The sequence below is a fragment of the Pollachius pollachius genome, assembly GCF_949987615.1.
Source record: "Pollachius pollachius genome assembly, chromosome: 7".
Classification (NCBI taxonomy): domain Eukaryota; kingdom Metazoa; phylum Chordata; class Actinopteri; order Gadiformes; family Gadidae; genus Pollachius; species Pollachius pollachius.
This window is the reverse complement of record NC_136940.1, coordinates 7,134,844-7,194,152: the sequence shown is the minus strand read 5'-3', so window position 1 is coordinate 7,194,152 and position 59,309 is coordinate 7,134,844. Positions and strand designations below refer to the sequence as shown.

General features: G+C 43.9%; 6 protein-coding genes across 7 annotated transcripts in view; 4 read left to right on the top strand and 2 right to left on the bottom strand.

Annotated features, from left to right (window-relative positions):
- actl6a (actin-like 6A) overlaps nt 1-2,697 on the bottom strand; it is a 9,881-nt gene extending 7,184 nt beyond the window's left edge. The window contains exons 1-3 of the mRNA XM_079739488.1: nt 2,557-2,697; nt 1,517-1,593; nt 125-299 (exon numbers count right to left, since the gene is read on the bottom strand). Of these exons, the coding sequence (XP_079595614.1) occupies nt 125-299; nt 1,517-1,593; nt 2,557-2,581 (277 nt within the window). The 5' untranslated portion in view covers nt 2,582-2,697. The remainder of the gene's footprint in view (nt 1-124; nt 300-1,516; nt 1,594-2,556) is intronic.
- A 5,884-nt stretch (nt 2,698-8,581) lies between these two features.
- Nucleotides 8,582-22,047, top strand: LOC307078022 (guanine nucleotide-binding protein subunit beta-4). Its single transcript, XM_079739574.1, has 10 exons — nt 8,582-8,770; nt 12,816-13,034; nt 13,820-13,858; nt 14,565-14,671; nt 17,187-17,250; nt 17,878-18,040; nt 19,412-19,478; nt 19,731-19,932; nt 20,415-20,631; nt 21,184-22,047. Exons 2-10 carry the CDS (start codon nt 12,978-12,980, stop codon nt 21,288-21,290), a joined length of 1,023 nt encoding a protein of 340 aa, XP_079595700.1. The 5' UTR covers nt 8,582-8,770; nt 12,816-12,977; the 3' UTR covers nt 21,291-22,047.
- A 435-nt stretch (nt 22,048-22,482) lies between these two features.
- Nucleotides 22,483-40,099, bottom strand: mfn1b (mitofusin 1b). The gene is made up of 18 exons (XM_079739573.1): nt 39,962-40,099; nt 39,276-39,433; nt 39,040-39,175; nt 38,346-38,508; nt 37,537-37,661; nt 36,676-36,784; nt 35,317-35,424; nt 34,703-34,856; nt 33,488-33,555; nt 32,076-32,197; nt 31,619-31,745; nt 31,317-31,421; nt 30,775-30,877; nt 29,068-29,294; nt 28,701-28,889; nt 28,102-28,298; nt 27,168-27,302; nt 22,483-26,552 (listed from the first exon to the last, which is right to left on the bottom strand). Exons 2-18 carry the CDS (start codon nt 39,421-39,423, stop codon nt 26,480-26,482), a joined length of 2,289 nt encoding a protein of 762 aa, XP_079595699.1. The 5' UTR covers nt 39,424-39,433; nt 39,962-40,099; the 3' UTR covers nt 22,483-26,479.
- A 1,768-nt stretch (nt 40,100-41,867) lies between these two features.
- plaat1 (phospholipase A and acyltransferase 1) lies at nt 41,868-43,399 on the top strand (the record flags this gene model as incomplete). Its single annotated transcript, XM_079740483.1, has 4 exons — nt 41,868-41,894; nt 42,177-42,315; nt 42,577-42,845; nt 43,298-43,399. The coding sequence occupies 4 exons, from the start codon at nt 41,868-41,870 to the stop codon at nt 43,397-43,399; spliced, it is 537 nt and encodes a 178-aa protein (XP_079596609.1).
- Nucleotides 43,400-43,793: 394 nt separating this feature from the next.
- ftsj3 (FtsJ RNA 2'-O-methyltransferase 3) lies at nt 43,794-51,529 on the top strand. Its single transcript, XM_079740306.1, has 21 exons — nt 43,794-43,934; nt 44,077-44,182; nt 44,286-44,332; nt 44,458-44,537; nt 45,057-45,156; nt 45,313-45,507; nt 45,623-45,738; nt 45,926-46,030; nt 46,279-46,379; nt 46,731-46,817; nt 46,913-47,098; nt 47,362-47,494; nt 47,795-47,994; nt 48,379-48,526; nt 48,689-48,773; nt 48,876-49,008; nt 49,089-49,183; nt 49,421-49,523; nt 49,973-50,156; nt 50,664-50,758; nt 50,861-51,529. Exons 1-21 carry the CDS (start codon nt 43,868-43,870, stop codon nt 51,147-51,149), a joined length of 2,655 nt encoding a protein of 884 aa, XP_079596432.1. The 5' UTR covers nt 43,794-43,867; the 3' UTR covers nt 51,150-51,529.
- Nucleotides 51,530-51,968: 439 nt separating this feature from the next.
- Nucleotides 51,969-57,651, top strand: clcc1 (chloride channel CLIC-like 1). 2 transcript variants are annotated; one of them, XM_079740384.1, is made up of 11 exons: nt 51,969-52,122; nt 52,292-52,474; nt 53,054-53,146; nt 53,316-53,426; nt 53,770-53,991; nt 54,204-54,344; nt 54,439-54,538; nt 54,780-54,877; nt 55,073-55,219; nt 55,740-56,390; nt 57,338-57,651. In XM_079740384.1, exons 2-11 carry the CDS (start codon nt 52,328-52,330, stop codon nt 57,413-57,415), a joined length of 1,788 nt encoding a protein of 595 aa, XP_079596510.1. In that variant the 5' UTR covers nt 51,969-52,122; nt 52,292-52,327; the 3' UTR covers nt 57,416-57,651. The 2 variants fall into 2 exon arrangements, with proteins under 2 accessions (XP_079596510.1, XP_079596509.1); XM_079740383.1 differs by having other exon boundaries at nt 55,740-57,651.
- Nucleotides 57,652-59,309: the final 1,658 nt, after the last annotated feature.

Below are 59,309 nucleotides of genomic sequence, written 5' to 3'. Positions count from 1 at the left end.
GGCTCGGAATCACGCTTTTAAAACCAAGCTGGTGTCTTTTTAGTAGTTTCTAAGCCGCGAGTTCTCTCCTAATGTTCTGGTTGTTTACGTTTCTGTAACAGCCACACAAAAAGCCAACACTCACTCATGCCGTTCTTGAGAGGAGACATGACCTCCATGTTTTCCCTGGGCACCCGGAGCTGGTTGGTGTCGATGAAGTAGGTTGTGCCGCTTGGCTTGGTCTTCTCCCCGTCCGTCTCCATGGGAGTGCTGCCATCCTCCCGGTCCAGAGTCACCCCGATCACCGTGGGGAAATCCGCCTGCACCCGCCATGAGGATAGAGGATCATGTGAGCATGGCTCCTGCCTACATAACAGGGCTGGGCGATTAATCCAATTTCAATCTCGATTTTAGCATCAAACGATCACAAAACTAATATAATTGAGTTTTCGATTTTTATTTTATTTTATTTATTTATTTATTTTTATTAAGTGTTTTATAGAAAGTGCAGAAGAACAGCTGGATAGATATCTGTACATTATTTTAGATTTGAAAATTTTCTTTTTGACCTTTTTGTGGGTTTTTTTTAAGGCGAGATTTCATAGTTCTCAGTTAAAAAGTGTTTTTGGGAGAGACATGCTGAATAAATACATCATGTTTTCAAACTCAAAAATAATCGTTTGAATAATTGTGATGTCAATATTGACCTAAATAATTGTGATATGTTTTTTTCCGCAATCAAGCAGCCCTTCTACATAAGATGATAAATGTATGTACATATGTATGTATGTATTATGTATTATGTATGTATGTATGTATGTATGTATGTCTGCATGTATGTATCCTGGCTCACAGCTTTGCAAGCAGGTTCATAATGATAGATCATAGGAGGTAAATATAAACAGCAAAAAATAAGCTTGGAGCCCTGTTGTTTGGGCAATGGTGTATTAGTAAGAAGTGTAGAGAGGTTTGGCAAATACTGAATTGTTACAGCGAACTCAAATATCGAGTATTTGATCTGCTTACTAAGCTTTTCGACTTTGCTTTGTTTATCATCTCTTGTGATCCACAAATAAAAGTGTGCCTTGGGTGTGCCACGCCTCTCACTCTGTCAACCGCTTTGGGGTGAAACATGCGTCATCGTTATGCAGTTGGATTGGCGCAAATACTGCCTCAACCGTTGTAAGTACGGTTTAATTAACACCTCATTACCACTTAAAAATCAACAAAACACATATATACAAAGTAAACTCCAGTTAACATATCATAACCGTCGAATGGTGTGCATCACTAACATCTTAGGAAAAACAGTCTGAGGGGGGGAATAAGAAGGTATGTTATTTAAATGTAAAGACCTAAAAAAAAATCTTATTCATGGGCACAGAGAAATTAAATGCAACTAGAACTTGATTTATCTGGATGATCTCTAGAGTGATAGACCTAATTTCTTGACACCAATGGCCATCCCCAAGGATAATAAAATAACGATACACAGTGGAAGATGAGATGTATAGTAAAGCAGGTCAGATCCACTTACCTTTGGACAATCTTCTCCTGCATAGCCAGCTCTCACCGAATATGAGCCAATGTCGAACACCAAAGCCCCCACCTCATCTGCAGGCAGATGGCACAATTCTTGTGAGTTCTACTCATCAATACGGCAGAATAAATGACGCAGGTAGTCGTGTGATTAGTGTGACGAACGACTGGATAAACTATTATTGTTATTAATAACACAAAATATGAACGTGAATAATCAGGTGAGGATTCAGATTGAAAACAATCACCACCAACCGTCACCCACCCATTCTATTTAATCGACGTTCAACTTGGATAGTGTATACACACACGCATGGCAGTTTAGTCTGGTTACATGAAGAAGTCAGTCAGTGATGAGAAACCAGGGTTTGTGACTAGTGTTCCTGAGTCGCTTTGCAGTATAAACATATTGATGACTAAGTTGTATTGGTTGATAAAACCTGTTGCTCCAACATTTAATTACTTAACGGTATAGAATCATGAGGTGTACCTATTAGTTGAAAATGGGTTTGACATACAGAAGATTGCCTTCGTGTATGAGATCTACCAAAACAGTATGGGTTGTTTTGAGGAGCAAAAAGCCCGGGGCCAAAATACAATAAGGACATAATAAGTATAAGATATGTGTATATACCTTTTAGATCGATGCACAAACATGTTAAATGCCTTTCAAACGTGCAGAATAGTCATACGCTCCCTTTCTCTCTATAACGTTACGCGTTAGCAACAACGGCATTGTTGCGCCTCAGCGTTCATTCATTTGCTAGCTAGCGGTACCAGCTAACGTTAGCTGACTGCATTGTGATCTTAACTACAATTACACCATATTGTGCATATCTAAAATAGTACAATTATCACAACTGCTTTGATATGGCCTGGAATATACAAAATAACTTGAAAATATATCAAACTGCATTGCCTCGACTGTGAACACGGCTAGCTTTACTAGTTAGCTATAGCATGCTAGCAAGCCTCTTGCAGAAGGGAACAACGTGGCTCCGTTTTTCCTTTTAGTTTTACTGTAATGAAATCACTCACCGCCCCCATACACTCCGCCACTCATCCTCTTATCTTTTTACAATAAAATTGATACGCGGCTTCGGTTGATAATAACGTGGAATCACAACCGCTAAACGGTTAATCACAACAAAAGGTACATTAGCATGGATCAACCTATCCGGCGGCAGAGTGCGTCAGGCCAGCTATCCAATCAGAACGTCGACGGCATCACTATGGTCGTTTTTTTTTTCATGACGTAAACTCAAGCGTTTGTAAGAATATCAGCAGAGAACATGCAGCAGGACTGCATATCTCTCACTCGGTAGGTATCTTTGCCGTTGGCATTAAAATAATAGACAATGGTATATGAACCAGTTAAGAGTATAGATATTGCATATTTAGTTTACGAAAGTATTTAGCCAGTAAATGTTCGCATATTAATTCAGATGAAGCAACCAGCTCTTCTCTTATGATTTTCACTTTATCTCCGTACATACCCGCTTTGAGAGTCTAAATAAATAATAAAAGGCATAATTCAACAATGAAAATGAGTTTTGGTAAGACTACAGTAAAGCCTGGTAATGGAAACTTCTGGCCTAATGCACCACAAGTGGTTTATAGCTCATAAATATGTGCAATGGTCTATAACTCTACAGACTTTACCACACGCACACCACTTGATGGCATAAACTTTCATTAGATAATAATAGGATAATGAGAAGGGCTGCGAGTGTCTGTAGACATTTGGAACAAATTAGGCTTAAACATGTACAATACGGAGCCTTATCATGATTAATCTGCCTGATTCAACTTGCATAGCAATACCGGTATTCTTACTGGAAGTCACAGTATTGCCTAGTTGCTAATCAAAGGGTATGTCTGGGTGCCCTTTTATTCCTTGTTTCACCTTCCAGGACTTGTCTGGTGTCTGGCCCACCCTCAGTTGCTCTCTTTGGGTGGTTTAAATCACCACACGATGCCCCACTTTTCTGCCACTCCCATACAAAAAGTAGAAGAAAAAAAGGAAAGAAAGGAGGAGGAGAAAGATCCTTGGCATCCATCATTGACAGCTTGCAGTGTGTAGGGGAGTAGGAGTGTGTAGTGTACCACGAGGAGCGGTAAGTGCGGCAGGTTTGAAAGGTGGCGTGTGGGATGTTGGCCATGGTTCTGGCAACATGTTCCCGGGAGCCCCTGGGCTTGGGATCTCCTGGGGCCCTCCTACAGCGTGGTGGTTTGTGGTTGGCAGTATGTGTCCGTGTGCCATGTTTCATCATCAGTGCTTCTTCTTCAGTCCACCTCTACCTCCAACATGCTGTTATATTATCGTTACAATAAAACAACCTTGCCCCTTATACCATCATGGTCGCTGGCAAAATGTATGCAACTCAGAGTTTCTTCCCCAAAGGACATTATATGATTGTTTGTATCAACTAGATCACATCATGCTTGTCCAATTCACCAAATAGTTTGAAAATATCTATTGATATTTTATTAAAGATTATTTTCAAGTACTGTGTTCACTGCTGTGTTGTGTTAATAAGATGAAGCTTAATGATTTTTAAACCCAACTGAACCAAGTAATTTGCTGCTTCCAATAAGGTATAATAAAAAGTCCTTATCAAGAAGCATCATACGCAAACCCACTGTCCCTTTAATATGATTACTTAAATTCTCATCTTTGGTCCCCCCCCCCACGGACCTATCTAGCCCCCACCCACCTACCTAGCCCCCACCCACCTATCTAGCCCCCACCCACCTACCTAGCCCCCACCCCCTAGCAATCCTCCCACTCAGCCAAGCCATCTTTCTGCATGTATCATGTCTCACTCTCTCACTCCCTCCATCTACGTTCCTCCTGGCAGCATCGCCACCACCACACACCAGAGGAAGAACTGAAACCTAACAGCGGCTCAGTGTGCGGCTCTTTCTCCCCTTTTCTCTCTGTGTCTCTCTCACTCTTTCTCTCTCTCTCACAGTCCACGCACTTTAGGACATATGCAGAAAACGCCTACTTCCTTCCTACTTCTTTAAACTGGGAAAGGTAAAGAAAAAGCTAAAAACTCTTGAGATTGTTGTGTCATGAATGTGAAGTTTCGGTTTGCGCATACTGATGTGTGATGTTTTCAATGCATTCTTCAGTGGGTTTTTGTCACCACCAGAAAGAAGGATAAGATGATCATGTGTATACAGAGAAAGGGGACCCTGTTATGTATAATTTAGTTATGCAAATGGTTGCACTAAGACTACAGTTATTGCTTAAACGGTCTAGATTTGTCCAACCGGAAGGTATGCAACATGAACTATATATGTTCAAGGGAGATAATGAAATTCTGCCAAACACATGCTGGTGTCATTTTAAACTAAATCCACAGTGTTTGGTCTGTTGACACTGACAGTATCAATGGTCTTAGATCCAAAAGCTTGTTTGAAAGACTGTTTGTATTTTGGTTCCAGCTAGGAGGTTGTGCTGTGTGTTTGAACCTGTGGTGCGCCAAAATGTCACGGCAAATTAATTGTAGGCTTATGTTAATGAATAAATGATAATCTGGTATCATAGTGATTCAGCTGTGAGGGCAGACATTTAAAGGGGTGGAATTAGCACACCCAAAAGTTATGGCTCTAACATAAGTAGCAACAGAAGATATACTCATCAATACTAAGCAATATAAAAAAATATTTCTTTCTTCTTATATTCCATATTTGAACAGCCACAAAACCACAAAAAAACAAAAAAAAGTTCACATATTATTGGTCTCATCATGTAGATCTTTGTGGTTTGCTGTATCCTTGATTCAGGCAATTTGTTGAGATTCCCCACGGCTGATTCTCTCTTCTCTTCAGAACAGAATGTTCTGCATGACCTTCCCAAAAAGCAAAATATCAGTCGACTCATGACGCAATGTTGATTGTAAAATGTACAGGTTTTCAGCATTCTTGTAATAGAAAGTCGAATAGCCCTCACCCAATTGTTACATATTTTATTAAATTAACATTAATTACATTATCCAAAGCAACTTACATTTGTACATTTATGATTCACTATCAACATAAATCCATTAAGATAAAAAAAAATTGACATGATTTACTTCATGCCACCTAATTGTAATTATTCTGCATTTGTCCCGGCCCAGTTAGATATATATTTCAGGGAGCTACAAAACCCGATCAACTAAGGTGCCATAATCCAATTGTTGTTCTCAATAAGATATTTTGAAAAAAAGCCATGTTTATGTTAGTAGAGACAGTATTTATTACAGTATTGAGCAGTCAGAGAATCCTTAAATCAGTGTAACACCTCTCCAGAGTGTGACTGGAACACAACATAGGAAGTGCTATCGCAGAGATGATGAGGGTACTAGAACAAGCTGCCACTCTGGAAGTCTCTCATAGGCCAACAATAGTATTGAGATTAGGACTGGAGTTATGTTGTTGCAGGATGCAAACTTGTGATTGGAGAGATCCTGGGTTTGAGTGCTTTTATAATTTCGTTGTGACCTATTTTCAGTGGAGTAACCTGTTTCTTGCACATAATCTCTCACTTATTTGTGTTGTGTATTATTAAATGTGTTAGGATTCCTTTGACAAACCGGAATTGTGTGACATTTCTCAACCATTAGTGTCAACAATGCTATTGTTATACATTTTCTTATATGAAATACATTGCAGCAGTGGTTATCAGCAGATAAGTAATAGCACAAACAAACACTTTCTCAAGGACCCATTCAGAGCAGGCTGTACCAGGGACTGAAAGAAAAACTCCTAAACCATTAACATCTATTTCTCTGACGATAGAAAGAGAGACAGAATAGGGAGTGAGGCCGGACAAGAAGCGCATATTTTATGTCACTTTAGCACTCTTCAGGAGGGTCCTTTTTTTTCAATGATCCATTATGCATAGCAGCCCTGGTCTCCCCGCCATTTCTCCTACCTTCTTGACGTCAGTTGCCATTTGTGAGGGTTGCCCCAGCAACGGCCAGCCTCCCCTGGAGATATGTCTGGTGGATAAGGCGGCCCTGATAAAGCCTTTTAAGGTCCTCGCGTCCCTGCATCTTTTAATTGCCTTTGATGCAAAAGTAGTATTACATGGAGGTTGTGTGGGGAGGGGTGGTGGAGAGGGAGGCGTTGTCCACAAGATGGCGTAAAATTGGGAACGTGGGGGGTCGACTTTGCACAGGGGAGCTGTTAAAATTATGATGGCACCTCGTTGTTTGCAGAATCACAACTTTAATGTAGTTGAATGAAGTATTATTAAATAGGATGACAGAGATGTCTCATAACAGTGCCCACATTGTAGTTGTTAGAAAATAGGCCTGGTCAAGATCTATTTAAATATTTTTCAGGAAAAGCAGCACATGACATCACTATAATTTAGATGAATAAAAGGTGTTTGCTTTAATTTAATGACGTGGAAAACGTACAGAAACAGAGAAAACTGAGTTACACGGAAACATAATTTACCACATATGCTGTGATGTTCATTATTTTTGAGCGTTGCCATACTGATGTGTTAGTATATAGAGTTTGTATGCATGCATGCTAAAACATATCTGTGTAACCGACAGATACTATCAACAGATACCTGCTCTAAAACCCTGACATGCTATTTATAGCACTAGCAGCGTGTGTGTTTTTTCAACCACAAGGCTATTGATGTTCTATTTTTACTGTGTTAATTTGCTCCCTCCCTCACTCTTTGGTTGCCAAGCGATGGGCTAAGGGACCTGATTGGCCAAGTATGTGCTCTTGGACACCTTAACCACAATGCTGCTTAGCTGGCTGCTGAATCCACTGTCTGTCGGTTCACTATATAGTTGTACAGAGGGAAGACTGTGTGTAACATCTACGTCTATACTATTCAATTTTTTTTGCTTTTGTGTATGCCTTTCTACCATAGGTTTGAGTTTATTTGGGCAGTCTGAAAGGATATCTGGAGAACTGGTAGCCCATGTCTACAGGTGTAGGCATGAGAGGTGTAGCATGAGTTACATACGGCCATAGTTGCATGGTATAATACTTCACTGCAGCTAGAGGTGAACATATAGTATTCATTTAGAATTGGAGTGTTCATCATGTGGTTAAAACATCCAAAATTGACCGTTTTCCAGTAGACAGAAATCAAATATCTAGGTAGGATTGGATATCAACGCGGAAAAACAAACCATAAAACATTGCTCTCTGTAATCAGTCTAATCCTAATCCTCATGATACATTTAGACGGAATGAGATTACAGAGATTTAACTACTGCTGTGTGTGAATTTAATTATCCCTAATCTGACCCCATGCCATTTGAAAGCGACACGAGGTCTGAATAACTTTCATCATTCATTGATTATGGCTCATGCAGAGATATGGGGAAGCTAATCCCTCTGCCTTTCATAGGCCACCATTAAACATTTAGTCTGTCATAATGGATAATAGGCCAACTAGATTTAATACTGGCTATCCAACCTATATTACCTATTAACCAACCTATATTACCCTTTTAACCTATAGGGTACTTGTTAGTCAACATAGATGACAAATTGGAGTCAGTGTAATATCTTTGGGGGGGGGGGATTTTTTAAACATTTATAAGCCTGTTACACCACACATATCACTCTTATAGGATAATCACTCCTATTAGATTAGCCTAAATAATGCGCGCGAATGTGAGGGAAAATGCATTTTACAATTATTATTAACAATTGAGATTTAAGTGTTAAAAAACACGGGTGAAGATTATTCCAATTTCTACTACGTGGGGGATTCCACGGGGATACATAGATTATCCGTTTGTTTCCTGTATCCCATTCTGTTCCTTTTCTCTCTGTAGAGGGGGCTGCCAGGCAATACCACTTTCGCTTAGGTGACACGACCAAATTTGTTAAAGTTGATTCTGCTACGCAACACAAAAAAAATCCAAAATTAAAGTGATTTGAGCAGAATTATTTTCTTTCGTCTTAAATGGCAAAGTCATATGAAAAAACGCATTAAGATTAAGATAAAACTCAAGCATTTTTTTCCTCAACGCACCCCTTCGTCGTAGGCTGTTGCCATGTTCCCATTTTCATGGGTGTGGTGATTAGATTGCTTGGTGAAATTGTTTTCTGGTCAATTCTTCCTTGAGTTGTGTGAGCGACAGATACAGGTCTGTTATTGCGCTAGATATTTCAGCTATCGCTATATCTCGTATTAAAAACTGCGCCATTATGAACATCTGAGAAGCGGTTCGATAAAGGGATCGGAACGACGGAGCGCGTGAGCGTGATTCAGGTAAGAAGTGAGCTCGAGCGGGCTGTAGCGGTCGGGACATTTCGGGGCTTTATTTCCTGCTTATCAAATGCTAACGTTATGTTCCTTACGTTGTGGCTTGAGAACGAAGAATATCAGTCTCCGAATAAATCGTCACCTTTTTACAAGGTTGATTATCCCAATTGCTGTGTTAGACGCCACCGTCCTGTTTTCTTAGCTCGTCTTCCACTGTTGTAAATTAAAACGTTTACGCAGAGCGGCCTTGTGAAGACTTGACTGTCAAATACCTTTCTAGAGCCAACATTATCGTAACAATTGGCGAGGTTAAGTATCGTTTATGTTTAATTGTATTGAGGAAACCATTATATGTTGTAAGTATTTAGTTACAATAGCATTATTGTTGCATTTTGTTATACGCTACATTCCGCCTTCCTTTTTTAGCGGTAACTGGTTGGCATTTTCTGTAACGCCCATTGATTGAGACATTTTTTTCCATATACATTTTTTTTTTAACCCGGGATACGTCCAATTATTTGCCAAACTTATCCGAACGATCATTTCCTGAATGTGCTCTAACTGATACGGCTGTGCATTGCGTCGGGAGTGCAAGACCTTAACGCTATTTAACGTTCACAATTCAGGAAAGTTGTCCCGAAACCACCTGTGGCTTTGCATCCAACAGAAAGGCCTAACATTTAATTATAACTACGTTACATTACAAATGACCATTACATATAACAGAATAACATGAATAGCACTGTAAATAACGCAATCGCCATTCACTGTATTTCTGGTTTAGCTGACAGCCCTTACTTACCGTAATGGCAATTACTCAAGCTCTCTTTTGGCATTGGAAGAATTTTACGAATGTTGGATGGGTGCCATGGGTAAAAAGCCATCACCTATCATGTGTTGTTAGGTAGCACTACACCTACCACTACATATTTCTCCCCATTCCATGGATGTTTGGAGTATTGTGGCCCTTCCTGGACATGTCGACACCTGGGAGAACCACCCATGCACGGCATGCTTGCCCAGATGAGAGGAAGTCACCTTCCTCTCATCAGATAAGGAGTCGTGACTACAGCACACAATCAACTTAACTTGGTCCATAGCATATTGCAATCTCTGGACCCCGCCCTCCACCCCCCCACACACACACAAACAAGTCAGCTCCCCAAAAATCAAACCCACATCCAGAGTTCTTCGATTATGCATTGTACAACACCATCAGTGATCAATCGTTAAGATGAATGAGCTTTTTTAACTGTTTTATTTAAGTTAATATTGTTCAGCCACGTTAAGCTCTGTTGATGGATACACCATAGACTGGGTTTACATTCTGATACACCACTCAGGCTAAGTGTTAGGAGTTGGGTTCAGTTGACAAAAGCATGATTCCAGCCAAAATTAAAGGGTATGCATTATGCAAATACATTTCACGAGGTATTGTCTGTTCTTCTGCTCCTATCTCCGGATTATTTCATTCTATTATGTTTTCTAAATTGAATGGACTCAGTACAGTTACTAATAATATTGACTGAGTGTATAAATGTTTTTGAGGTTGTTATTCCCTGGAACATTTTATTTCTAAGCAAGCCTGTTTGTTGTCAGCCCAAGTCTTGCTTCATGTGTGTTCATGCAATTATACATTACACATTATGTATACACTGTAACATGGACCCATTTATAAGCCATTGAGAAGCGACAGCATGTGAATGGGACTAGTAAGTGTTTTATTTGCAAATGTGCAGTATAGCTTGGTGTACATTGAAATCGTTAGGACATTGCTATGGATAACTCTGTCCTACAGCAAACACACAAGTTAAAATATTTAATCGGTGTGAATTCAGAGTGTCAACATTGTCAATCAATCAGGAGAAGGGTTTAAAATGGCAACAATGCAAATCAGAATCACAGAGATGCACTTGAGAGTTTGGGGATTTAAACAAACCAAAAAGATAAGCCCCAGAGCCAATTACATATACAAAGTTACGTTGGCTGCCTGGTGAAATGTCATTGGAAGCAGAGCGGCGGAGCCACCGTGGTCAGGCTTGGTTCCATGGCGGCATGCCTGGTGCCAAGCAGAGCTAGCTACTGTAGCCGGATAGCACACACTGGACAATGGGAAGCTCCCATCACACACAGCTCCGCCTTTGTCACCCCTGTCCCTGTGCCATGCCTTCAGCCTCCATGGCTCTGGGTGGATGGTTCGGACCATGGCTGGGTGGTTGGATCGGAGGCTGGCTACCTCAGTGGCTGTTTCTGTTCAGCTAGAGAGCAGGAACTAGCACACACGCACCCACACAGATGTACATTGCCCCTAATGTGAGTGCCTCAAGATTGCACCCTCTTACTTTAAGGGTGAGAAAATTAGCAAATGTCAGTCTGTCGAAATTCGTATTTCTTTAGTCACCTTTTTGAAAAGGCTCACATGTTAACGTCAATCTTGATCAGCCCACAATCTGCGTTTTTTTTCCCTCTCCCGTCATCTTTAATGTTTGTACAATCCGCATTTCATCACACAAGCCCTCGGGCCGAGTATTGATCGCTCGTATCTAACCGAAGAAAAAAGGGGGGTCATGCCAGGTTTGTTTTACTGGCGCACGCCGGTCGGTTGCCCCCCGCCGTGGGACGCAGCCTTACCGTGGGCCCGAGGGCCGGGCTTCCGGCGGCCCGCTAGCGTCACGGTGCTGCTGATGCAGTCTCCTCAGAAGGGCTTGCGTCATTCCAGGGGGGATGGGTGTGGGGCGAGGGGGTAATGATGTCACCAAGGCAGACTAAGCGGGCGTTGTAACGCTCGTTAAGACGCAAGTCCACCTTGGCCTTGATGACATATCAGGGCGGTAGAGAGCATCCTCGCTCCACTTATCGTTATATATTACATATATGCCTCGTATGAAGCATTTCGTTTTTTGCCTGGCTTCCTTAACATGGAGGTTGCCTCTGAAGGAATATTACTTGATTGAGGAGATGAGTGCAGTGTTTTTTCTTTGCTGATGGGATTTTACCTCACATATTTGTTGTTTGTACCTCCAATGGTAGTGCAGGTTATACTGGGAGCCCCATGGTACAGGTTATAGTGTTTGAATAAACAAAGCTTCCAAATGTTCCCCGTTACAATTTCGTGTGGAGGAGACGGAGTTCACTGAACCTATTCTGTTGAATTATAGAAAGTGAAACTGAAGAATGAATCTATACCGGTTGGACTTTCTGGACAGCTGGCGACAAAACAGCCTAGATTATGAGCGAGGGGGGGGGGAGGGTGCTTACGACAGTCCAAACCTTTCTGAGGAGTGTGTAAGTGCGCTGTGACCCACATTCTGGCGACATGCACATTGCACACATGACCAAACTTCCATGTACACGGTTGATCTGAAACAGTGCTCAATTAAACACAAACACATTCACATTTGACGTCAAGGCTCTCAACAAATAAAAAAACACTTTGTGGCACATTGTTTGAGATTAATCGCAGAGTCAACACGCGCCCGGCACCAACGGATATGCCTGGAGCCAACAAAAGCGTTTCTATCGCCTTATACAGTAAGTGTGTATTGGCGCTGGTGGGAGGTCCAGCGTTCTGCGCCGGGGCTAACGACACAATGCAGTAACACAAGCGGAGGACTGAGCAGGGAAAGGTCAGGCCTGGGCTCAGATGGCCTTCTGAACTCCACCGGGGGCGTTTGAAGAGCCATGCCACCCTCTGCGATTCCCTGGCCGGTCCCAGGGTAGACAGACCCCAAATATACATGCACACACATGACCGCATGCACATTGACACCCGCACATTGAGTCACATACGCATTCACACATTACACACACACACACACCTTCATTTATACACAGAGCATGGTGTTTTTCCCCTTTGTCCACACCCATATCCACCCCAGCCCACAGATACCTGTTTGTAATTGAAAGAATTCATGAAAATAACATATCGCCAATCTTTCTCTCTCTCGCTCACTCCCTCTCTTTCTCCCCCCCGCCCCCCCTCTCTATTTCACAATATCTGTATTTCACTGTTTGTAATACTTTTCTTTTTTTCTCTCGTTTTTTCTCACAGGTGTCAGCTGGCATAAGTGCGCGCTGGTTGTGAGAAAAGTGTGTGCGAGAGTGTGTGTGTGCGCATGTGTGTGTATGCGTGTGTATGAGTGTGTTCTTTTTCTTCCTGAGCCAAGCCAGAATTCCCTAGCAGAGTGACGCCTGAACACATCACTGAGGCAACATGAGCGAGCTGGAACAGTTACGGCAGGAAGCCGAGCAACTACGCAATCAGATCCGGGTACGTGTCTGTCTGTCTGTCTCTCTCTCTCTCTCGCTCTCTCGCTCTTGCTCTCGCTCTCGCTCTCGCTCTCTCTCTCTCGCTCTCTCTCTCTCTCTCTCTCTGCCTGACTTTCTCGCTTTCGCTCTGATTGTGTGGTGTGTGGTGTGCAATAGTGCCTCAGTATTCTGTGTGGGTTTGTGGTGTAACATTCATGCATGCTCTCACCGATTCGCAATCGCATACATTTAGATCTGAAGTCGTATTCGATTTTACATTCTTTAGGCACTACACAATTATGTTAGCGTTATAGAGAAAGCTTTATTTTATTATTTATAATTTTTGTTATTAACATTTACATTTGTTTACAGTTTAGACATACATACATCTACATGTTTGCGAAGATGGAAGACCATGTCTCAACTTTTCAAAATAGGACTCGTAAGCTACCATGGGCTAATACACCATGGCCTTCTCTGACAAATTGGATTTTCAATCGCCCTGCTCCACATATTAATCAGTAAATGACATGGATCGAATTATAGTCATGCCACGCTCCCAAAGAACTTCTTGTTCTTAAAGGTTTCTTAGTTATTGCTTTTCTGAGAAGTTGACTCTGTGATTGAGTGAGTGACTTTCATTTTGACACTACTTTCAGTTTTAAAGTTGAAGGTGTTGTACATCAAGCAATGTGCATGTATTCTCTTAACGGATGTCTGGTATTTACATTGTTACTAAAGCCTTACAGTGGGGGGTACGTGTTCATCAGATACTGTTGACTGAAACTACATTTTTTGTTGTTGCAGGATGCAAGGAAAGCCTGCAGTGACTCTACATTGTCACAGGTAAGCCACTGGTGTTGTGTTTTTTTTCAAAATTAATTCAGGAGTTTGTCGCCTGTTATATTCTAGAAAAGGGGATACTGGAGTGTATAGTGTTTGTTTTGAAGATTGGAACAAGTTTTGTTTTCATGTTCTGGTCAAAGAATATCTTTCAAAAGGTGAGGATTTTCAGCTCAGGTTTCAAAAGGATAACTTCTGGACCTTGGATCGGTCCAGAATTAAGCATACTCGCTTCAGCCAGCTGTCGAGAGCCCATTGCTCAGGGCAAGTGTTGTCTGTCCCGTGAATGTCAACCGATAGAGCTCCTCGACTTCTAGCATTGACAGGCTCACACATGCACACAGGGTCTAGACACGGCTCTCCAGAAGTCTATGGAGAGTGACGCCACGAAAAGCAATCGATGCACAAAACCACCTCGAGCTGGGAGTGTTGAGTTACAAAACGTTTTACTATTAGCTTGAATGCAATACATTTAGGCTGTGAAGATTAAAATGTGTTATCGACTTGTGGTTCAACGCAGTATAGAGGTTCAGGGCATGCAGCTCTGCAACATCCTAGTGTTAACCCCTCAACCCTAGTGTGTGTGTGTGTGTGTGTGTATGTGTGTGTGTGTGTGTGTGTGTGTGTGTGTGTGTGTGTGTGTGTGTGTGTGTGTGTGTGTGTGTGGGTGGAACCCAAAGTCTGACGTGGCTTCCTGTGTTTTTGGCAGATCACAGCTGGTCTAGACTCGGTGGGCCGGATACAGATGAGGACCCGTCGGACGCTCAGGGGCCACCTGGCTAAGATCTATGCAATGCACTGGGGAAGTGACTCCAGGTAGGAGCCCCCCTCCCTCACCCACACACACACACACACACACACACCCACCATAGTGACGAATGGTAATGTTCACTGCTAATGCTAACCACTCAAAATCAGGAGATCAGGCCACTCTGTTGCACTGGGGAGGTAATGATGGCAGAGCCCCCATCACCTCCAGCGTAGTATAGTAGTCAGTTAAATTACCTGTTGGACCTTACAAGACATTCCCCAGTATAGGTAGTAGGGTCGGGGAGGTACAACAAGAATATACAGCTATTACCTATCGGGCACATAAGAAAAAGTATTTTTTTAATGTCAATATCCATCACATTGAAGGAAAGCGAGATCCACAGCGAAGTACTTTACTTATGTGACATTAACATCCACATCTTCAGTGTGACGGTGTTGTGAGCCCAAATATGAGACTAAACACTGAACAGGATTGTGCCTCTACTAAATGCCAAGGAATATACTCTGGACGATACAGATAATTGTACGCTCACTGCAGTGGGACAACAGCTAACATCATGGAGTTGTGCGTGCAGGTGCATTTGACGTGGTCCTTCCTCTGTGTAATCTATTGTTTCTATCACTATGTATCTCTCTGTCCACCTGTCTCTATCTGTCTGTCTCCCGATGCAATTCGCTTGGGAAAAGTGACGGAAGCCCCAGGTGTGGGGCCTTTTTGCGCTACTACTATTGTTACCCTACTAATATGACTAATACCACCTTTTAGGACTAGTACTTCTGCCACTCCCACTACTATTTCTGTCACTGGCACTAATACAACACCCCGCCCCCCGCCCCCCCCCCTTCCCTCCTCTCCAAAACACACCAAACAACCCCAGTCCTGATGTTTGCACTAAAGACAATGGCGGTCACCCTAGTTTGTGGGGTCTTCTCCTGAAAGAGGCAGTTTGTAAGATTGACGTCCACCTTGGAATGTTCTGAAATTTATTCTCCCTCTTTCTGCCTTGCAGATGGAGGTTGTCTTTTAAAGCGTGGTGAATCATTTGGTTCATTATGTGGTTCATTTCCGCTCAAAAATCCCTAGAGTCTAAACCAAGCGCCCCTCTGGTGGACTGGTGGCCTGAGTACTTACAAACTGCTTCTTTTGCTGAGGACGTTCCCAGCAAGCACTGAGAATTGATAAAAAATGTCATATTTTCTATCAACGTGTCCGTCATGGGAGGTTAAGTAAAGCATGCAGTGCACTAGACAACGGGTGCACAATCTCTAGTCTGCACCAAAGAACAGGATTTTTTCAGTTCGATTGTGAATCTTAGATCCTTCAAAAAGAATGAGCTAATGCTTCTAGTTGTAAAGACCAAGGTTGTCGGAAAGGGAGTCCTTCAGAGGTTTAATTGCTGATTAATGATACAGTGTTTCAGCGATTATGCATAGGTTAATTAGGCATCCTTGATCTGTCATCAAAAGTGTGTGTGTGTGTGTGTGCGCATGTGTGCATGTGTGCGTGCGTGTGTGTGCGTACGTGCCAGGGCCGGCCCACAGGAGGCCCCTAAACAGCCTGTGTTTATTTTGTATACAGCGGTTGACATTTGAGCACAGGAGACGCTCCCCTCTCGCTCTCGTAGCTCTCTGGCTGCTGCAGATGGACGCGGAGCGCTGTAAGACTCACTTCCTGTCCCCGGGGACATGGAAACACGCAAGCCATCGGAGGAGAGGGGAGGGGGGAGGCGGAAGAGAGAGATAGACAGACAGAGAGAGAGTAGAACAAGGGACAGAGGAGTTTTTAAATCGAAGATCTTCTGCTACTCTCCTGCCCTTTGTGGCTTTGCACTCCTGAAGCACACACACACAGTGTCACACACACACACCTCCGTCACCTCCTTTTTAAACATAGCCTTGTTAAACATACCCCCCTTTCCCGGGCCTCCCTGTTTCTCTTTTGGCCGTCTTTATTTCCGTTCACATTTTCTATTATAAGTCTTAGTTCCTGTTGTTGTTGCTGTTGTTTCTCTGCTCTCTTCTCTACCCCTTTTTATTGTTGCGCGCTACACTGCTGTTTATTTCATCCGTTTCCTGCCCCTTCCTCTCGGATGGCTTCCTCGCCCCACCCTGCCTCCCCTCCCCTCCCCCCCCGACCCCCTTTGGACTGCAGAGAGCTCGTCGCATAACCAGGCCTGATGAATATTGCATGGGTTGGCACATTCAAAGTGGGAGCTCCCCTGGATGCCTGTGGCACGAAAAGGCGTCCCCGCCAGGAGAGGAAGTGAGAGTCAAAGGCGGGAGGAAGGGGGGAGGGAAGGAGGCGAGAAAATAGAAAAAAATAGCGCTATAGCTCTCGTCCCATGATAGGAAAAAAGCAAACGATGATATGGTTTTAGGCACCCGAACACTCCCCTTGTTCACTGAGCGGTTTCCCCGGCACCTGACTCCCATTGCTTCCCTTTATGCCGTAGATGCATGTGGTCATGGATTATTCTGCCTGTGAGTGCTCTGCCACTGCCTCCCGAAATGTTCTAAATAATAAATAATAGACCGTCTTCTTTTTTTGTATTCTATCTAGGTTACTGGTAAGTGCATCCCAGGATGGAAAGCTCATCATTTGGGACAGCTACACAACAAATAAGGTGAGAGCCCAGACTTGTATTCAGGAGATCACTGTTAACTTAAATAGTAATATACTTATGAGTCCATGGAGGGCAAACCCCCTCTCTATGGCAGAAGGTGGGGTTATCAAACCCTGGGTTTAATCAATCCCTTGTTTGTGTTGTATTGTAAGAACCACGGTTTCATGGCTTGTGTACCGTGGCCCACAGGGTTTGGAAGGGAATTGTTGTCTGCATAATCAGAATCAGCAAATACATCATCTCAACTTGAAGGGCAATCAGAACTAGTGACGCACTATGTTATCAAAAAGCCCCCGCCCACCCATGCCTCCCCAATACGCCTCTTACTTTACCTTTTGTCATTTAGCAAATGCTTTCATCCAAAGCCAGGCTGACCACAATCAAAGCATACAGTCAAAGCTGGAGCAAGTTCAAAACTCTCTTTATCTCTCTCTCCCCCTCTCCCTCCCTCTCTGGCTCTCTCACTTGCTCTTTTTCCCTTTCTGTCTGTCTGTCTTTCTCTCTTTCTGTGTGTCTCTCTCTCTCTCTCTGTGTCTCTCTGTCTCCCTATCATTCTCTTCCTCTCTCTGTCATTCTCTCCCTCTCTCTCTGTCTTTCTCTGTCTCTCTCCCCCCCCCCCCCCCCCAGATGCACGCCATCCCGCTGCGTTCTTCCTGGGTGATGACGTGCGCCTACGCCCCCTCGGGAAACTATGTGGCGTGCGGAGGGCTCGACAACATCTGCTCCATCTACAGCCTGAAGACCCGGGAGGGCAACGTGCGGGTCACCCGAGAGCTGCCTGGACACACAGGTAGGCGGGGCTTCGCTCAAACTAAAGGTTAGGATTGGTTGGCAGCGTGACAGCCAGCAGTGCTCGCAGATAGCCCGGTACTGACGCTAGGCGTGTGCCATATTGCCGGCCTACTTTTGGATGATAGCAATCAACGAATGCGGCCGTATCGTTTGGTGGGGGGCATGGTTCGCTCGATTTTCACAGTGAAATAAAGTGCCGAAGTCTACCTGCGCCCTGTTTATAGAGTGATATCAGAACTGAAGATTTTATGAAAGAATATCTCTGGATCTTCACCCTGCTTGTGCACTTCCTGCTTAGCTCTGTTCATCGGCGTGAGTGACGAGTGAATCGTAAAACCAGTTGGCCATGTCTTTTCTATGGACCTGACACCTTGAATATCCGTTCTCCATATGCCTTGGCATAATGGCTGTGGTTTGGATTGTGATATTGAAGATAAGGTATTAATTGTTAATCAGAAGGAGACCTTGCTATTAAATTATTAATATTTTATTTATAATTTAAATGAAACTTTTTTTGAAAATTGTGTTCACAGTACTCTGAGTGTATTGCTTAGTAACCCCTCCCACCCCCTCCTCACCCCCCCCTGGGGATGGGATGGTATATTGCTGATCTTGAATAACCATGAGTGCAGAGAAGCATATTTTTTTGTTGAGTTTTAGTAATATTATTTCTAAGAGTTTTCACAAGATGATATATGTTGTGATTTTGAACAAATATATATCATATGTTATTTTACAAATGATATTGCCTTAATGAATAGCAGTGTTTGATAAAGAGCTTTTCTCTTCATTTAAATGTTGGCCTTTGAAGCCCACTGTAACTTTAGCATTAAAGGCTATTCAAATTCAATTGACCTGACTTGACTGAGGAAGTTATTTTCTTGACTAAGCAGTTCATTTGGTATTTCTTCACACACAACACGAACTCACTAGCTGGTGTTTGCGTGACACTGTGTCTCCCACCTTCCCTCTGCGTATTTCACACTTCCTTTTAGACTTCCATGCACCTGAATGTGATATATTCTCTTGTTTTTGTACCGGCCGCAGAGCGAGACAAAATGGAAACTGACAGTGTGCTCAATAGCACCATCTAGCAGAAGTAGTAGTCATTGCAGAGTGGCAACATTCAATAGCAAGTTGGTTCCATACAATTTTGTTTTAGGGACGTAAATATTGTACAACCTACCGAGAAAACGGTAGAATCCTACTAACGTGATGCATATACTTTTCGGGCATTCTTATTTTTTGTGTACCCACACTAAATTGGTTCTTGACCAATACAACGGGGACTTCTGTTGGCGTCTGGCCAGCGTGGCATGAGCAGTTGTGGCTTACTCTGACAATGCGTTCCCCCCTTTTCTGCATCTAGGGTACCTGTCCTGCTGCCGTTTCCTGGACGACAACCAGATTGTGACCAGCTCTGGAGACACCACCTGGTGAGTCCAACTCCTGCATTCTCTGTCTCTGTCTGTCTCTCTCTCTCTGTCTCTCTCTGTCCCTCTGTCTCTCTCTCTGTCTCTGTCTCTCTCCGTCTCTCTCTCTCTCTGTCTCTGTCTCTCTCCGGCTCTCTCTCTCTCTCTCTCTCTCTCTCTCTCCATCTCTGTCTCTGTCTTTGTCTCCGTCTCTGTCTCTGTCTCTATTTTCTGCTGACCCTTGGGCCTTATCTTTCCCTCCCATGTCTTGTGCAGTGCATTGTGGGACATCGAGACGGGCCAGCAGGCGACCACCTTCACGGGCCACACGGGCGACGTGATGAGCCTGTCCCTGAGCCCCGACTTCAAGACCTTCGTGTCGGGAGCGTGCGACGCGTCCTCCAAGCTGTGGGATGTTCGGGACGGCATGTGCAGGCAGTCCTTCACCGGCCACGTGTCGGACATCAACGCCGTCTGCGTGAGTCAGCCCAGAGTTCAGGGGGGGTTTAAGGGCTGGTGGAAGGTAGCCATGGTGTTGTGATGGTACGCTTCACCTCATTGGACGCCTTCGTCCAAAGAGTCTGGCTAACAATGAGCAAAGCACCTAATCAATATTGGAGTTACAGAAATCAGTTATTAAAAATCACTGGAGAGAGTGAAGAGAAGCTGAATTGGACCATAAAATGGTCTGATTTTATGCAAGCATGTGGTAATTAATAAGGTTATCCAAAGGAAAAGAGTACTCATGGACATTTGAGAGAAAAGATATATATATATATATATATATATATATATATATATATATATATATATATATATGGTCCAGGGTGGTTAATATCTAACCGTTATACTTTGCATTCAAGTTCTAAAAGCCCAGAGTAGTGCCTTTTACTGATCTGATCTGATTGGTCCTGACCAAAAGCCTCCTCCTCATCACTGGCCCCCTTCCTCCCCCCATAGTTCTTCCCCAACGGGAACGCCTTCTGCACGGGCTCGGACGACGCCACCTGCCGGCTGTTTGACCTGCGCGCCGACCAGGAGCTGATGATGTACAGCCACGACAACATCATCTGCGGCATCACCTCCGTGGCCTTCTCCAAGAGCGGCCGTCTGCTGCTCGCCGGCTACGACGACTTCAACTGCAACGTGTGGGACACGCTGAAGGCGGAGCGCGCAGGTCGGTGGACGTCTCCGTGTGTGTCTCTGTGTGGGTCGCTGTCTCTGTGTGTGTCTCTTTCTCGCTTGTCTCTTTCTCTCTCTGTCTGTGTGTCTGTGTGTCTCTGTGTCTGTGTCTTGTGTGAAAATCAACCGAAAAAGGCGGGAGATGGAAATAGGGTGGGAGAGAGAGTCAGAGTTTGGTTGGGTTTAATTTGAGTTATCCTAGTATGTAGGTCAGGCATTCTGTTGGTTTAGTAGTAGGAGTAGGGGGAGAGAGAGTCATCAGCCTCACTGATGTTTTGTGGTATTTTTGCGGTATCCTATTGGTTTAGTTGAGTGAATTTTTGCTAATTTCTCTAAGATTGGAAGCCAATCTACAAGCTTAGTGTGCATGTCCAATCCAAAGGACTGTCTCAAAGGCTTAATAAACAATACAAACGGGAGAATCTCGGTACGGTCGATGCTCTCGATTTCTTGATTTTCTTTTGGGGCGGTTGGAACGACGACCCCTACGTAGCTCCGTTGATCTGCATCACCGTTAAAGTGTGTGTGTGTGTGTGTCCCCCCCCAGGTGTGTTGGCCGGACACGACAACAGGGTGAGCTGTTTAGGCGTGACCGACGACGGCATGGCGGTGGCCACCGGCTCCTGGGACAGTTTCCTCCGAATCTGGAACTGAGACCGAAAAAAAAGAAAAAAACACACATTCATTCTCTCTTCCTCGCCTGTAAATCGCTCCATCCCGACTCCCCCCCACCCCACACCCCCACCCACACCCCTCAGAGGTGAACACTGTGTGAAGTCTAGTTGTCCCACTTAACCCCCCCCCCTCTCCACCCTCTGAAGCACCCCTCTCAGCCTGTGCGCTCCTGCCCACAAACTCTTTCCACCTTTTCCAATTGACTTCTCTTTTGTGTGTTTTTTTTTTTTCTTTTTTAAACCACACTTAAAAACACCCTCACAATTTCAGTAGTGGCCGAGAGAGAGAGAGAGAGAGAGAGAGAGAGAGAGAGAGAGAGAGAGAGAGAGAGAGAGAGAGAGAGAGAGAGAGAGAGAGAGAGAGAGAGAGAGAGAGAGAGAGAGAGAGAGAGAGAGAGAGAGAGAGAGAGAGAGAGAGAGAGATGAAAAGTAGAAAGGGTTGCAGAAAAATGTGGGGCAAAAAGTGAATGGTTTACGATGAGCTGTGTTACCGTGGTTACCGTCAGACTAGAGGGCAGTGTGTGTGTGCGTCCAATGTAAATATATATATATAAATACAGTATATATATGTATATCATTATGTGTGTGTATATATGCATCATATATGCACATATAATGTGTATGTATATGATTTTGTAGTTTATTTCCAGCCCTATCAAGTTTTGTTTCGTTTTTTTGTTCGGGAAGGGGAGTCGCTTCACATTTTTTCTTTTTCAATGTAAATATTATTCCCAGTACCACACCTGATCATACCAAACCTGTCTTTAATGGTGGCTGTGTTTGTTTAACGCCTCTTATGGGGGCCAGTCGCTCGGGGCCTGGTACATTAAAGCACCACGGGTCTATAAGAGAGAAGTATTTCAGAAAGATGTTTTAAATCTGACGCTTTGGGACTTTCCGAAAGCGTTTCTCAGAAGAGCGCCTGGCGGGCTATGCCTTAAACAAAGCAGGAACAATTAGAATCCGGTTTGGAGAACTTCTTTGAATTTAAGTGGTTTATTTTTGTTGTTATTATTTCCATACACTATTGTGTACATGTTCATGCATGCATGTGTCCGTGCGCGTATGTGTGTGTGTGTATGTATGTATGTATGTATGTGTGCGTGCGTGTGACGGTAACCGGTACTGGTCCTACACACACACCCTTTAACTAAAAAGTATTGTTATGATGGATGATAGCTGTGATTGTAATGCTTTTCTTTTTTTTATTTACATAACTGACCAACGTTTTAGGACAGGTGTCGGTTTCCTTTTCCCGACAGCGTGGATACGCAACTCTCCAGAGCCAACAGCCGCCGTTTATCTTATGAGTAATCGTTTTCTAGTCGGGTACAACAAAAGTACAACAAAAAGTAGTGAAGCTGGTCGACTTGTAGGCTGCAGTCTGTGGAGTACTCCTGTATTTTAGCAACGGTACTATAATGGCGCTGAATATCGGGCCTCAAATCATAGACACAGGGATTTCCAAATGTTCTAGTGGCCTTTCGGTCACCCACTGCTCAACAGGATTGGGTGACTCCCCGGATTGCTCTAGAAAAAGGGGCGGGACTTGTTATCTAGGCCCACACACACGGGCCCTTTAAGATACAAGAGCCAATCAGGTCTCACAAGGGTCTGGGTTCATTCCAACATGTCGACCATAGGAGGGGGGCAGGGGTGGAAGGGTTGGTAAAAAAAAAAAATGAAAAAAGCAATGCTGTCTTTTTGCCGCGATGTGTTACGTACTTTTCAATCAGTTTGAACAGCTTTAAGGCAAGAGGTTTATCATTCATGAAGATGTCGAAGTTGACTTCTACTTCTTGTCAGGGCGAGAAAAGATGGCGGAGATTCAAACTGACAGCAAGGTGGACTTTTGTATTTTCTTTCACGTGAAGGATGGGCAACAAAAAAAACAACCATTTTCCTTGACAACGTCTGAGCCTACACTCGATTCCGAAACCACAATAGTGCTACCACACGTGTGTAAAAAAATGAATTAAAAAAAACCATAACAAAAAAAGAACACTTATTTTGTGATGATCTGTATTTAACATGAAATTATCATTTTTCTTTAAACAAGAACATGCAATGAACAGAAAGGTATTTCTAAGAGGAAAAAAAACACTCGGTAGACCGAAATGGACACCTGATAGCTAGTTATACTTAGACTTTAGTACCAATGTAAAGAATCAAGCACGTGATGTATTTACTGGGACAAGTGGTATCTGATGATTTTTTTTTTATATGTATATTTTCTCTGCCATTTCGTTTTTTGTTTGTTTTTTTTGGTTTCCGTTGAAAGATTTTGGATGTTTTATTGCCCAACAGATGGACATTCATTCGACCTGCCCGTTGGCTATTTCCGGTGCCTGTACTTGCCATGTGTGTGTCTGCTGAGGAGAATTTGTGCTTTAGAGATTGGCCCCAAATTGTGTCTCCATTCTGCCTTACGATAGCTCAAAGTGAAAAAAAAGAAATCCCCAAAACCAAACCCCAACGCTTGCATCGAGTACAGCTGAGTGTTATTCCCAGCCACAAGAGCCTTGTTCTCGCAGGGGGTCAAAGGGGCAGATGGGCCAAGAGTCCAAAGAACGATCATTTTCCTTCAGCAAGCACATAACGCTGCCTATACTAGTGAACACTAAACACCCATGCTTCAAATCACCACCACATGCTTTGAATGCTGTATTATCACTTTTTAATATTTAAAATCTTGTACTACTACCATCCGTGTCGCAGTACTTTGTTAGTGTTCAATCAAGTATCGGTGGATCTCCCCCTGAAATACTGTAATTTTCTTTCCTTTTTTTAAATTTTCCTTTTGGTTTTTAGGTTCATTTGTAACTGGTTTTCACTTTTTTTTTTTTACAAGATAATGCATTATGAGATGGTATGTTTTACTTTTTTTTTTAAGCCTGAGAACTTCCTATTGTTGCCTAGGATGTGTTGCCCATCAGTGTTGATGGGGTGAGGGAGGGTGGGACTAATCCATACGGATAACATAGAATCGTTAGTTCCTCATGTGTGCCAACGTTAGCCATGGAGCTGTGAACGACCCAAGACACAACCGACTTGCTTTTTGTTAATTTGTATTATCCATTATGTCAAAAGTGCCAGCTTTCCCAATATGTATCAACATCATTTTTCTGCACCCAATCAGCTGCTTGACGCAAATATAGATTTGCCTATCACAAATGTTAGAATTTTTCTCTTTGTGCATCCCAATGGTTCCACAGTACTTTTATTCATTTGAAAAGTGTTCTGCCAAGAATGCATACACACCACTGCGATGCCATTTGTTGGAGTGAATAAAGCCACCGTACACAGATGTTGGTTTGATGGTGAGCCGTGTCTGATCCAAACTACACCTTAGCCCTTAACCACTGGACAGAAGAGTTGACTGCCACCACTGAATCAGACATTCAGTGGACAGCATCTTGTGTTTTAGTTTTTTTGCTGTGCATAATTCAACAGTATTAGCAGTTGGGACTTCAATTGTCTCCAACATAAAAAAAAGGTGTTTATATATTGAATCATTTTAGGTCTAATTTTGGCTCAGTATTTGTTTTGAAGGATTCATACCCGATTGCACCTTATTTGATAAACAAATATATTTTGGAAAACTCACTCATATCAGTTAAGTATTATGAAAGATTAGTTTAATATCAAGAATTCCTGCCGATATTTGAACAGTAATTACAACTGCCATTTGCGGCTATCAAACGTTGACCACGACAAGTTGTTTCTTTAAATGGAAAGAAACCGGTGTTTATTTACTGTGTTCTAGATCCATCAAGGCAGTGTTTTGAGGATTACATTTGCACTACCATACGCAATTTATTTTAAGTATTGACATTAACTGTCACTTGTTGGGTATGTCCAAAAAATACAAGATTCCACCACCACAAAATGTGTTCCAACACCTCACCTGGCCGTCACAGAGTAATGCACTGCCCTTTGGCATCACTTTTCCTTTCCCTTTTAATTTATTAAGTATTTTAAGCCAGTGAGAACCAGGGACTTGGTGCCATGATAATTATCTTACAGTTCTATTGTGTGAAGATATAATCACTTGTTATGGAATAATTTTTATAGTCTTTTTCACACCAATTTTTTTGTTTTCTGTTTTTGTATTTGTACAGTGGCGTGGTGATACTGATGTTGCCATGAGTTGATATCGTAACCAATAAAAAAAAAAAGCTTTTAACCAAAATATGTCCTCATTTTGTTGCTGAAGAAATAAAAGTATGCTAGTTATTGCACAAAGTAATAAGATTGAGTAGAGTACCCTGCAGCAACTTCAAACTATGGCTTTTTTATGTGGCCTATTTCAACGTTTTTCAAATTGAAATTATTTTACCTAATATTCTGGTGAATTTTGGTAGTTGACCAATTCAGCTTCATAATAAGATACAAACGCTTAAAGAATAAAACTTTTAAAGCATAAGCACACAAACAGACCATATTTTCTTCAAACATTTACTCAGTTTCTTATAATACGTCCTGGAAAATCAGAAGGGTTAACGCATTCATTCACAAAATTCATGTCTAGTCTAACGGGTATAAACGACAAGACTTTAGAAAATGCATGGCAGTATCAAAAGACTTATCTACACGGCATCGATTGAGTCCCAAAAAGAAAATCCCTCTTTTTGTTCTCTTCGTGTATCTGATGATTCATCAAAACCCCACACATACTGCATGCACTTTAACTCTGTGCAAGACCAACACTGATTCATAGATCAACCAATTTAGTTGTTTTTTTTTTACATATACTTCTCTTATACACACACACATATACACTCACAAACTGTATATACTAATCAAAAGTTAGTCTGGGGAAAAAAAAATTCTAATTCACAGTTAGAAAAACATGGGAGTGGAGTAAAACATTGGCCCCCCCAAAGACTATCCTGCCGGAGATTTTAAGGCGGTCTTTCTGGGGGGATGGTTTAGCTGCCACTAGTCCTTTCATCTATTCCTTAAGGAAGGCAGGGAATACACCTTTATTACACGTGTTGAACACGGCCTGTCCTCGCGGTAAGAGCCTTTCTCGGGCTTCAGAGAAGTGGAGCGATGCTGGGGGTGGCGGGCTACTTAGGGTTCAGGCCACATCAAAACAGTGGCTAAGGTTTGAGACGCGGAGAAGAAGACTCCACAGGAGATATTAAAGAGAGGGAGGGAGGCGCATCAGTCCAGAGGGAGGCGGAGATACTGGGTGATGAAGTCCTCCAACTGGCTCTCCAGCTTGGTGGCTTTGTGTCTGGAGGAAAAAAAGATTTGTTAAAGTGAAGTTGAAACCACAAGGTTTCAGCACCAATTCAAACGCTTTTAGATTTAAGGTGAGAATGAACCACAAGGTTTCAGCACAAATTCAAACGATGAGATTAAAAATAAAATGGTTTTGGGCTGAGAGTTCGAGGGAGGAGGGAGCTCATGCCCAAATGGTTACGGTTCATGGATTTGAGTAACTTTTTTTTTTTTGCTGGTTGGTCGAATTATTTTTAAATACTGTATTATTAGTGTTGCAGGGACAAAATGGCAAAGAGAACTATGTTCAAGATCATAGAAGAGATTTGAACAAAAAACGAGATTTGGTTCACTGGCACCTCAAAGCAGCTTTCGCTGCGTAGCAGGTTATCTTTGAAAAGAGTCGACAAAATGAAACAAAGTATTACAAATCCGGGAATACTGAAACAAATGATATTGGCCCATCACCAGCCATGTTGCAATAGCAAACCTCTAGCAAAAATGGCCGCAATACACAAAATGCAGTTCTAGCTTTCAACCCGCCCCCAGCCCACCCCTCCACAACCATGGCGGGGCCAGCCATGTGTGGGCTAGCGGGGCCCCCCCCCCAGACAACTCATCCACTGACCGCATGGTCTTGGAGTGGCTCTGGACGTGCTCCAGCTGCTCTATGTTGGCCGTGAGGCGGCGGATCTCCGCCTCCAGCTCCTTCTGGGTCTGGTCCACCTGCTGGCAGAGGCGGGCGAAGGTGGTCGCCATCTCCCTGGAGACGCAGGGGGAACCGGGGGGGGGGGGGGGGGTCAGTGTTGGGTCGGGGACGTGAACGGCTGCCCCGCCGCGGAGGAGAGACGGTCTCTATCTCCACTGGCACTGGACATGCTTCTCATTTCTTTTTGCGTCGACATTTCGACCATCTGTGATTGTGCCCCTATCATTTTTTTTTCCTGTTTGTATATTGTATATTTCTAGGCTTGATCTTTATAGCTTATCTCTCTTTAAAATGTTTATCTCCACTTGATTCTTATTACCGTCCTGTACAAATCAAATCAAAAGTAAACAAAATCACAGAATAGGGTTGTTATATACACGCATGTACAGACGATGCTGTGCAGGAAAATATTGAAGCAAGCGCCCAGTAAGCAGCAGCATATGGCTTAAGGGAAGGTGTGCTCTCCCTTGACGAGCGTCAAGTCTTCCCTACTGCCCCCTTGATTAAAGCCCATCTCATGGTGCGGTGACTCAATAGGTGGGCCAAACCAAATGGATATCCGAGATTGTATGTTCCCTTAGCTGTTGGGTGTTTAAACAAGCTGTGGGCCTAGCTGCTATCGCACACACTTTAACAAGGCGTGACGAACTCTTACTGCTTTATGCCTCATTGCAATTTCATCAGGAGGACATCTACTGTATGTTATATGTATTTATGTTTTTCATTTGTTTTATGATGTGTATCGGCCATGACGACTCCTGTTTGCAAACCAAATTGCCACTGGGGGACGATAAAGACTCTCCCATCAGGGCCAGGCGGTGTGCCGGGGTCGGGGAGGGGGGGGACGACTCACTGCTGGACCTGGTGGCTGCAGTTGGAGCTGGTGAAGCTGACGATGAGCTGCAGCTTCTCCGTGGCGTAGTCCACGAACTGCCGCTTCAGCGTGCGCTCCTTGGCCCGCGTGGTCCAGGTGAGCCGCTCGTACAGGTACAGCGTGCCGTAGATCGCGCCCGACAGGGCGATCAGCCGCCAGCCCAGCGTCCGGAACACCTGAGAGGGGGGACGGACGACGGGGAGAGAGAAGAGAGAGAGAAAGAGAACCAGAGAATTGACAGATGCATTTATATAGCCCTTTTCAAGGTACCCAAAGTGCTTTACATAGTGTGAGTGTGTTGCCACCTCATCTGCTACGACCTCATTTAATCAGTGGGATACAAACATGCGATTTAAACGTTCACACCGAGCCCCGGGTCTTTATTATTATTTACCCGTCGCCTCTTTTATCATCTGCTATGGTTACCACTTGAGTTTACCGACACGTGCGCTTGTGTCTTTCTTTGGTCACCTTTAAGCACTTGGCAAAAGGAAAGCGGAAGGAAGCTTCATAAGGTAGGCCACTGTTGTACTGCCTTTGACCACCAGGGGGATCTGGGGAGCGGGCGGGGAACTCACCACCCCTCCGACCACCAGCACGCTCACGGAGGTGCGGGAGGTGACGGACGCCAGGTTGGTTGCCACGGCGACCATCAGGTCCTCCTGGCTCATGACGGCCGTCTCCTGGCTGGGCAGGGCCACGGCGTTGGAGGCGGGGCAGGGGGCGGGGGGACCGGAGGTGGGCGTGGTCGCCACCGTCAGCGCTGGCTGGGGGATCAGGGGGGGGGGGGGGGGGGGGGGGGGGAGGGGGTTAGATGTTGTCATGGGAACCACAGAATCGTGGGCCCCTTCTTCTTCTCTCTCTCTCTCCTTTCTCGAGGCCCTTGGCCCCACGCTTACATCCTAGCAAACGGGATGAGGCGGGGGGGGGACGGCTGAAACCGACCTGGAAGTTGTGGTCCATGAGCTTGAGGGCCCTCTGTGCGTTGGCGGGCCCCAGGTAGCGGTGGACGAGGGACGACCAGCCCAGGGAGAACTGGAACTGGATGTTCTCCTGGAAGTCGCTGCAGAGCGAGGCGCAGTTCAGGTCGTAGCTCAGGTCAAACCTCCGGCTGGGCACCAGCATGTGGATCTGGCCCTGGCTGACGGAGGGCAGCAGGGGCCGCATGTTGTCTGGGGGGGGGGGGGGGGGGGGGGGAGACAGGCACAGTCGTCAGTCACGGCAGTAGGTCCCTTCTGGCTCCACGGGTAGAGCGCGGCATTAGCACCGCGCCGTGAGGGTTAGGGGTTCGATTCCCACTTGGAAATCCCAATACTACATCTAGGTGGACACGCCGTCTTGTGATGTCAGAAGAGGCCGATTTTTTTAGAACGGCTCGTAACGGCTAATCATACTCACACCTGGTGGTAGAATATGTCACCTTTAAACAAATCACACACGTTTTCGTGACCGAAACAAAGGAAGACATAGAGGAGTTTATGCCAATAATCTTGACAAATGTATTTGTAGTTCACACTTTAAACCCTCAACGCCCACTTCTTCCAAACGCTTGTTTTTCTTAAACTTCTTGTGTTTCAGTCCAGGTAACGCCTCAATCAGAATACGCTTCTCGTTAAGGCATCCTAGTAATGAGGCGTTTGTTGTGATCAGCCTTAGCCTGATCTCGGAGCCCCAGGGTGTGGTAACTCCTTCTCATCCTCCTCCCAGCCACAGCTGGTACGTCTCTGCATGACATGTGCTCAGCCTGGCGCACCAGGGGGGGCCGGGCCCTCGATGTTAAAGGGGGTAAATATAGCCGGACACACACACACACACACACACACACACACACACACACACACACACACACACACACACACACACACACACACACACACACACACACACACCACTTCAAAGTCAAGTGTTTCACAGGATCTTTTGAAGTACGAAGTATGGTTACGAATCTATTTTGGAATAACTAGGAAACTAGGGTAAGTAGCAAGCTAATGACACAGTCTACCTGGAGCGACATACTGGTAAGGTCGATCTAGTTCACTGTCCTGGTTCAAAGCATGTCTTCTTTGACTTGTAAGCCTTTGCATGAATCTGTTGTCTTTTTTTAATGTATTCCATAGAAAGGCTGTAGAGACAGAGCGACTATTTCACCAGCACACGCAAAGTTTTGATGAAGAACCGCCTGAATGGTCACCAGGCAACAGGGCTAAACTATAAATACAAAACCCCTCAAAACAACGACGGCCCGCAAGGGAATACCAAGATAGATAGGACATCGATTTAAAAAGAGTGGGACTCTCACGTTTCTTAACGGCTTCACACATGAACTCTGAACAGATCCAGCAGCTAGCGCTACACTCCATGGTAAATGGTAAATGGACTGCGTTTATATAGCGCTTTTATCCAAATCGCTTTACAATATTGCCGGACATTCACCCACTTCACGCACACGTTCACCCACCAACGGCGGCGTCCACCATTCAAGGCGACAGCCAGCTCGTCGGGAGCAGTTAGGGTGAGGTGCCTTCGCTCAGGGACACCTCGACACTCAAGCTAGGGGGAGCCGGGGATCAAAGTAGCAACCTTGCGGTTACCAGCCAACCCTCTCTACCCCCTGAGCTACTGACGCTCCATGGTTCGGGCGCGTGTTTGTACCTATCATGTCCTTCTGGTAGGACAGGACGGAGGCGTTGATGGCGCTGGAGCAGCGGAAGGCCAGGTTCTTGCCCATGCCCTCCTCCACGTGGGACAGGAGCTCCTGGGGAAGGGCGATGGAGACACAGAGAGTCAGGGAGAACCGACCCTACTTCAGGGGGTCAACGGCACCAGAGTCTAGGGGTGCTTGATTACGGAAAAAATAATCATAATCACGATCATTTTGTTCAACATTGAAATCACGATTATTAAAACGATTATTTTTGAGTTTGAAAACATGGTATGTTTATTCAATTATCTCACGTTTCTCACACTTTTTAACTGAGAACTTCAAAATTTCACCGTGAAAGAAAAACACAAAAAAGTTCAAATCGAAAATGTTCAAATTGAAAATAATGTACAAATATGTATCCAGCTGTTCTGTAATTTCTTTTTCATTTTTTAAGATCGAAATCGCGAATGATGAGCATTTGGTGACAGAATGACACAGCTGTACACCGTTTAATTGTAAAGATTTGAGAGGTTGAGGAGCTGCTACTAACCGACTTGTAGATCTTGAGCACATTGGAGGAAGGATGGAAATCTGCGTGGAACTCGTCGATGATCACGTTCAGGCGGCAAATCTCTTCCCCCATGGCACTGGACACCTGGAGCAATCGAAACCCCCCAAAAATATTGAAAGAAATCTTAGTCATCATCAAAAGTGAACTTTTGCATTCAGCACAGGAACTTCATAGTGAATGAGCGAGCAAGTTTCAGTGTCCCGCTTGAATCGTAACTGGTTGAAATGTTGGGATCTAGCCCCGCCCACAGCCTGGTACAAACACCTCCCACACATCCTGACCTTCGACGCCACCTCCTCGCTGATGGCCTTGATCCTCTTCTTGGTGTCGTCAATCAGCAGGTTGAGCTGGTTCTTCACGAACTCCAGCCGGTCCATCTGGTATTCCCTTTCCTCAAGCGCTGCCACTCTGGACAGACAGACAGACAGACAGACAGACAGACAGAAACACACACACATACACAAAGAGATCAGCCGGTCAGAGGTTGTCCAGTCCGGTCTTTCGCCTTGACTTTAGCCTACCCGAATTATATTCCGCTCACTTACAACAGGGAGCTTACACTATAAAAAATCTCGATAAATAATGTGTTTTTGAGTGTTTCCACCAGACGTCTTCGCCGGTTCTCTAGAAATAAAAGGGCAGCCCTCCTCAGAGACCCCCTTCACGCTGCACGCCGACCCCCTAAACGGGGGCGAGTGGCGGCAAAGCCAACCAATGAGAAAGAAGGGGTCCACTCACCTCTTCTCGGCCGCCTCTATGTTGATGCTGTCCATGATTCCCTGGACCGTTTCTATGATCTGCTTGGCCCTGATAGTGTGCTGCTCAAACTTTGTTTTCACTGCTGACTGCGAGATACACTCCTGCGAGGCCATCATACACACACACACAAACAAACACACGTTGTCGGGACGATTACCACGGGGAGAGCTAGCGAGCGAGTGGCGTGGCGAACACAAACGCCGCTCGATCACAGTATGGACGAGACCGCCTGCTGCTGCAGCGATCATTCAGATAAACAGCCAGACACGGAGGAGAACGAAGGCTGCAGCAGAGTGTGTGTCCTGTCTCTCCCCCCCCCGGGCCAACAGTGTAATGTCACGGCAACGTGTGGATAAAGCAAGAGAAAAGGAAAAAGACAACAACTGTAACGTACTAAAACAGAAAGAAACAGAAATACAACCAATGATATACAACGTAACGTGAAATAAGACTTTGGAGCATGCATAATGTGTAGCTATGGTTTACTGGTGAATGCAATGTTATTTATCATAGGATTTCTTTTCTGCCAGACCGTTTCGTTGTACATGCATGAGGAGCTGGAGCTGTGTGTGTAAGGGTGACTTTACTGATTTAAGAGATATATTCAGGAATGCAACCTGCAGCCATTATAATGGCCCCATATTGCAGGCAAAGGTTGCCTTTTTGCTACATACTGATGCAATGCTCGGAAAAGGTTACAAAATCACCAGTAGTGCTGCTTTTGTCGGTCATACAGACTTATTTGAGCAATGTCAATGAATAATATAAGAAATATGCACTGAAAAAATACAAATAACTAAAAAAAAAAAGTGCAGATAAAAAATTATATAAAAAAACTAATAGAGAAATGAAACTGAATGGAAGGCACCTCCTCGCCTTAGTAAATCTAGACTTCAGCAATGAATACGCAGGCTGAGGCATTAATGCACATCGAAGCTTCATAGCAGCCTCTGCACTGTTCTACGGCTCTTAGTTATCTTTAGTACAGAGCCTCTATCGCTGTGGTGTTCCAGGGCCACCGCCATAGGTTATAGTGTGGTTGACTGCAAAGGTTGATTCTGAGAGTATGTTTAGGACAACGACAATGCCAGAGACATGAATACATTCAAAGACAAGAGATAGAGGAGAAACGAGAGGTTAAGATATATCCACATAAAGAAAAATGTACCACCCACTGACACAATTATATATGTGTAACTAAATCTCACACGCACGCACGCACACGCACACAAACACACACACACAAAGAATGGAGTCTGGGTTGGAGGAGTTAAAACCAGGATGTTGCAGAGCTGCATGCTCAAACCTCCCTCTATATTGAGATGTAGTACAATTTGAATGATTCTCGCACACAATAAAACAATCACGCACACACTCACACACACACTTGCCTCAAACCTCCTCTCAAAGCATTGGAACTCCTTCAGCCTCTCCTCGAAGCCCTCAGCCAGGGCCCCTCCTGTTGGACACACACACCATTAGCCGTTCCTCTTTCAGATCACAAAGAGGTAAACATCGAATGACATTATAAAGAACAGCGCCTTTAGAAACCTCATTGAGGCAGCCTAGAGCATGGCGCCTCAGCCCCACTACCTGCTCCTTAATGACCTGCTTCAACATTTATTTGGAGAAAAGAGTCAATCTAATGACTAAATAGTGAATAGTAATCAGAATTAGTTTGGTTTGGCATGGCACTCAGGATTTTACCATGCTGATAAACGGAGCACGGTGTGTAAGCATTGCCAGTGCTGCGTCGTGTGGTTTCGACTTTACGCAAACAGTTTGAGTGGCAGTAAAATACCTTGCCGGCAACGGCAGGCAAATGAGAGTCAACCGAGGGCATGGTGACCATCCACTCGTTTCTGTTACCATTCATATATATCCCATAGATGTGGTAAACCGATATGTGAATCTTTTGTATATGTGTTTTGTGTACGTGTTCATCGTTATTCACCGCCACCACACGTCCTCCTCATTTGACATCTAACCTGCCTAGGTCGCGTAGTAGTTAGTAGGCAGCCTGCACCGCAGCCAGGACCGTCTGCACTACAGGTGACTACCAAGTGACCTCAGATCCTGTGTTGTGTAAACACTGTCATCGTCATTTCAGCTGCAGTAAAGCCAGTCTGTTTTTCTGAGCAACGGTCATGTTTTGGCAGAGTGATTAAGCTCTGTATTGCCTCATAGTGCTCTGGACTATGATTCACTATGGAATCTGAATCACTTTGCCAAACATGACATGACAAACATCTCTCTCACACAAACACAAACACACACACACACACACACACTTCTAACAGCTGGCCAGTAAGATCAATCACTGTTGTCGGAAAAGATAGTGTGTGATTTTGCATGTTTCCTTACTATGTGAAGACATATCCGAGTCATTTTTATGATAAAGCACAGCCAGTTTGTTACATACTGTACCTTTTCCATCTTAAAAGGTAATCTGTACTGCGTGCAATTTTTCATTCCTACAGCATCTCGTCTATTTTTCTGGATTTCGTGCTTAAGCATTAGTATTCCCCCCCCGCCCCCAACCCCCCTTAAAACAAGCCCCGCCCTCCGGCCCGCTCCCGGGACGAGGGGCGGCGAGGGAGGCTCACCGGTCTCGGGCATGCCCTGCGCTCGCTGCATGCGGGAGTTGAGCACCTCCTTGGCCGACACGAAGAAGATGCGGTTGGGCGCCTGGACGCGGTCCACCACCTTCAGCTCCTCCACCAGGAAGTTGATGCAGCGGTCCGTGTGCTGCTTCCTGACCTGGAGGGACCAGGGCTAGGGCTCAACGATTTGGGGGAGATTATCTCATTGCGGTTATTCCGACCGATATTGTGATTGCGATTTAGTGTGCGATTTTTCTTTTTAATGTTCCTTCTAACAAGCAATAAATCATTCGATAGTATGACCGACACAACATTGGAAGCAGTCGACGTATAAACTGCTGTTCCCTTTAGGCCAGGCCTTTGTGTTGAGATGAATTGATGCATGAATTGATATTATTAACACCTTTTTTCTTTCATAACTTTATTTTTAATCGCAGCCTTTGCGATTTACAAATTGCCTTCTATTACATCGCGATGTCGGTTTGAATTCGATTAATCGTTCAGCCCTAACAAGGGCACAGGACGGCCTCCTTATGGGACGACGGGGATGCTTGGCGACCGAAGTGGTGAAGCGGCTTCACGTCCTAAACCAAACCGGGAGCTGCAGCCACACTCACGTCCTCCATGTACTCCGGCTCGTTGGCCGACGCGTCCCAGCGGTTGTTGAGGATGAAGATGTTGGGTTTGGACAGCCGCTCGTTCACTTTGTGGAAGAAGTGCTTTTCCTGAAGGGACACAGTGCTCCAAGCGTCAACAGATGGCCAACGGGGAAATATACTGCATTTATATTGCATTTTTACCCAAAGCGCTTTACAACATCGCCTAACCCATTCATGCCCACATTGACACACCGACGGCGGTGTCAACCATTCGAAGCGACAGCCAGCTGGTTGGGAGCAGTAAGGGTTACGTGCCTTGTTCAGGTACACCTCGGCACTCTAGGAGGAGCCGCGGATCGACAGGCAACCTTGCGGTTACCAGCCGACCCGCTCTGCCTCCTGAGCTACTGCCCCCCCCAACAGATACCGATTGGGTAGCTGTAACGTCCATTTATTTATGGGTGTAGCCACATGAATCAAATACTCATGGGACAGGTATGCCTGACATAATACATCATAACACGCGCTCATAAACCCACACCATCACTGCGCATACATTTCACCAGCATGTTATCCGTTGACCCTAACCCTGCATTCATTCTATTCCCTATGTTCATTCGGGGACCTATAAACAACCGCCCTGCGTGGAATGCATGGCCGGCTCCTTTAAGCCTTGTGGCTGGGACATGGAGCTCAGGGATACAGAGGTCCGTGAGTGGCTGGGAGCACTGGCTCTCATAGCCCGGATGCCAGAGCGGTGTGTCATAACAGAGCGAGCCATGTCCCAGAGCTGGAGTAAACAGGCTGTTCCACCTGGTCCCTTTTTTTTCCCAACCAAACTGACCATGGCCATTAGAACTATGAAACCCCCTGTGGTTTTGTTGCTATGGGTTTGGGCTGCAGAGTTATGGTTAAAATGTGTTAACATTTCGTCATGATTTTTTTTTCTGGTATTGCTAGGTTCAGCCATAACTGCATGGGTGATAAATCCACTACGTATCACAGGAAGGTATGGCTCAATGGTCAAAGGAATACACAACCAGAGTCCGGCCTGCTTAAAAGATCAACCCAGGAGATCAAGAATGAACCTACAACCTTGGGCTCCACATGATATGGGTGCCAATGATTGGTTTAGGAGATCAGTAGTCCCACCATTCTAGATGCAGCACAAACTCCCATCAGGGGAAAGAGGGTGCAACTACAGTCAGGTTCAGATCAAACGGTTTCACAGGATGCAGGTGAAAATGAAACAGATCCGTTATTTATGCCATTGTTGACATTTCTAAGTGCGGTTGCTGCAGTATTACCCGCACTATTTATGGGTATCATCATGAAGCAGAACTTGGCCCCATCGACGATGACATCCTCCCCACTCACCGTGTTCATGAGCGTGGACTCGGAGTTGGCCACTAGCACAAACACATCTGCGTCCAGGCAGAACTTGTCTATCCAGCTGTCCAGCTGTGTTGTAACATCTGTCCCGGGGCTAAGAACCAGAGCGGAGGTAAACGTTTCAATTATGTGCCAAACAAACATTAGACGACAAGGAAAGATAACAAATATGTGTCAGAAGAATACACTTTGATTCAGGTTAAACTGGCTGCTGAATGGTGAGAGCAATACAAACACTAGGGAGTTTTAATGTCTTGCATGCCAACTAGTGTTCAAGAAAACGAAAGCAGTATAATCGGATGCCTGCAGAGTAGTCTCTATGTGCCGTCTCCTTTAGTCAACCCTGAAACCATGCATTAGAACACAGAACTTTAGGGACAATACCAAATCTATTGGGCCAAATCTCAAATAACCTAGTTTCATGTCTTCTTTTAAAGGCAGCATGAAAATAAAAGTAATTTTCAAAAGGTTCCAAAATGGTTAACAAAAACTTAGAACTCACGATAACAAAATAAGTTATCCAAATTAAGGCTTGAGCTCATACAAAGCAGCCAGTGCTAATAATTGATAAAGGTATTCTGTTGCAATACCATAAGGTTAGCACTAGCCATTAGTCAGGGATTTTAGCCAAACCCCAGAATATAAACAAAGAGATCATGGTATTGATACAGCCATCAGATAATGAATACAAGGAAGCCTAATAATTAATATGTTCCATGAATTGAATTAAAGACCCATTTTTTTATCTACTGGTCGAACTGTGTAATTATCAACTTAGATTTTTCATACTTAGGAGATATCTTTCTATTCTCCAACGTATCTTCACCCCAACGCCAGTCGGATTACCTGTCCACGAGCACCAGGTCGTCACGGAGCAACGCACACTTGGTCTTTGGCCAGAAGACGCGGACCAGGCAGCCGGCGTCCAGACTCTCGTCCATGTGGAGGGCGTGAGCCAGCTGGTTCACCGTCTGAAAGAAGGAGACCACCATCACTAGATTAGGACTGTGCAATTAACCGCCGTGCGCCGTGTCTTCACAAAGCCCGACGCTTTATTAATGTGGTCATTTATTAAGGTTTGCCCATCAGTATTTTGTTTTACTATTTGGCAATTTGAGTTGATGCATTTTTCCAAAGCAACTTACAGTGAATTCGGATACATGTCATGATTGAGCAGGTAGGAGCTAGCCCTCCAAATTAGACCGCAGAGGGAACCCAGTTACCCTAGCCATTATACCATCCTGTGTGTGTCCCTCTAAAGAACTGAGTGACATCCCCCCCCACAGAAATAAGGCATTGTGACACAAAACCTGGGATGTTATTGTGTATAGTGGCTTACTGTCATGTTTTTTTCCCAACTCAAGCCAGTTCAGCAGGTTAAAAATGAGGAGAACAAAATACCTCCGCGTCTTCCTTGCACAAGCTCACATTGTTTCAGACACCTGACACTGGAGAAGACATCCTTTTTCTACTTTCTAGGTCTGTTTGAACAAGGCTAGGCTGTAACTATTATCCTAGCTGACCTGTTCATCTGTAATTAATTCTGGTCAAAAATGAATTTCCCCTTTAGACCTTGGACCCCCTCTACAAGATACGTAAACCCCACATGGTAAGAAGTGGATGTGTGAACTACACACAAAGAAAGGAAAATTCACCTTGATGCTCTTCTCCTCATCGGAGCCTTCGGTCTTGAGGTAGGCCTTGTCTTCGTCGGTTCCCTCGACGCTCAGGAAGCAGTTGGTGGTGTGGCCGATGCCGCTGGGTAGCACGCGGTCCCTCAGCATGGCGTTCACCACCGTACTCTTCCCATTGCTGGTCCTGGAAGGGGAAAAAAACGCACTACTAGTAATTCTCCAAACACAGGTACATGAAGTGTACTCACACACTTATGTGTGGAAACTTAATGAGTTTTGGATAAACCGTTAACAAACTTTGGCGCTTTGGTTGACGAGGTACCTTAAATCTCACTGTTCAACTGTATGCAAAGTTTAATGAAAACAAACCGGGGTAACATTAGAGTCATATTAAAAGAGGCAGTTTTTAGTATAGATTGAATAAGCTAGACTCACACCAAAACAAATGATGTAAACAGGCAAGTTGTGCACAGATTGACCAATGTGTATCATGTTTCCATATCAGAAGAGTGGAGATGACTTTTCGGGCTAATAAAAAATGAGTACAACCCACAGACAGGCCCCCCTTCAATCCACTCATGAAACAAAAGTGAAAGTAAAATACTTCAAAGTACGTCATGCATATTAGGTTACACCCATTACCAGGTTTACCCTGCCATTCAAAACTGTGTTTATGTTAAAGAAGAATGGAATATGGGATGAATAGACCACTTACCTTCCAAAGAAGGCCACCTTCATATGTCTACGGGCCAGAACTTCTTTAATGACAGTCAGTTTGTCTGTATAGGCCTGGATCTCTATCTTCTGGTCCTCGCTTGCTATATCCTCCAAAGCTTTATTTTGACAGGTTTCTAGAAAGGACATGGGCAAACACACATACAATTAAACAAAAAAGAAAAAAAATGACCATCAACCATCCAATGTAATTTTTTCAGGCATTAAGTCTCTCACCTTCCACAAACTCTGAACTTTCTTTCACGTACTGCAGTAGTTGCTCAAACACATCACTTATCTTCTTCTTTGCCAAAACAAAGTGCTTCAGGGGAGATAAATCCCCCTTGGCGGAATCAGTTCGTCTTAGTGAAGGGATTGAAGCCATGATGTCAAATCTAGTTGAAATGAATGGACAAAATGTTGAACTCAAGAAGCTTGTTGTGACCCAAGACCCCATCACGGGAATAGCCTCATCATTTGACCTTGTTATGCTACAGGACGGACAGGTATTGAATCTTACTTTCGGAGGTAAACAACTCTAACTTTGGAGTAACGTTATTTGAAGCCCTCTACTACAGTATCACAACATGCGATACCGACACTAGCCTAACTGCTATACACGTCACGTTTAGGTTTTGACGAAGTTTAGGTCACTACCAGTTCATGCACTTGTACAGTCGTTGTGGCTGACGTATCGAAGCCATCACATTCTTTTTTATACAGTTGCCACATAATCAAGTATTGTTATAGTCATCGACTAACAACTATCTGCTCATATTCACCCTCTTGACTTTCTGTAAACGAAATAACACTATAATGGCTGTATAAATGAGCGCATGTTGACTACTACTGGTGCCGCCGAGCTAGCTAAAGCTACACGCAACGATTCAGCGCTGTCAAGCTCAAGTTCGCTCTTTGCTTACCGCAATCCTCAAGAAATTCCGTGCTTTATTTTCATCACACAATGATAAACAATCTTCCTCAAGACTCGACTTCTAAACGAAGCGTTAGGAGGGTGGCAGCCTAGCTAACCTTTCCATTTGTTATCCTTTCACTGCAGTCCGAGAATGAGGGGCGGGGCTTAGTGACTCTGTGACCTGGGCTTGCGGGCTGACTAGCCAATCAAATGTATTCAAGCAAAGATTGCCCCGCCCCTCTGATTTACGCTTACACTCAAAACAGATAATCGGTTCAATCAACGTATGAATGTAATCAATTAAATCAATTTGGTCATTTGTTCCTCCGGATCCAGAAAGTTGACATTCATAGGCCGTCTAATACATGACCAAACGCTTCAAATCTTGTTTACTAGCAGCAATTATTTTTTTAGCCGCACTCAAATTAATGACGTCTCACTACGCTTTACGTTTTTTGATCTATTTTATACAATCTATGGTCTTATTATATCATTCCAACCCTGCTGTTACAGAAAACAATGTGTAGGCTGTTTAATTCTGTTTAATTCGGTTCTGGTATAATTCCAGACATTATTATAAGTTATTATAAACTACGACATACATTAATAAAATTGAACACACGGCTTAATTGAACACACCAATACATTGGGCCAATGTCAATAGTGCTATGGTTAAACTGTCGCTGCCTGTTTGTGAATGGGACAGCGCCCCGACACGTAACGCCCCTGCCCCTCTCAGTGACCCCCCCAAATAGACCGCTGGCTCCGTTATTCAAAGCCAATGCTCAACGAGACCGCATGGAAACCATTCAAACACCTGAACTAGGACCTCTAACATATAAGGGAAGGACATCAACTTAATTTCAGTCGTTTTTGCGATATTGGTGGTTCGGCGTTGGACACAATCCTTTTTTTTCTCTCTTTCTATTTTGGAGTTTTTATGTGATTTTCTAAACAATGATGGACAATTAAAATGACCAGGAAGAAAAAGCTGCTAGCGTTTGAGTAAGTACGCCATCTGAGTTCAACTGGCCCGATGTGTCTTCCTTTATTTTTCACTTAAATCAATTGACTAAACTGGAAAATAAATAAATGTTTTATGTATTTTATACCAGTGCTGAATAAAGAGATACTACAAACAATAGCATATGCTTTCAACCGTTGAATTGGGATCATGTATTAGTAATGACATGGATTTACTAATTGCTCTCCTAGGAAGATATAGATTTCAATTCAGCTACCCTTGCAAAAGATGTAGAATTTGCTGAATTGGCCTGCAATTCAAAGAGATAATGTTGGAATTGTATGGCAGATATTGTGAATTCACCAAACAAATAAATATTGTAGTATGTTTTTATTGCAATAGAGAATGTATTTAACTTTTCTTCAGTATATTTTAACAAGAAAATGTTTATTACAGTTTTCTAACGTTCTCTCTGTTTCTCCATTATGTGGACGCTATTGTGGCAGCATATTTTACACAAGAGCGTATGGATGTATTGTCCGTTGGAGCCAGAGTGTATTGTCTGTGTGTTCCTATGATGCTGCCCTTGCCCTTTATGTAACATGCGATCCAGCATTCTCTCTCTCTCTCTCTCTCTCTCTCTCTCTCTCTCTCTCTCTCTCTCTCTCTCTCTCTCTCTCTCTCTCTCTCTCTCTCTCTATCTCTCTCACCTCTATCTCTCTCACCTCTATCTCTCTCTCTTTGGGGTCAAATTGTAGATCTCTGTCCCTCACTTTATACCTATGCAAATAAAAGGATGGTGAATATTGCAATTGTTAATAACATATTTTTTTTACCACTAGCATATCAAGATCCTATATACATCTACATCAAAGTGATATTGTCAAAGCAACATATCGATTTTACTATTTCCTTTTTCTTTTAAGAGTTTGTGGAAGCATGATGTGGGATGGATAAACAGAAAGGACACTCAACTGTAAGTAAACTGAAAATATCTGTGCAACTGTTTGGCCTGTTGTCTTTATGTGTGTGTGTGTGTGTGTGTGTGTGTGTGTGTGTGTGTGTGTGTGTGTGTGTGTGTGTGTGTGTGTGTGTGTGTCTGTGTGTGTGTGTCTGTGTGTGTGTGTGAGAGAGAGAGAGGGTTTGTGTACCATTTTTCTTTCTCCAAATTTTGAACAATACACAATAAAGGTGTCTTTCAATTAGAGAGCTGAATAAACACTTAATATCAGTCTGCTCTTTCACCTTGCTCTCTCAGATGGCCTCTAATGATCCTCACCTTCTGGACCCCCCTGGTGACCCCCAGCCAGGTGATCTCATTGAGATCTTCAGACCAGCCTATCAGCACTGGGCTCTCTACCTGGGAGATGGGTACATCATCAACTTAACACCTGTTGGTCAGTAAACCCACTATTCTCAATTGGCTCTCATCTTCTCAGGTTCTGATGATAATAATCAAGTGGGGCATGTTTTGAAAATGTATATGCAACCGCTTATGTTAGTCTTTCTTGTATTGTTTGACTGCGGTAAAACCTGGTAGAACCTAAACATTTATATTGTATGGTTCCTAATTGAAATGCACCCGTGCACAACCATGCTTCCTTTATTGTCTTTGATGACCTTGATGTGTTGCCCGGCCCCTCGTTTCCCCATCCCAGATGAGGGTCCAGCAGCTGCCATGTCCAGTGTAAAATCAGTGTTCAGCCGCAAGGCGGTGGTACGCATGCAGCTGCTGAAGGAGGTGGTCGGTGGGGACTCATACCGTGTCAACAACAAGTACGATGACGACCACACACCCCTGCCTGTCTCTGAAATCATCCAGCGTGCTCAAGTGCTCATTGGCCAGGAAGTGTCCTATGACCTCCTGGGCAGCAACTGTGAGCACTTTGTCACTCTGCTCCGCTACGGGGAGGGGGTGTCTGAACAGGTCTGTAGACTTCACTTTTACCTCACTTTCACTGTCGGATCTATCAGGGGACACTTACGGCACACACAGGGGAAAGCAGAAGCCAGCCAACGGCCCTTAGGAAGCCAAGAACAAGACATCCTTGTTTCCTTTCTGATCTCAGCTCATTCATTAACCATGAGAGTACATATGATATGACCAACCTATTTGACAAGCCAACAGGTGTGTATGCTTGGTAGTAGGCTGGTGGACCACTGTTTCTATTCAAGACCTGTGCTTTGTTGTGTTGTGAACCGTGAACCGGATTGCTATGCTCCACCAATTACAAACGTTTCATATATACACACAATATGTACACAATATGAGAATGATTAAATGTTATTACAAAGGAGGTTAATGGAACATACAATCAGTCTCATGGCTATACAGCCATGAGACTAATTGCCATATGCTAATATGAATTATGTCCACAGGCAACACGGGCAATAGGGGCCATTGGTTTGGTGACGGCTGCAGCAAGTGCCTTTTCTGTGCTGGGACTCATCAACAACCGGTCAAGAAACAGGCCTTTCTGATAGCTGTCTTCCTCTCTGCATTGATGAGCACATTTCTACTACTAATATGGCTGACATATCTAAACTTAAAATGAAAATTGATGACAATAAAGGCAATTGCATTTCAAAATAAAATTAATTAATAAATACTAACAAAGGAACTTAATATTTGTTTTTTGTGCTTCTTTAATGAAAGACTTTGCTTGATATTGGCTATGATTGCATATTGTATATTAAAGCAGGGCAAGAACATATTACGTATCACTGCTCACACAAAATAGAAAACAGCTTTGATGTAGTATGCGTTAAGAACACTAGATGGCAGTAATGCCTAAATGACTTCGGCAAAGAAGACCGCATGACCTGTGACGTAGAATACATGCGCCCAGAGATCCACACGTGTTTTGTTCCAGGGATGTGTGGTCCCTGGGTTTTTATCGGTTAGAAAATATTTTCATATAATCAAGGACAAAATCAAACGGAAACAAAATGGGAAAGAAAACAAAAATAGGAAAGACCAGGAAGGACAAGTTCTACCACTTGGCCAAAGAAACTGGTAAGGATTTAAGATCCGGATTATTTTAGCAATTTAGAATCCAGTCCTGTTGGCATGACACCAGTAGATGTTGGTATATCAATCAGAAGCCTCACTTGTTAAGATGCTCGGTTATGTGATCATTTACTGTTTTATCCTACAGGCTATCGGTCTCGTTCCTCCTTCAAGTTAATTCAGCTTAACCGTAAATTCCAGTTTTTACAAAAAGCCAGAGCGTTGGTTGACTTGTGTGCAGCCCCAGGCGGATGGTGAGTACATTCTCGGATGACTTCAAACAACCCTGACATCCACATTTAAATACCAACTCGATAGAATTAAGCACTTACACGTTTATTCTATCTCCTATCACAGGCTGCAAGTGGCTTCAAAGTTTATGCCCATCTCCAGCCTCATTATTGGTAAGCATGTTGGTCTGATTATGGTTATGCAAATACGTGTTCTGCCTTCTCTTCAGTGTTGACTACGTATACCTTGTGTTGTACAGTTGACAGTATTTGAGATTTTTTTCTTATTTACCTTCCAGGTGTGGATTTGGTGCCTATCAAAGCTATCCCTAATGTGGTAACTCTACAGGAAGACATCACTACTGACAAATGCAAACAGGTGAGGGAGCCTTTCTCACATTCATAATTGACGAACAAGAAGTTGATTCCGTTTGAGCTGGTCCTGCTATCATCTGTACTAAACATGACGTCCTATATTAATTGATGCACATATTGGAAAATTAATGAAGACCTAGTTTATTTACAATCAATATATTTTCTTACCAAGTTAATATAAGTTGTATTTTGTAGAGTTTATGAAAATTAATTTAATTATAATATTTTGGTTTGTGCTTTATATAGTAATTATTGTTAGTCACATTCCCTTGTTTACATAATTCAGAGTAACTCACATATTGAGTCTGTATATGTTGTGTATTTTTGTTGTAGTCTTTTTGCAATATTATGTTACATGATGTGTAGTAAATATATTAATAGCACATTTGGAGTATTGGGAAATGCAATTTTGGTCCTCTATGTAACTTGTTGGTCTGACAATAAAGTTCACTATGACTTTGACTTAAATTTCGATTGCTGATTAAATAATGTAATAATATATCAGTAAATGTCTTGTTCCCAGGCTATTCGGAAAGAGCTGCAGACCTGGAAGGTGGATGTTGTCCTCAATGACGGTGCGCCCAACGTAGGTGCCAACTGGCAGCATGACGCCTTCACCCAGGGTAGGTACTCATCAATTATTCAACAAACATTTCCACACTTTTTGTTTTATTTTTAAAGTAGACTTAAGATAATCCAATGCATTTTTTAATTATTATTAAATCCCCAACAGAGTAATCTTCTCAATGCCAAAGCTAAATCTCCTTCTGTTCTTCCAGCTCACCTCACCCTCATGGCCCTGAAGCTGGCCTGTGAGTTCCTGAACAAGGGGGGCTCCTTTATCACCAAGGTCTTCCGCTCCAAGGACTACCAGCCGCTGCTCTGGATCTTCCAGCAGTTCTTCAAGAAGGTGCAGGCCACCAAGCCCCAGGCCTCCCGAAATGAGTCTGCTGAGATCTTCGTGGTCTGTCAGGGTCAGTGATGCCGACATACACCCTTTATCCTTAACAAGTCGTACTTTTTGGGTGTTCATTGTTGGTTATAGGCTTGACAACCCGAGTGATGGCCCTGTTCTCTCTGGCTATGTAGGTTTCCTTGCCCCGGACAAGATTGACAGCAAGTTCTTCGACCCCAAGCATGCTTTCAAAGAGGTGGAGGTTCAGGCCAAGACCGTGAAGGAGTTGATCCCTGTCAAGAAGCCCAAGGTGTGTGTGTGTGTGTGCATCGACGTGCGCGCAGGGGTACAATGAATAAATAGATGCTTCTTAATAATTTTTTACCCTTTTATGAATAGTGGGTTTGTTGGGTTTTGCATCCATTTCAGATTGAGGGTTGATTAGGTTGTTCTCGGCTCCTTAAATGCAAAAAGTAATATGCTTTCCTCTGTTTAAGGCGGAGGGGTACACCGATGGTGATCTGACCCTCTATCACAGCTTCACACTGACTGAGTTTCTCAAAGCTGAGAACCCTGTGGATTTCCTTGGCAAGGCCAGCACGGTAAGATACTTAATGATTTTCAACCCATGTATTCAAAAGTCTTTAAGTTTTAACTTGACCCCTTAAACCCCATCTAATTATAATTACAGCAGTCTCTGTAGGTCTCTTTGTTCTTCGATTTGTGTACTGTAAAAACAAGTGACCTATATTGCTTGCCTTTGGTCTTTGACCATTGGATGGTTTAATACCTTCAAGTTCTGCTTGCCATTATATGTAATAAAGTTTTTTTGTTTTTGTTTGCCGTCTAGATCACTTTGGACAGCCTAGAGCTGGAGTCTCAGGAGATTACTACAGACGAGGTCAAAGAGTGTTGCCGTGACATCAAGGTGCTGGGCCGTAAAGATCTCCGGTAAGACTTTTCTGGGATGTATTTGTGAATAAGAATTAGCAGTCAAGTGTTTTTCTCAAATATATGTATAATATGCAACACATGATTGGTGCTTTAATATGAGGTAAAGTGCTATCTAGCTGGTATAGGTGAGGAACATTATCGATATACAGTAATAATTGGAATGTTTAAAATTAAGCATGGATACTAAATCATATATAACAAATATTGAGGATGTGCACCTCATCTTTTGGTATCGATCACTCTTTTTTTTGTGTTGGTCTGTTGGCTTTTTATTACAATAACTGCTTGAATATTGTCTTGCGTTTGTTTCAATCCGTCTGTCCCGCTGTCCCGTCCCACTAACAACAGTCTGCTGCTGAACTGGCGGACCAAGCTGAGGAGATATCTGTCCAAAAAGATCAAGGATGAGGCCAAGCAACGCGACCAGGAGATCGTGTAAGCCAACAGCATGTCAGTAGTAATGGTCGCAAAAAGTAATAAAAATAAAAAACGTGACGTTAAATTTTTGTTTACTTTCCATGCACCTTCAGCCTGAACTCTGACGAGGAGGACGACGAAGACAGCGACACAGACGTGAAACCGGACAAGCCCGTCGAGGTGGACGCGGCGGAGGGGGAGACGGAGACCGCCACGGAGAAGGAGGACGAGGCGGAGAACGAGGCGATGGTGACGCAACTGGCGGAGCTGAAGGCCGAGGAGATCGCCGATCTGAGACGGTAAGGGATCGCTATGGACCCCAGGTGTTCTTAATGGACGTGACGTATTAATCAATAAAACGCATTTACAATAATTGGGGCTGTAACACAAATTAAGGTGGTTTAGAGGTGTGGTTAGATTAAAATATGTATATGTATGGAACATAGTCTGCCAAAATGTACTGTCTCTGTGGTCACCGTGAAACCACGATATACATTCCTTGAAATCACAACTCCCGAGATGTTCCGTGCTGATGCACCTTTGGACCTGCGTGTTACTGCAGGAAGAAGAAGAAGGTGTTGAAGGAGAGGAGGAAGCAGAGGGAGAGGGTGGAACTGAAGATGGACCTGCCAGGTGTCTCCATCGCCGACAACGAGGACACGGCCATGTTCTGTCTCAGTAGCATCAAGGCCAAGGCGTGTGGCACACACACACTTACACACGCGCCCAACTCTCCGCTGTTAGCATAAGCCATTCGATTGCATTCAGGAGACAATGGTTACAGGATAGTGTTGATTACAGTGTTTGACTTCCAGCGAAAGCTACTAGGTTCAATCCCCGTCTTCAAAAAATACCCCTAGGCATCCTGGAACGAGATGCAAAAATCCTACCTGCTCATTAATGACATGTGTATGTAGTATAAATATTGCTTAATTTAGAAGTGGCCAAAGCCTTAATTGTGTTTCTAAATAAATGTCCTTCATTCCTCCTTCCAGGCCTTGGGGGAGATCTCCAAGGGGGACATGCTGGCTGCCGACAGCCTGGTGGAGGGAGAGGAGCACTTCCACATCTCTGAGGACGAGGAGGACAATGAGGAGGACAAGATGTCCCTGGCCTCTGACCTAGACGAGGAAGAGAGGGACGAGGTGGAGGAGCAGGAGATGCAGCTGGATATGCTGGAGAAGCAGAAGAAAAAGTAAGGGCGCTGTTTGTCTTATGGTCTGAGGGGAGCCACTGGATGGGAGTCTAAACTGTATTCCGAGTTAAGAAAGGTTTTGTGTAGTTTTTGTTCTTTATTAAATGAATTTTATTATGTTGGTATCCCTTATGGTACTCCGAATAACATATCTTGTATAGACCATAATTTTTTCCAGCCCTTTGTAGAACAGCTCGCTAACACTTTCTAGTGTAAAGAATTCAATATTTATAGATAAGAAGGGTAGTAATAATAAAACATTTGTTTTTAGGACCAAAGGTAAATAAATAATCACTATAGTAAAAAATTGTACGCCGGCAAGGTTGGTTGAGGTAGGAGTTTCATTGGCTTATATAGTAAACTGTGCTTTTTGTTGAACTCCAGGGTGGCCTTGAAGACGGCAAAGGCAGCAGCCGAGAAAGAGAAGGAGGAAGAGGAGGAGGAGGAGGAGCAGGGCCAAGGAGGTCTGCTGGTGGACCTCGAGGACAAAGATGTGAAGAGAGAGCGTGAGACCAACCTGTGGTTCAGCAAGGTTTGTTTGACTGTTCATCTTTAATTCGCCTTCCTGTCTTTGTCTCTCAGATGCGCACAGAAGGGAAATAAAAGGCCAACTTTTGTGGTGATGTAGCTAGATTGTACATGAAAAATGGATATAGAGGATATATTTTGACGAAGACGGCTTTTTACTCAATAGGGGATCTTCTCGGAAATCGACCTGGAGAAGGACGCGGAGACTGAACTCCAACAGACCGAGAAGCTGCAGAGCCAGGAAGCACTAGGTAACCATCTTTTTTATTATGGTCGTTATTATTGGGAAAGGTCCAGCGGTAACTCATGAATCAATTTTTTGTAATAATAATAAGAACCTTTTGTGGTTTCAGAAAAAGGCCGGGAGGGGGAGGTGGAGGAAGAGGAGGTGACAGCTGTCCATCCAGAGGAGGAGGCGGGACCAACACAGAAAACCGAGGATGCATATAACAGTGACTCGGACTCGGACAGCAGTGATGATGAACCGTAAGAAATCATTATTCATGTTGTATTCCCTGGTAAAAAAAATGAAGCGCATTCGGTTAATATTTTTTGCGCCTTTTTAGGGACATAACGACAATGAGGCGAGGCAAAGGGGCCGGCGGGCTGAAGGCCAAAGCCGATAAGGAGGACTTCCAGGTTGTTCCCGTGGAGCGCAGCAGTGAGTACAACCCTCGACCCTACTTTAAAATGGGGGAACATTCGCTCATCTGTTCCAAATAACATCAACGTCCTTTTGAATCGGATTGATAACTCAGCGTGGGATATTTAATAAATGCATATCTGAATGGGACCTGGCTTTCAAGTCTATTTATAAGTTATAATTTTTACATTCAGTCAGCTCTGAATGAGGGATCTTGGGTGTGTAATGAGGTCTCTCAATGTCTCTTTGCGCCAGACAAGAGACACAGAGTGCTGGATGCAGAAGGCTTGGCCCTGGGCTGTCAGATCGCCTCGTCCAAGAAGCGGGGCAGGGACCTCATGGACGACTCCTTCCACAGGTGTGTGTGTGACCGGACCTTCGTCTAATTCCCTTCCAGATGATATTGTTTGTTGTTTGATGACATTTACTAAAAGGGCCCGCGATGGAGCTGCCTAAGCGAACACAAACTAATGCAGAATGTCCACTGTAGAAACATACACTCAAAATCCCTTCTGAAAGCTTCCACTTGTGTAAAATGAGTTTCGGCAGAACAAAACCATAACGATACAAGCAGTTGCTATTACTTTATAATCTTCCCATAGCGAAATGAAAATCTTTTTGTGTGTGTGTGTGGTTAGGTTGGCATTTTCGACTTGTTTTTTAAAAAGATAGCATCCAAGTGTACTCAGTAGTTTTTTTTGTTTTGCAATGAGTCCTCCGGGCCGCAAGCGCCGAACCGTTATTCCGCTGTGGCTGTTTTGGTACAACTGAACTGACCCCGTGTCCCATGGTGGCGTGTCCCACCAGGTTCGCCAACTCCGAGGGCCAGTGGGAGGTGCCCGAGTGGTTCTTCGACGACGAGCGGAAGCACCGCAAGAAGCCGATGCCGGTGACCCAGGAGATGGTGGACGAGTTCAAGCAGAAGTGGAAGGAGATCAACGCACGGCCCATCAAGCGCGTGGCCGAGGCCAAGGCCAGGAAGAAGAAGAGGGTGAGAGGGGGGGGGGGGGGGCGGGCAGCATGGGGCACTCTGGGATGTGTTCATCTGAATGGTCCAAAGCCAGATGAATATGATGTAGGGCTGTGCGATTAATTACATTTCTATCGCGATTTCGATTTTTGCGTCAAACACCAAAAACTATTTTTTCATTACATTAGATCTCAACACTTTCTATTTCAATATTTTGTGTATTTTCTTTAGGGGGAAATTTTTAAGCACTCATTTACAAAGTGTTTTTTGGAGAGAAGAAATGCATCATGTATTCAAACTCATAAATAATCGTTTGAACAATCGTGATTTCAATATTGACCCAAATGGTTGTGATTCTTTTTTTCAGAATCGAGCAGCTCTCATATGATGGCCCTTATTTTCTCTTCCAGACCAATACGAAGGGTCTGGAAATAGAAAGTGTTAGTTTGCGTGACTGAAGGGGAGGTTGTCAAAAGGAGTGCAGCTCTTTCAAAGATTTTCATTTCTTTTCTTTTTGTGCGTCTCCAGATGCTGAGGAAGATGGAGTCGGCGAAGAAGAAGGCTGAGGCTGTGGTTGACACGGTCGACATCTCCGAAAAAGAGAAGATGTCTGCGCTCAAGAGGTATATATCTATCAGCGTCCATGCTGTTAGCGTCCATGGTGTTAGCACCTTTGCTCGCGACTACGAATGAACCATCTCTCTTGTCGTTTCGTCCTCTCACAGCATCTACAAGAAGGCGGGTGTGGGGAAGGAGGAGAAGCGGGAGGTGACGTACGTCGTGGCCAAGAAGGGCTCGGGGGGCAGGGTGGGCCGGCCGTCCGGCGTGAAGGGACACTTCAAGGTGGTGGACAGCCGCATGAAGAAGGACATGCGGGGCTTGCAGCGCAAAGAGCAGCGGAGCAAGGGCGGGAAAGGCAAAGGCAAAGGCGGCAAGCCCGGTAAAGGCGGTAAACCCAAGGGATCCAAACCAGGGAAAGGAAGGGTACCGAAGGGCGGGAGGAAAGGAAAATGAACTTTGGACCGGTGACTGGTGGACTTCTTCTTTTTCTGTCTTTTATTCTTTGGAAGGCAGGTCTGAGAGGGCGAACGGAGGGCATCCACAGAGCCACGATAGCGGTCACATCTTTGGCTTGTGTCGTTCGTGGAAGTCAAAGTTGACACCCTTTTATAATAACCTGTTGACCTTCACATTGATGATGCATTAGTCTCGTGAAGTTTGAAAGCTTTCAGGTGTCTAATTATAGGATGTCGGTTTCTCTCTGTATAGGCTTTTTGTGTGTGGGTTAATTAAAACCAATCAATGGATAACTTTGAATTGCTCTATAGTACACATAAGATATGAATGCATATACATTATATTACAATTTTTTGTAAATGTCACATCATTGCCAACCTTTTGCTGATATTGCATATTTTGCAATAGAAAACCAATAAAAAAAACATTACAATATTTCTTTGTGCTATTGGATTTGGATTTATATATATATACATGAATGCTTACATTGTTTAAAATGAAGATGCATCTCTTAAGAGCCGATTCAATGTATTGATAGGTTTTCCTGGATTATCTGTGACAATGCTTTTCTTCATTACAATTGCTACTGCAAGTATACAGCTTTAAAAAAATAGCATTACTTTAATCATGGCAGTGTTAATAGTTAAAACCCATTAGCAATCATTATCCCATGCTTTAATGCAAATCTACATTTGATTCAGATGTGCTGATCATCTACAATCGAAGTATTTATAAGTCTTACGTTTAATCACATTGGTGTTCCGGAAGTGTTCTGCTGGAACTACAAGAGGGCAGTTTGTGTCCGGAAGTGAACATCATAAACACAACACCGTGCGCTCATGGAGCTTGCTGTCACGTCCGAAGATTCAGCTCGGGCAAATGTCAGGTCGTCGATTACTTCTAGCGGTGAACTAATAACGTTTAATACATTTCCACAATATACCATCGTGTCACCGTCCTCTGGTTCGTGGTAAGTATACCTTGGATGGTTACGCTCTATTCCTGTTCACACACCGTCCGGTGCCGCGAACAAAGTTGACAGGGACTCCCTCTCCGATTCTCAGCCACAAACTAGAGAAGAACCGCTTCATCGACCCATGAGGCATTGTAATTAATATGGATTTTTTTTGTTGTTTAAGATAAGACGCGTTGATGCCACGGATCCACTGATCACCATGTCACAATTCCGTGTGGGACTGCGCCTCGTCGTCCTCATGTGCAGCCTGGCTGCACTTGTACGGACAGAGGAAGATGAATGGCTCGACCCCTACGATATGCTGAACTACGATGCAGGCACGAAAACGATGAAAAAACAATCAGAGGTAGGGTGGTGACTCTTTTGATGGACACAACAAATGTTGTGGATGGAGGCCTAGAATAATGTGTCTTTCGTTTGGTCTGTGTATGTACCGCAATGACAGTGGTTCTAAACTTTGATGTTCTCCCCCATTGCTGTCTCTTACACTGAGTGCTCGCTGTTAAGAGCCAGTGAACCAAAATCTCTTTGTTTTAAACGTAGTTATTTGCCGTCAACAGTAGTTATTATGATCGTCAACATAGTTATCTTTGCCATTGGTCTCCAATTTAGAGGAAAAAGGGGTAAAATCCTATGTTGTTGCCATTCGCCCCAAACCAGAATGTGAACGGTCCCATCTGCTGAGGAGGCAGGTGGCGAGGTTTGTGGACGTGGGATAGTATAAAGCTATGGTGTGATTCAGATTTCATGTACAACATCGATTATTATTACGCTCATAACAGTTACACAACGACGGTACTAAGAAAGTTTCATGAAGTTGGCGTGGGTCAGAACCATGGAGATAACACGACCCGCTCTTTCCTGTAAAACGAATGTGAAACTACATTTACATCAGTCCTCTCAATTTGTTAACGTCGTTTTACAGCCAACAACGTATCCCAACGTTCCCACTAAAAGAAGGGAACATGTCGAAGAAGATATAGATTGTAGCAGTCAAGTTTCAGCGTTAAAAACAGAGGTTAGTAATGTTTGGCATTATTTATATGAGGACACATACCCGGCACACGATCAAAGCATTATCTTTCATTAAGAATAATCCTTGATTAAAATAAAAAGAAAATCCAATCCAAAAGGGAAATAAAAAATCTGCCACTGCCGTCATCCTGTGTACGGTTCTTCCTCTATAGGTTGCAGATCTGCGGAAGAGCATTGCATCTATCTCACAGCAGCCCACATGCAGCCCTGTTTTTAGGAGATTCCTGACCAGGTTTCTGATGCTGATCAACAAAGTTGGCTTGGTAGGTTATTTCAAGTGGTTAACCTATGTACAGTAGCATTCATGCGCAAAGAAATTCCACTTTGGCTCCTCCTAGCGATGTCGATCTGGCCCGCTGCTGAGCTCTCCCTGGCCATGTCTAAAGATGGAAGTTGCTTGAAATGCTCAACGGCAACAGACATTTTGAAATGCGAATAAAACAGAAACCATGAGTATCTTTTCATCATCATGTGTAACCAAGTCCTCAATGCTTTATATTGTATTTTATCATTCCTCACAACTCAACTTTCTTCTGTCCCTCTTGGTTTAACTACATTAGTACCAAACAGGATAATATTTCTAAAGGTATTTTATTTTATTTCCAGCCCACCGACAAAATGGACAGCTTCTATAACGCTAAAGTGAAAGTCACCAGACAGGGTGTCACAGAGATCCAGAGGTTTCTGGAGTCGGGTGAAGGCTGGCGGCAAGGGGCAATGGACGACGTGCTCAGCCAACTGTTGATAGACGTGAAACCTTTGGACTTCGAGGCCTGGAAGTGGCGTTTTGAGGACGTCTTCGGAGTGGAAATTGATACTGTCTTGAAAGTAAGCACACTTCAACGTTAGCGTTCATACCCAAGAAGCCTTCGGTCTGAACTAATATGACCATGTCGTATAGGTTGAAAGGATAATCGCTTTCATATTCTATAAATACTCAAATAGAAATCTCATGAGGGCACAACTCAGTAATAATAAGGTACAACCAAGTCCAGTACGAATTGAATTATAACAATCGTTCGCCCCACTTCCCAATGCAGGTGTTTCTCTGCATCCTCGTCATTGCGTTGGTCATCTGCACTCAGCTGTGGGCCGTGGTCTCCTGGTTCGTCCAGTTCAAACGCATGTTCGCAGTCTGTTTCCTTGTCAGCGTTGTGTGGAACTGGTTCTACCTGTACAAGGTAACAGCGACACCTCCCTTCCCCTACAGCCATGCAGTGCATCCACTTTCTCTTCCCTATGGCACTTCTTATGTGTTTTTTGTATGCTCCTCAGATTGAATTTGCCCAGCACCAGACCCGACTCGCGAAGATGGACACGGCGTATGAGAAATGCACTGGAATGAAGAAAATCGACTGGACTGATAATTTAAAAGGTAAGCTGGCGCCGTGCGTACATTATACATACGTGTTGTGCATACAGATATTGCTTATTCAATGGCAGTGTTGATTTTTGTGAAATAAGTACGAGTATTCATCATTCATGTTAATTGAAAGTTAAAGTTAAGTTTTGCTGACAAAATATAAACAGTGAAAATGAACGCGTATGATGAACATTTCGGAAATGTCAAGGATTCTTTTCCGACACATTTACTTAGCACACTTCTTCGGTTTCAGAATGGTACAGGACTACCTGGACTCTGCAGGATGATCCCTGCAATGAGTATTATAAAGACCTAATGGTCAGTCCATTCCTACTGGTGCCTCCATCCAAGGTGAGTCGACTGTGCTGTAGGGCTGCACAATTTATTGTCATTAATCGCAATGCCTCTATTGGCCTCCGAGAAAACTCCGTTTTTATTCTGGAAGAAAAATGAGATGTACAAGTAGCTATGGTTTAAACAGAAGACTCAGTCCGAGAGAGGGGCCACCGTGAGCTGAAGGGTTAACCTCCTTCATCCCTTCCCCAGGCCTTCTCGGTGACCATCACCACCTTCTTCACAGAGCCCCTGAAGCACATCGGCCAGGGCATCAGTGAGTTCCTCCGTGCCCTACTGAAGGACCTGCCCATCACCCTGCAGTTACCCGTCCTCATCACCATCGTGCTCTCTATCCTGGTATCTATTCTTTACATCATGCACCTGATAGTCTTGTCGGTGGGCGGTTCGATTCCCAGCGCAAAAGTTCCGGGCCCTCTCCCCTGTCGCCCGCAGGCTACCTGCTCTCTAAATGCATCTGTTAAATGACTTAAAAGTAGTGAATAGCAGTACGCAGTCACAGACCACCTCCCGACCTCCCTTTTTAATGCCATGTGTAACGGCTTTTCGAGTGATTTACTTCTGCAACATGACGTATTGCCAAGTAACTGATGAAATCAATGATGAAATGGATTGTGCCAACATGGTGCACTTCACAAGGTGTAGTTGATGGGTGGGGAAGCAACAAAGTTCTGGCAACTGACATTTTGACTTACAATGTTGAAAAGGTGAATATTATGGCTGTGGAAATAAGCCAACAATGTATAAATCCATTGCATGGTGATTTTGAGCATGGTGATCTTGCTGGTGTAATACAAATTCCAAATGGAGGACCTGGGTATAACTTGCATACACTACTGTTTTTTTGTTCTGTGCACAGGTGGTCATGTATGGAGGGGTGCAGGCAATGTTCCAGCACGGTATAATGGGACCCCTGCGTCTTCGGGACCCTCCCCTCCCTCTGGCTGCGGCTCAGCCACCACTGGCCCAGGTTCAACCCGCTCTGCCACCCCGGGCCCAGGTTCAACCATCCCAGCCACCCCCGGCCTACCTTATGACCCCGGAGCCTCAAGAAGCAGGAGACGCGCCACAGCAGCGTCAGCGGGTACGAGGTGCTAATGGTGCGGTGCGTCGTCGGAGAGTCCAGAGACCCGGGGGGGCGGAGGCGGCTGCCGCCGCCACCGCCACGCCCCCCAGGGTGCCCGTGGAGACCCTAGGAGACGAGGGTTACAGCCAAGACGAGACGGACTCCATAGAGCCGGTGGTGCAGGGGTACGCCGGGGAGCCTCACGCCCTGGGGGACGGGGATTCAGAAGAGCATGAGGGGGACGGGGAGGCGTCGTTACGAGGAGCCACTATGAGGACTGTAGCTCACGATGCTACGAAACAAGCTGAGGCCAAGGCGAAACCCTCGGGCCCCAAGCCAACCGTGCCTCAAGCCAAACGCCAGGACAATGTGACGCAGGGAGGCGGAGGAGTTACAGCGGATGACCGCAATCCAGCCGGACTACCAGGAGCTACAAGAGAACAGGTGACTTCCCATGGCCCTCTGGGTCGTGTCGCTAGGGGCTGCGTCCGCTGCCAGCTCAAATGCGGCGAGACGCCAGTCGGGTGAAGGTGCGCGACCTGCCCGAGAGCAGGCTGCGTCATCGTAAGCCCTGCATGTGGTTATGAACCAAGCTTTTGTATCAAATTGAAGAAATTTAGACTTAAAGAAATACAATAACTTTGGATATGAGACTTTTCGCCATGGACAAAGTATTGCTAGAGTTCACATTAGCGTGATTCATTATTATTTGTCGGTTTCCATAACTATAGAAGTTTTATTAAAAAGGTCAATGAAGGTTTTTATAAAAGCGCAAAGTAGTGATTACAGTTTAACGATAATCACTTGTCAAACTCAACGGTAGCTAGCTGGTTGAAATAGGACAGATTTATTCCAGATTAGATTTGGTATAAAGACTGGACATGGGTTGAAGTCCAAATATTCCTGGACTCCAAAATTTTTTTATTTTGTTGTCAATACGCTTCAGTATTGTACATATGGCTGCTCGATTGTTGAAAGAATCATAATCACGATTATTTTGGTCTATATTGAATTCACGCTTATTCAAACTATTATTTTTGAGTTTGAAAACATGATGCATTTATTCAGCATTTACTTAAAATTTCCCCTTAAGAAAATGCACACAAAATGTTCAAATAGAAAATAATGTACAAATATGTAGCCAGCTGTTTCTATAAAACATTTAATAATGAATGAAAAAACTCAATTATATTAGTTTGTTGATCGGTTAGCCCAAAAAATCAAAAATATTATGAATTATTCCACGTCATTATCCATTTGTGCGGAAATCTTCTGTCTGCATATGTACTATGTGTTTTTGTATCACATGTTAATAAATGTATATTTCCATTCTACTCATCACCAGCCTTCAATGTAAATCTTTTTCTCTTTTTGTTCTTGTTTTAATGCAGTCATTCATCGTGCTCCCCGAATTCTCCTCTATTGAAACTGTGTGCAGCCCAGTGCAAGAGACGTCTCCTACGCTATAGGGTCTTCTTTCCTCACTGCTGCCATGAGAAGTGTCTGAATCCTTAAAAGGGCTGCATGGTCTAAATTGTAAATTTAGACCATGCAAGAAAAACTATGCACTTTCTATGCTGGATTTGGGGTTTGATTACAGGGTTTAATCAGACTAATAAGCTTTAAAACATGTCTGTAAACAACTTTTATACACTAACTTTGTGAAATGTGCGTTAACATTATCTTGCAAACATTATTTGCTGAATGAAACCCATTTAAGATGTAATAAAATGAATTAAAAAGATCATTGTTCATTTATTCAAACTTTATTTTAAGTTCTCAGGGACATTTTGAGGCATGTAAGGCTTTTCCAAGGCTTGCTTTACACGGGGAATGGGTTAGCCTAGTGATTGTAATACTTGCACTTGGTTCTATGAACATCTTTACTGTACCGACAGCGATATATTGTTTCACTTCTTATGACAAATGTACTTATTGTAACAAATGCACTTATTGTAAGTCGCTTTGGATAAAAGCGTCTGCTAAATGCCCTAAATGTAAATGTAATACTAGTGTAACAGCTGGAATGGTGCTATGATTAACTATTACATCAAATTGATGTGGACTTGGAAAGGAGGTCTCCGAGAGGAATGCTTTCAGCTGTTCATCACTGACGTTTCCAGAAGCTATGACAGACAGGACAATTTGGAAATTGAATGGTAGTTATTGAGATGTCTACTATCTACAGATAGTAGCCATGCAAAGGACCCACCTGGGCCAACTTCCAAACACTGGGAACTATTAGTATTAAGAACTGCATTTACACTTTCCTAATACTAAAAATTTCTCATCATAATTCATCTTGCACATAAAATACATCTTTTGAGGTCCACAATAAACTTTTTTAAAAAATTGACATGTTTTTGAATGTAATGAAGGGGCCACAGTGCATAAAAAAAAGCCAGTTCATAACAATTTTGTGGAAGGATCCCCCCCCCCCCGGACTCCCCGCAGATGTCCAGGCTAAGCCCCCAAGGGCCTCAAATCCTAGAAACGCCTCTGCAACCTGACCTCAACAGACCTTAGTCTGGAATCTCTCCGTTTATTTCCTATTTCCAAGGGGGGTTATCATGGACCGACCAAAATGCCTCTGGACGCTATTGGATAGACCTTCAATCAATCGTTGCAATGAAACGAGTGACACTTCAGCGGCAGCCAACTTGGGATATTTTTATTATATTTATATTTATTTATATATGATGTTATATACATATATACGCTTTGGATAAAGAGGGGAGCTAAATGCCCTTAATATAAATATAACTTGGTTGTTTATGATGCCTCAACGGCGCCCCCATAAGGCTATCCTCTGTACAGAGGATTAAATCGAATTGGCCGAATAGATAAACGGTCCCTGTCCATGCAGTTTATGTGAGATTCTGGACTGCGCTATATGTCAGAACAGTGGCGTCATTAGGCTGTTTTATTCGGGGCTAAAGCCCCGGATCTAATTCGATTAGCCCCGAATCTAATTTTTTGGTAAAAAAAAAAAATATATATATATATATATCGACAAAAAATCGACTTTCCGACGGTCCTTGAACGCCCCTCATTTACCGCATGAGAACAGAGCAACAAGTGCGTCAGTACACTTCAGCAGCCAGTCTCTCACTGTTTACAACAGGTGAGTAGTGAGCACAAGCCCTAGATTTCACAATGTCTTTATTATATGTCAGTAATTAAAATGTCTGTAAACGTTTTGAAAACCTTACTTATGGTAAATGTATATAATGTTATAATTGAATGCAAATGTATATCATGTACTTTGTCTGCAGCTAGAATGCTCTAGCTAGCTAACGTTAATGACTAGTAGTGTGATGGACCAGAGGCATTAAGCCTGCTACTATATCTATTATTTTCGTC

Coding starts and splice junctions, on each gene's coding strand:
- LOC307078022 (XM_079739574.1), top strand. CDS start 12,978: ATGAGCGAGCTGGAACAGTTACGGCAGGAAGCCGAGCAACTACGCAAT. Junction 17,251..17,877: donor ACAGCTACACAACAAATAAG/GTGAGAGCCCAG, acceptor CCCCCCCCCCAG/ATGCACGCCATCCCGCTGCG. Junction 20,632..21,183: donor GCTGAAGGCGGAGCGCGCAG/GTCGGTGGACGT, acceptor GTCCCCCCCCAG/GTGTGTTGGCCGGACACGAC.
- mfn1b (XM_079739573.1), bottom strand. CDS start 39,423: ATGGCTTCAATCCCTTCACTAAGACGAACTGATTCCGCCAAGGGGGAT. Junction 39,176..39,275: donor AAGTTCAGAGTTTGTGGAAG/GTGAGAGACTTA, acceptor TGTCCTTTCTAG/AAACCTGTCAAAATAAAGCT. Junction 32,198..33,487: donor GCTTTGAGAGGAGGTTTGAG/GCAAGTGTGTGT, acceptor ATGGCCTCGCAG/GAGTGTATCTCGCAGTCAGC.
- ftsj3 (XM_079740306.1), top strand. CDS start 43,868: ATGGGAAAGAAAACAAAAATAGGAAAGACCAGGAAGGACAAGTTCTAC. Junction 45,157..45,312: donor GCATGACGCCTTCACCCAGG/GTAGGTACTCAT, acceptor CTGTTCTTCCAG/CTCACCTCACCCTCATGGCC. Junction 46,818..46,912: donor CAACGCGACCAGGAGATCGT/GTAAGCCAACAG, acceptor ATGCACCTTCAG/CCTGAACTCTGACGAGGAGG.
- clcc1 (XM_079740383.1), top strand. CDS start 52,328: ATGTCACAATTCCGTGTGGGACTGCGCCTCGTCGTCCTCATGTGCAGC. Junction 54,345..54,438: donor ACTGGTTCTACCTGTACAAG/GTAACAGCGACA, acceptor TATGCTCCTCAG/ATTGAATTTGCCCAGCACCA. Junction 54,539..54,779: donor CTGGACTGATAATTTAAAAG/GTAAGCTGGCGC, acceptor CTTCGGTTTCAG/AATGGTACAGGACTACCTGG.